This window comes from Quercus suber, unplaced genomic scaffold (genome assembly GCF_002906115.3).
Source record: "Quercus suber isolate HL8 unplaced genomic scaffold, Cork oak 2.0 scaffold_238, whole genome shotgun sequence".
NCBI lineage: Eukaryota > Viridiplantae > Streptophyta > Magnoliopsida > Fagales > Fagaceae > Quercus > Quercus suber.
The window spans coordinates 418492-483426 of NW_027069695.1; the positions used below are offsets into that span (position 1 = coordinate 418492).

Here is a 64935-nt window from a genome sequence, read left to right on the forward strand (position 1 = left end):
GATAACTTTTAAACCATGGGTGGATACTTTTAAAACGGATCAAACCACTGGTGAGTAAAGTGTAATTTCCCTTTTTTTTTTTTTTAAAGGGAGAAGAGGAAGAGACTAGATGAAGAAGAAGAAGAAGAGACTCACATTTTTTTATTTTTTGGTTTTCTTTTGTGGAAACACTCAAGTTCTACATGGATTTTCATAGAAATTGAGTCTTTAATACTCGACTTGCTATAGTGAACTCAATGTTGAGATGTTGGTTTCTTACATAGTTTGGAAACGATACTAAGAGCATTCTCATCAAATGTGTTTAAAATGCTAAATGCTATTTTTTAGCATTTTTAACATCTCAAATCATAAAAACCCATCTTTATCAAGGGTGTCAAATCTTAAAAAGTTTAGCAACTTGCTACAATGAGGTTTTATTATTAACACCTCACACTGTAGCAAGCTGCTGCTATTTTTTTATTATTTTCTTTCTTTCCTTTTCACTCTCTCTCTCATGCTCTTTGTCCCTTCTCTCTTTCACTCTCTCTGCCTCTCTGTTTCCCTTTCTCTCTGCATCTCGAGTTTGTTGGTCTTGGGTGTGGCCGAGTTGAGTCGGCGTTCTTGAGACGTCATTCTTGAGTTGGCATGGTCGGTATTCTTGGCTAGGGTTGGAGAGGCTAGGCCGTTGGGGTGGTGGTTATCGGAGAGGTTGGGATGGGTTTTTGTTGCGATTTTGTGGTGGGTTCAGATCAGGGTGAGTTTGATTTATTTTGGGTCTGGATTTGGTTTTGGGATTGTGTTTTGGTTTTACAGTGTGAAGGAGGAAGGGGAGAGGAAAGTCAAGTTGCCGCCGTGGAAGAAGATGATGATGGGGGGAAGTGGTGTCTGTGTCCGTGGGTACAAAGAGGCAGAACTAGATTGGTGGTTGACGATGTCATCAAATCGAGTCTTCCATGGGAGGACTAAGGAATTATAATCTAATGGTTTGTTTTCGTGTGTGTGGGTGCATGCTACAAAGTTGAAGAAGGGATGAACTTTTTTTTGTGTGTTGATTTTGGCGGTTGGGGGTTGAGGTTGTGGCTGTGGGTGGTAGTGGCAGTGAGTTTGTTGTTAGTGAAAGAGATGAAAATGAGAATAATAAAAAAATTTTAATAAAGTGGTAAAAATATAAATTTTTTGATGTTGAGTATATTATAGAGTGGAGTCGAAATTTTCTGTTCCACACTTCCTACTTCACTATATACTCCACAAATAAAAATATGCTATATGTCCATCTAATTCATTAAATGCTAAATTTATACCTTCTATTATTTCAAATTACTAAAATAAATAAATAAATAAATAACCCATCATACTTAGGTAATTAAAATAATTGAAGATATAAATTTAACATTTAATAAATTAGATGAATGTATGATATATTTTTATTTGTGGAATATATAGAGTAAGAAGGATAGGACTGAAGATTTGGACTCGTGGGATAAAATTCATAAAGGTAGTTTTTGAGATTTTAAATGCTAACAAAATTGTTAAAAAATGAGTGTTATTTTGAGGGGGAAAAAAAAGAAAAAATTCACCTCTCCGTTCCCTTAACAGTAACACGTCCATCTCTCTCTTTCTCTCCTGCTCTCCTTCTGTGTCTCTTCTCTCTCTTTCTTTCTCTCACAGCCACCCCCGCCGATCTCAACAAGTTTTCCACCAACCCACGCCGCGCCGTCCACCATGCCGCACCGCTGACGCGGATGTGAACTCGCTCCTTTTGTCGCCGGGATTGCTATGCCACTGTTGTGGGCTGATTTTGGTGGTAGTAGGAAATTTCTTTTCAAACTTCCATGGCCAACCAAGCTCCTCCTTGAACAAATCTGCGTCCTTCAGTTTGGGTTGATTTTTGCAGTTCTTTCTCATGCGATGCTCTGTTCATCGTGATTTACTGACTTTGTTTGAAAATTTGTTGATTTTGTTTTTTTGGGTTAGTTTAGCCTAAAATTGTGCAGAGGCTCTTACTCCGCAACTGTTGTTTTGCCCAAACGGCACCAGGTTTGGATTCGGATTCAGCAGAACAACTCAAGTATCAAGAAGCCTCGCTCGTATCTTCATTTCAACACAAAAAACAGGTTCTCTCTATGAATCAAATATCATGAGGGCATTATATAGAGTCAGACCCATTATCCTTCACTCTACGCCTTCTTCTTTCCCTTTCACAGACCCACAAAAATGCCCATTTGGCCCTTTCAACTCCTTTACTCAAAAGAGGTTCAAAAAGCCAGTAATCTCAGCTCGAACTCGCTTAGAGGACAGAGTCAGAGACCCAAATCTAGACAAACTAATAACCCACCTCAAAAAACTCAAAACCATCCTCAATCTCCAGCAACTTATGTCAAACAAAAAACGTGGTCCCTTCGTTTCATTACAACTCATGTCCAGGTGGAAAAACATCGTTGGACTAAATGTCAACATAGGCACATTTATCAACAAATACCCACATGTTTTTGAGGTTTTTAAACACCCAATTAGGAGGAATCTTTGTTGTAGAGTTAGGCAAAAGATGAAGGCTTTGATAGAAGAGGAAGAGAGAGTTGTGAAAGAATGTGAATTAGAAGCTGTACAGCGTGTAAAGAAGTTGCTAATGATGTCTGTAAATGGGACTCTTGGTGTTCATGCTTTGAGATTGATTAGAAGGGAATTGGGTGTGCCTGAGGATTTTCGTGACTCAGTTCTGGCTAAGTATAATGCTGATTTTAGGTTGGTTGGGTTGGAGATAGTTGAATTGGTTGATAAAGATGAGAGTGTGGGGGTTGCAAAGGTTGAATTTTGGAGGGAAAAAGAGTATAGAGAGAAGTGGTTGAGTGAGTTCGAGACCAAATATGCATTTCCTATCAATTTCCCTACAGGGTTTAAGAAAGAAGCAGGGTTTAGAGATAAGTTGAAGACTTGGCAAAGGCTGCCTTATTTGAAGCCTTATGAGAGGAAAGAGGTTGTAAAGGTTCGAACTTGTGGTGGGATTGAGCAGTTTGAGAAGCGGGCGGTTGGGATTCTTCATGAGTTCTTGAGCTTGATGGTGGAGAACAAGGTTGAGGTTGAACGGTTAGCTCATTTCAAGAGGGATTTTGCTATTGAAGTTAATGTGCGTGAACTACTTTTGGAGAACCCTGGAATTTTTTACATTTCTACTAAAGGGAATGCACAAACGGTTTTTCTTAGAGAGGCGTATAGTAAGGGGCATTTGATCAAGCCAAATCCAATATATGTTGTTAGAAGGAAATTGTTGGACCTTGTCTTGCAAGGCTGTCGAAGTACTCGAGAACTGGCAGCTGAAAAGGAAATCAAGGAGCTGAGTAGTTCTGTGGGGTGTACAGCAGATGGAGGTAGGAGAAATGGTGACTGGGTAATCCCAATTTTGGAGAATTTTGACAATGAAAATCCCGATAACAGTGTGAGTGAAATCAGCAAGTAATAAGAGTTTACTGAATTCAATGAGAAAGGAAGTGGTGAAAGTGAAAATTGCATTGAGGGTTGAATCAAATAAGCCATATGATGGTCAACATTTATTCTCCAGCAAGTGTGTATATGTGAATAGGTCCAACAATGACCCATAATCTTGAATAGGTCAGATTGTGGCCATGGACGTCAAGAAGGTTCCGTCAGACAATGACCCACTCAAGAGTCAAGTAACTCACCTTGGACAATGAGTATGGTAAGTTTCATATTCATTAAAAATTCTCTGTCTTGATTGTATGCTTGTATGTGTGAATATGGCCTGGGTCTAGGATTTATTGATTGGTTCAGTAAACATATGTTTAGCACTGGAAGAACATTTGTTCATAATAAGCATTGGTTATCTCATGATATCTGCGTAGATTTTCCCTTGTATTATAGCAAAAGCATTTATCATTTACTTGAAAGTAGTCATGGTTCCTCCTGTATGCTAAATATTGCTATGTCTGTTGAAACTTTTTTTTTTTCTCTAAAGAAGCTTCAGATATATCCCTTGACATACTTTTTTGGGTATATTTCTGTCATGTTATTTGTAATAACTGCCCTACTTCAGAACAATGTGCAGAACCGAAAATCTGTTATTCAAAGCAGGTTAAATTCTTGGTCTATCTAGGCTTGTTGATTCACTTGTTGGAGAAATCTATTCTTTGCATATCTTACGGTGAATAAACTCTATCTCTGACTTATCATCTAATCCCGGTATTGGTTTATGCTTTATATTCTCAACCATTTGGGGGAATAGTGTTTGTGACAATTGATTTGCTCATAATAATAAAATTATATAATGTCTTGTTTCTTGTTTGGTTAGCAATAAGGCCCTGAAGTTTCTGCTAGTTTCCATCTACTTGCTGGAAATTCAATATATGCTTCTTCATGGCTATTTCATTTTTTGGTTCTTTGTTTGTATGTGAGGCTGTGAGCCCACTAGCTTAGAGTTATACAATTTTTGTTTATATTTGTCTGCTCATTATCATATTTTGGTTGTGTTTCTTATTGGTTGTCCAAATTTCTGAAACACTTGCTTGGACAGTCATTTTAGTGTTTGTGAAATAGAAATTCTATGTTCTGGTAAAGGTTCAGCTGTTACAATTTTTCAGATTTCCTTGCTCCCCGAATGCTTGTCTTCTTTCATACCTAGAGCCCAAATTGACCCTTGGGGTCGAGAATTGTGATAAACACCTGATGTGTAGACTCAGATAAATAGTTATGAATCATCCAACCTTGAGAGAAGAAAAGAAAATTATGAATTAATTGTATCCTTATCTAAATTCTTTGACAGTCCCTGCTATTCAAATGAAAAATGTATGATTAAAAACGGAAGTCTTCAAAAAAAGACCAAAGTCTTGAATTTCATTGTAAATCAATTTTCAATCCCTCACATGTTTTGTTTATCTGTTTCCATCTTATTATATTTGCTATCACTTTTATCATTTCATGTTTTCTTTATTTTTGAAATTTTTGGTCATTGTAATGTGTTGTGCAATAGCGGAAGCTCTAACATCAATTATTATGATTTGGGTTAGCGGAAGAACATTCACATGAATAAGAAAGTAAAACATCCACAAGAGACAACAATATTTATCATAGTTTGGCCAACTCCTTGCCTACATCCACAGGCAATGCCAACAAAAAATATCCAATATCAATGATATGGATTACAATAACTCTTAGCAAATCTCATGACACTCGCAACTCACGCAAACAACACTGACAAATCTCACCAACATACCAAACCTCTCACAAACACAAACTCACTATTCCAAAGTCCCAATACACCCAATGCACCTAATAACTCTCTCATAGTCGCAAAACAAACTCTCGACTCACAACCATTGGTAATTTTTCAAGCCCAAAAATCTGCCAAACTACTCTTTGAAGAAGCCCACTCATGTTTTTCTAGGAGTCTTCTTCTCTCCCCATGTGGGAGGAAACTTGGGCAAAAGCCACCAAACCCTTTGCAATAATGCCTATTTATAAGGCTCTAATCCTATTCCTTGATGGATAAGGAATACCCAATTGCTTCTTCAACAAAAAAACTTTTTTCCTTTTATGTCAAGGAGACTCAATATTTTCCCCATAAAGTAAATTCTTTGTCTTCTACACCAAGGAAAAAAGCTTTCCTTCTACATCAAGAAAACTCAAATCAAAATTAATTAGGAATTTGAGGTAATATCAACATAATGAAAGTGGTTTATGTCCAAAGTCCCAACTAAAGAACCAATTTGCTACTATTTTTTTCTTCGAAAGTTTCTAAAGAAAACTTGGTAAGCTTGCCAAGGAGCCATAGTTCAAATGGCATTTCCTCCTCTCACAATTGTGGGTGGAGGGTGTCGCAAGTTCAAAGCTCACTAGTTGCATGAGTAACTTAAAATTAAAATAATAAATAAAAAGAAAGAAAACTTGATAAGCTCGATATTTTATGCCTTGGCATGACAATTACTATGGGGGAGATCTCATCTAGAAATAAATTGACCTCTCTTTACTTAGAAAAGGCTATATGACTCGCACATTTAATGGATGAAATATTAGATGGAATGCTAATACATCTATCTGCCAAAAAAAAAAAAAAATCGTTTACATGATTTGCCAGAGTTGATTTAAGAGTTCCAAATATCTCAAGAATATACTGAAATAGTTTGATTTGCTGTTTCCTTTCTTTCCTCTATTTGACTATGAAAGTGAGGCACAAATTTGAATGAGAATCATTTTATGCATTTTGGACACCATGCAAATTATTTGAGCTAGTTTGGATGGATTAATGATGTGATGTTGCACATACTTATTCATTTCTGTTCTGATTGGAACTGAATTATGATAGGAAGAAGATATAAGACGAAACAATTTTTACCTCCTCAGTCTGAGGCCCAGAGAATGGGGAAGATATAAAGAAGAAAGACCAAAATTTAGGACGCTAGGGCAGCCAAGGAATATATTGAATCATTGATTTAGTGCCAGTATGTGCGGAATGATCATTCTAAATAAGTTAGCAAAAATTAGGTCATAAAAAATTTGATTTTGATTGTCAAATTGTGTATAACTATTTGACCACCAAAAAACCATGTGTTATTGGAGAAGCTAAAACTAAAATTTTTGCAACTTTTATACCAGTTTACTGTAGTAAGTTGTTAAAAATAAAATACAATATTTTATTAAAATTATTTCTCTTTCTTCAATTAAAAACTCAAATTTTCTCTCATCCTTATTATTGTAATGAGTTGTTTATATTATTTTAAATGATGTGGTAAAAATATAAAATATTTGATGTTGGGTGTATTGTAAAGTGAAGTAGTATAAATATATAAAGTAGTTTTTTAAGGTGCTAAAAGCTAAAAAGTTTAGCACTATTATTGTAAATGCTTTAACTTCCAAAAAAAAAAAAAAAAGCCTAGTATTAATTTTTTTTTAATGTATTAAGAAACAATGATTTTGTGTATTTATAATTTGTTAATACTATATGGATGCTTATTTGGAGTTTTTTTTTTCTTCTTATACTCCACCTCCCTCAAATGTAAAATCCTGTGTCCGTCCTGGATTGTATATGTCTTTTCACTTTGTTTTCTTCTTCTTCATTCTGAAGCCGTGATCTTTTCTGATAAATGGCATTAAATGGCTTCTTGAGTTGAATATCCTGTTCTTGGGCCATCTGAATTAAAGGAAAAGAGAGAGAACAAAAGTGATGTTGCTGACTAGCTGATTGCAGCAATCTAATTTTTCTTTATTGGATAATTAAAAGAAGCATGCAGTATATAGAGGCAGGAATGACAAGATTAGTTGTGTTAATCCAAATATGACACAAGCATGTTATGTCTCAATTCATAGCCTGTTAACTTCGTGTTGCTGTCGTGTTAAATTTTTTCACCTCTACTTGTATTACCTATTTCCTATAGAGTAAATGCATATATGGATGCATACAACCATGACATGTATCCTTTTGACAAATCATAAGATAACTACATGTGTTAGAACTTAGAACTCTATTTCTTATTTTCATTTGAGTTATTGCCTATAATTTTCTAATAGAGCCCATATGAGAGCAATTAATTTCTCATTAAATGTTTCAGGACAATAAATTTCTCTTCATAAACTTCCATTCTCATTCGAGCAACCTCATAATGAAGACAACAATAGTTATTACTTCTTATTAAAGCTTATTATTAGGGCAATAAATTTCTTCCATAATGGTTTTAAGACAATAAATTTATACTCATAATTTCCCTAGTTTAATATCTTTTTTGGCATCTTTTTGTCTTCTATTCCTATTATCATTGTCATTTGGCCTACCTTTTATTGAAGACAATAAGGCTATGTTTGGTAATAATTTTTGTTTTTTATTTTCAAAAACTTATTTTCGGAAATAGGAATAAAAAAAATTTTCTTATATTTTTGAAATAAAAAACATGTTTGGTTAGTTGAAATTTAAAAGATAGTTTTTTGAAGAAAAAAAAATAAAAAAATTAGTTGTTACTAGGATTTGAACTTTAATGCTAATTTATTAAATGAGATAGATTCATTAAATTAAATGTGTGTTTTCATTAATTTTTGAAAATTAGAAACTGAAAACAGTCTTTTGTATGCTTTTAGCTTTCTTCACAAATTGAGTTTTAAGAACATTTTTTTTTGGGGGTCAATTTTGGGTTGTCAAATAAGTTTTTTAGTTCCAAAAATAGAAAATTATTTTTAGAAACAGAAAATAAGGGAAAAAAACAGTTACCAAACATACCCTAACTTTCTCTCCATAAACATTTTAGTAGCCAATGTGAAAGGGGTAAAAATAAAAAACCTTAGATGACATCTCTTACTCTTACAGCTTTTCATTTTTTATTCCAATAAAGTTTTAAATGCCTAAACACTTCTCTTTTATTGTGTTTGTAGTTCTGTCTCTCATTCCATAATCATGAACTTTTTTTTTCCTATAACTTTTCTAATATTGATTGTAGAATAAAGGTATTTTATTTTTTGGTCAATGGGAAGATTAATTTCTCCCACGCACTTATTGAAAATAAATTTCTCCCATAAACTTCACATCATTTCCCATAAAAAAGTTAATTTGCATTTAATACATGGGGTGGAAGAATTTGAATTTTGAACAACCTTTGTGTACCTACAACTTGATAACCTCAACTATAAAAGTAGAAGGAAAAAAATGAATTTCAAGGGCAACTAAATATCTTTTTTGAGCACCAAAGAAATGAAATCGGTGTGTTTACGGATGTTTTGTATGGTCAGTGTAGCAGTGGGTCGTAGGTAGCACAAAAACAAAGAAGAAAATAATAAAAAAAGGAGGTGAGGGTCGTAGGTAGCAGAGGGTTGTAGGTAGCAAACAGCAGAGAAGAAAATATTAGAATAAGGGGGTGAGGTCCACTCGGCGGCGCTGCTCAGGGGAAAAAAAATACTCAGGGTTGGGTAAGAGGGAATGGCTCCTACCTCGAGAAGAAGGAAAAAAAGGTGTTAAATTGTTAAGAATATGTAAAAAGTGCTCTTAATTCAGGGTTTAGATAAAAATCAATTAAAACTTGTTATTTAATATTTATTATAAAATTATTGTGAAAATAATATTATTAAAATAGCACGAAAGATGATCATATTTAAGATTATTTTAGATGGGATTAAACAAGATTATATGTAATTTTTGTTTTTTGGCCAGGTCAAGGGGTTCAACGGCCTGTACTGGTTGTAGAGCTGCCCCTGACTACCAGTGCTGGCTGCCTCTAGATCAGCCATCAGTGTGCAGTAATCTCTCTCTCTCTCTCTCTTTATGTTTGAAATGTAAAGTCTGTTTTGTGAATAACTGAGACCAAACTGTGCATACCAAAACAAGAAAGATCCCGAGTGTGTGTGTTTTCATAATTGTGTATTTTGATTCAACATAAATTATTATTTTCACTAAAAAAAACTATTATTTTATTGCCATTTTCACCTAAAAATCTACTATCTTATATTATTTTTATATTTTATATGTTTAAAGTACTAAAATGAGTTATTTGTTCTTGGTCTATCTAGGCTTGTCGATTCACTTGTTGGAGAATCTATTCTTTGCATATCTTATGGTGAATAAACTCTATCTCCGACTTACCATTGAATCCCGGTATTGGTTTATGCTTCATATTCTCAACCATTTGGGGGAATAGTGTTTGTGACAATTGATTTGCTCATAATAATAAAATTATATCCTGTCTTGTTTCTTGTTTGGTTAACAATAAGGCCCTGAAGTTTCTGCATGTTTCCATCTACTTGCTAGAAATTCAATATATGCTTCTTCATGGCTATTTCATTTTTTATTTTTTTGGTTCTTTCTTTGTGTGTGAAGCTGTAAGCCCACTAGCTAGAGTTTTACAATTTTTGTATATAATTTGTCCGCTCATTATCCTATTTTGGTTGTTTTTCTTATTGGTTGTCCAAATTTCTGAAACACTTGCTTGGACAGTCATTTTATTGTTTGTGAAATAGAATTTCTATGTTCTAGTAAAGGTTCAGCTGTCACAATGTTTCAGATTTCCTTGCACCCCAAATGCTTTTCTTCTTTCATATCTACAGCCCAAATTGACCCATGGAGTCGAGAATTGAGATAAACACCTGATGTGTGGACTCGGATAAATAGTTATGAATCATCCAACTTAAGAGAAGAAAAGAAAATTTTGAAATAATTGTATTCTCACTTAAATTCTTTGACAGTCCTAGCTATTACAATGAAAAATAAATAATTAAAAACTGAAGTCTTTAAAAAACGACCAAAGTCTCTTTCAATTTCCACCCAATTTCTTCTTTCCAAGTGGGCTTCAGTTCCCTTTGAATTTCGTTGTAAATCAATGTTTAATCCTTGACATGTTTTGTTTATCTGGTTCCATCTTATTATTTTTGCTATCACTCTGATCATTTCATGTTTTCTTAATTTTTGAAATTTTTTGTCATTGTAATGTGTTGTGTGATGGCGGAAGCTTTAACATCAATTATTATGATTTGGAATTAGTGGAAGAACATTCACATGAAGAAGAAAGTAAAACATTCACAAGAGACAATAATATTTATCATGGTTTAGCCAATTTCTTTGCCTATGTCCATGAGCAATGCCAACCAAAAATATCCAATATCAATGATATGAATTAGAGTGACTCTTAGCAAACTTCACGACGCTCACAATTCCAAGGTGCCAAATCCAATACACCCAATAACTCTCTCATACTCACAAAACAAACAAACAAACTCTCGACCCACAATCATGGTTAATTTTTCAACCCAAAAATCTACCAAACTACTCTTCTAAGTAGCCCACTCATGTTCTTCTAGGAGTCTTCTCCTCTCCCATGTGGGGGGAAACTTGGGCAAAAGCCACCAAATCTTTTGCAATAATGCCTATTTATAAGGTTTTAATCCTATTCCTTGATGGATAAGGAATACCCAATTTCTTCTTCAACAAGAAAACCTTTTTCCTCTCATGTTAAGGAGACTCAATGTCTTCCACACCAAGTAAATGATTTTTTCAACACCAAGGAAAAACCCTTTCCTTCTACGTCAAGGAAACCCAAACAAAAAATAATTAGGAATTTGAGTCAATATTCAACATAATGAAAGTGGTTTATGTTGAAAGTCCCAACAAAAGAACCAATTTACTATTATTTTTTTTTCTTCAAAAGTTTATAAAGAAAACTTGGTAAGCTTGCCAAGGTGCCATATTTCAAATGACATTTCCTCCTCTCACAAGTGTGGGTGGAGGGTGTCGCAAGTTCAAAGCTCACTACTTGCATTTGTAACTTAAAATTAAAATAAAAAATAAAAAGAAAGAAAACTTGATAAGCTCGATATTTTATGCCTTGGCATGACAATTACTATGGAGGAGATCTCATCTAGAAACAAATTGACCTCTCTTTACTTAGAAAAGGATATATGACTCGCACTTTAAATGGATGAAGCATTAGATGGAATACTAATACATCTAACTGCAAAAACAAAAATCGTTTTCATGGTTTGCCAGAGTTGATTTAAGAGTTCCAAATATCTCAGGTATATATTGAAATAGTTTGATTTGCTATTTCCTTTTTTTCCTCTATTTGACTATATATGTGAGGCACAAATTTGAATGAGAATCATTTTATGCATTTGGACACCAAGAAGATTATTTGAGCTAATTTGGGTAGATTAATGATGTGATGTTGCACATACTTATTCATTTCTGTTCTGATTGGAACAAAGTTATGATAGGAAGAAGATATAAGACAAGAAACAATTTTTACCTCCTCAGTCTGAGGCCCAGAGAATGGGGAAGATATAAAGAAGAAAGACCAAAATTGTGGACACTAGGGCAGCCAAGGAATATATTGCTGCTATAAAAACATACTATAATACAGAGCTTTACAGAGGTGCGCAGCTTGTCTGAACACAAACTTTAGGCTGCAAAAACTGCTTCTCCGTCTTGGTTAAACGAGCAGTCTGTGGGTCAATAATACTGCACCTAAGCATTCGTTCAACTTTTGGTCAACTGAGCAGTCCCTGCATTGTCAATTTGTCGACGGGTCAAAGGAAAATCAAACAGATAGTCATACAGCATGCTATATTGCTATGCCTACGGACCCTTTTCTTATAATACAGTATTGAGTGTAATTATGTTCATGATAGCTGGCTTGTGTATTTCATTTCACTTTGTCTTCTTCTTCATTCTGGAGACGTGATCTTTTCTGTTAAATGGCATTAAATGGCTTCTTGAGTTTAAGATCCAGTTCTTGGGCCATCCGAATTAAAAGAAAAGAGAGAGAAAACAAAAGTGATATTGCTGGCTAGCTGATTGCAGCAATCTAATTATTTATATTGGATAATTTAAAGAAGTATGCTGTACTTAGAGACAGGAGAAAAGATTTGTTTATGAAAATGTTGTAAAGGCGCACTGAAGGATGATAGTTGATATCTAGTAGAAGAGCGAGAGAGAGATATCTCCCAAGAGAAATGGAAGACTCTTGTATTTAGGAAAGACAATTCGTGTTTGCGTGTCGGGATTGTGTCGTGTCAATTATGATTTTTTGACTATATAAGTCAACACTAACCCAACAAGTTTATTAAGCGAGTCAAGATTCCTTAATCTTACAATGACTTGTTTATTAAACTAGTCAATTGTGTTGACTTGTTTATCATATTTTATCAAAGCAAAAAAAAAAAAAAAAAAAAAAAAAAAAAAAAAAAAAAAAGATAGATTAAGAAAATTAAGAAAAAAAAAAAAAATCAAAACTAACGAATAACTACATCATAAATAATCTTTCAAAACTAAAACACTCAATATTACAAATAATCATTCACAATATGTCAAAGAAAATAAACCACAATTACTAATAAGTTTATATATCTAGGGTTTTGAAGAATATATTGGTAAAATGACATTTGATTAAATGGGTCAGACGGGCCAAATAGGTTTTGTGGGTTGGACACGAATACGACACGTTTATTAAACGTGTTAGTTGGGTTAATTCAATTCATATCCTGTTAACTCCGTGTCTCGTTCATGAGTCTTGTTAGATTTTGCCACCTCTACTTGTACCTATTACCTATAGAGTAAATGTAGGAAAAAATGCTCCATTGACCCCCTGAACTTTGGACTAGTGGCCAAAGCACTCTTTGAACTTTTGTATTGGCCAATTTACTCCTTAAGCTTTATAATGTTGCCAAATCAATACTCCAGTTAATCTCCCATTAATGTACTAATGGAATAGTCATGTGACTCTCACTTGTACTTTAAAAAACAAACTCATCAATACCATGAAATTGAGACCCAATGGAGATAGTAGAAAAACCTTGGTTTGACCGGTAGATAGGAGAGTGAGAGAAATGGTAACAAAATTGCATTAGAAAGAAAGAAAAAAAGAAAGAAAAAATACCAGAGGTGAGAGGCGGTGACAATGGTGGTTGTAGAACGGCACGGTGGGACTAAGCATACAAACTAAGCCGATTTATTTATCCTTTAGTGTTCACTTTGAATCGACCTTAATAACCAGAGCATGGCCGTTCTCTTGGGCATTGGTGATGTTGATATTGTTGAACCTGAAGCTGTGATTCCATATGGGGTTTGAACCATTTGTTGTGTCTGGCTCTATTCTCTTTTGTTCGTGAATTTTGACATCGTTGTTATTGCAAATCCAAACAACGGCGTAAGCTCTTGTTTCTCTTAGGGTGTGTTTGGATACCACTTATTTGTTGAAACTTGAAAACTTATTGCAGAAAATACCGTAGCAAAATAATTTTTAATTATGTGAATAGTGCTGTGGGACCCAAAAAGGCATTGGTATGTGTGTTTTTGTGTTTTTGGTTGGGTCGTGAACAGTTTCGTGAGATCCAGCCAAAAACGTAAACGCTGAAAACGTTGGAAAATTTGCTATCCAAGCTCATGCTCAGTCTATTTGCCCTCATCAATCCATTGGCTAACTCAATTACAACCATTAAATCTAAACTCCTATCCGTAATAAGGTGTAGCTTTTGGAAAGATGGATCTTCAGGTGAATATATATATATATATATATACAGACACACACAGATTCACTTGCTAGTTTTTGTATTGGGTTTGATTTAATTTTTTGATTGAGGTTTCTGTGAGATGGCAAGACAACAGCAGGATAAAGCTCTGGACATCGTGGTGGTTATGGTTCTACCGTCTCTCTCACTCAGCTATGTGCCGGTTAGACCAATGTTTTTCTTCTTTCTCCATTGGGATTCAATTTCAAGGTATTGATGAGTTTTTTTTTTTTTTTTTTTTAAGTGCACGACTCTCACGTGACTGTTCCATTAGCACATTAACGGAAGATTAACTGAAGTACTGATTTGGCAGCAGTGTAAAGTTTAAGGAGTAAATTAACCAATATAAAAGTTCATGGGGGTGTTTTGGCCACTAGTTCAAAGTTCAGGGGGTGTATGAGTATTTTTCTTGTAAATATATAAGGATGCATACAACCATGACACGTGTCCTTTTGACAAATCATAAGATAACAATATGTGATAGAACTCCTCTATTTCTTCTTATTTTCATGTGAGTTATTACCTATTATTTCCTAATAGAGCCCATATGAGAGGAATTAATTTCTCACATAAATATTTTAAGACAATAAATTTCTCTTCATAACTTTTCATTCTCGTTTAGGCAACCTAATAACGAAGACGATAATAGGCATTACTTCTTAATAAAGCCTATTATTAGGGCAATAAATTTATCCTATAATGGTTTTAAGACAATAAATTTGTACTCATAAATTTTTTGGTAGCTAAAGTGGTGAAAAAAGGAGAAGAAGTTATTAGCTAGAGAAATGCTATGTCCACAATATTTTTACAACTAATCATAGGTTGTTGTTTGTTTTTGTTATGGTTGGGTAAAAAAGTAATTTTAGTTGTGAATTCAAATTAGAACCAATAATAACTTACCACATATGATTTGTTGTGAAAATGTTGTAGACGTAGTACCTCTGTATTAGTTATTAGTTAAATATCTTTTCTGGCATCTTTTTTTCTATTCCTATTATCATTGTCATTTGGGTTACCTATTATTGAAGACAATAACTTTCTCTCCATAAACTCTCTCCACGCATTTAAGACCTTTGTCCAGTGCACTAACAGCTGAGCTGGTTGGCTTTCTTGTGTCATCCATGAAATTTATATTTTATTTATTTTAATTTTACAAGATTAATAGTTTTGCATTTAATTTTATCACTATTTACTTAATAGTATTTTCTAAATTGATTTGTGTTCAAGAATCATGCTTTTACATCAATAAATGTGAATATGAAATTCGTAAATTTATTTTAAAAATTATTTTATTGAAAAGATTAATAAACAAAATTTTTTAAATCTTGTTTGTATATTATTATTTTCTATTCACTTTATAAAAATAACAAAAATTCATTTGAAAGTTGTTTAAATTGATTTACATTTTTTTAAGGGTAAATTTCCGTATTTTTACACATTTAATACATTTATTTGTATTTTAATTAATATTAAATTAATTTTGATGTTATCATAGTTTGATCTCAGTTGAACCTTGATTCGACCTTAAAAACCTTGTAACCCTCCTTTCTCTAGTTCTTTGAACAGTCCGAGTCTAAAAACCATGGTAAAAAAGAAAAAAAAAAACCTTAAATGACATCTCTTACTCTTACAACTTTTCATTTTCTATTCCAATAAAGATTTAAATGCTTATACACTTCTATTTTATTGTGTTTGTACTTCTCTCTCTCATTCCGTCTCATTCCGCAATCATGACCTTTATTTTCCTAACTTTTCGAATTGGTTGTAGAATAAAGGTATTTATTGTTTGGTCAATAGGAAAGTTAGTTTCTCCCAAACACACATTGACAATAAATGTTTCCCATAAAAAAGATAGTGTGCATTTAATACATGGGGGAAAGAATTTGAACAACCTTTGGGTACCTACAACTTGATAACCTCAAATATAAAAGTAGAAGAAATATATATTTCAAATGCAACGAAATATCTTTTCTAAGCACCAACGAAATGGAACAAAGGATAATATCTCAGTTTTATTGTTTTGTGCTTGTCCTTCTCTTTGGCTTTTGCCTAAGTAGTTCTTTTACGTTGGTACCTTGGGAACTTAGAAAGCACTATGTAAGAATTGTCAACAACCTCAACAACAAACCCCTTAACTACCATTGTAAATCTGGAGATGATGATTTAGGCCTTAAAACTCTTCAGTTCAAAGAAGAGTGGGAATTCTCATTTCACCTCAACATTCGAGACACAACTCTTTTCTATTGCTATTTTTCATATGAGAACTTCCATGCTGCTTTTGTTGCGTTTAATGGAGATCCTGATCATCGCTTAGATTGTGGTGGGGACCACTGTATTTGGACGGCACAAGAGGATGGATTCTACTTATATCAAATAAAACACAATGAGAATGTCAGGCAACATGATTGGGAACAATAAATATGTGGGTGGTGACAAGTTTACATAACTTCTTGATATTTACAATGAAGTCGTCTAGGGTTCAAATCCCAGTTCTCCATTGTAACTATTGAATTATCCAAAATAAAAATAAAATAAAAATAAAGATGATGGTTTGCAATTTACTCGAAATCTTAGTTTGAAAAAAAAAAACTTTTCCTTTCATGAGATGAGATTTGCATACTATTCTTCAATATTCCTGTTTATGGAAATTCAATTGACATCAAAGTCACATTCAACCAGAGAATAATTGTGGGTCGATATATTTATTTACAAGGATCTTCTTTAGCGCTCCTTATTATTGATAATACATTTTTGTGCTTTATGGATCTATTTTCATACATATTACACATACATATAAATTGTCCAATTTCATTGACCAAATCCATGTGAAATTTTTCTTAGGGAAGATATTGGGGAGTTGGTTCAGAGGGCATAAAACATTATTTTGCTAACATGCTTTGGTTTACTTGATTTGCCTTGCAAATAGCCTTGGAATGTTTGCAAGTAGGGGTGTTCGCCCAACCCGACCCATCGCCACCCAATCCGACTGCTTCAATGGTCAAAAGTGGGTCTCGGCCTCCTTATACCTAACCCCGTCCAGTCGATTGTAGGTCCCTTTTAAAACCTGTGAAACCTAACCCTCTCGAATACATCAATTCTTCTAACGATTTTTCAAAAATTTCGGACCAGATTTGGCAATATCTCGTCAAGATCTAGTTCGGATCCTTTAACATCCGATGAGATATCTTCATTATCCGATGAAATCTAGGCCAAATTTTGATAGATATAGTTAAATCTTAGCCCTGGTAAGAAAACTTGAAACTGACTGATACAACCTGACACCCAACGAGACTAGAACCGGCCAATTCGGCGAGTCTTCCGGGTCAGTTTTGGGTTCATTTTCATCCTCTCGAATTTTTTGGGAAGAGTCTGGGTTGGGCACAAACTTGACCCATGGAAAACCCTACTTGCAAGCCCATGAGAGACCATTACATGTTTAGGTTTGGTTATGTGATAGGGCTTTAGCTGTTGCAGCTACTCCTTGCATTGTTTGACCTTATACAAAGTGAGAAAAAAATCCCTACAAATTCTTAATGCACAACGGGTTGTCTTAGACCTTTGCCTTTGCAAGGAGAAGTACTATTAGGTTACAAGGATATTGCTTATTTCCTTCTTTATAAATGTGTGTGTGTGTGTGTGTGTGTTTTTTTTTTTTATAAATTATAATACTTTGCAAAAAAGTTTCCTGAGTGATAATAATTTGAAATAGGGGCAATTACAGTAAACCCACTTGTGGTTTGGCCCGAAATCACTTTGTCTACCTGTGGTTTAAAAAATGTCAATTTATCCATCTATGGTAAGCTCCGTTTGTCTCCGGTTACCTACCTCTATTAAAAATAAGGGTAAATGTGTATTTTTGCATTCATTTTATGTCTCTCTCCTTCCAAAACATAAAAAAAACAATAAAAAACAAGAGAAAAAAAAAGTGTGGGCTTTGTAAAAATTAAGAAAATTGGCTAAAAAAAAGGAGATGCCGATTTTTCTTTTGGGTGAAATTGCATTCATAATAAACACACACTCTAATAAATTAAGTATTTTCTTTCACATATTGGGTTAAGATTGATTGAGAAGCACCTTTGCACTGGAAGCAAGAACCTGGAATAAATTTGCAACAAGAAGAAGCGTCCCCATTGGAGTGATCAAGCTATGTCAACTGATCTTTTTCTCCAATAGTAAGGAATGACCGTCCAGTTCATTGTTGTTCAAAAACTAATTTTAAATGATGTTGTTAATATGGCCTCTATTGCTACTACGATGCTAATTCACCACAGTTGGACTCAACCAACAATTTTGTAAGGGTTTGGTTTAATTCCAATACTTTTTTTACTGGATATGTTCTTTTATTTTAAATATAAAATAGCAAGTGGTAGTGGGTTTTAATTTCCACATTTTATTTAGTTAGTGAGTGATGTGGCAGTCTTTCATTAAAACAAAAGGAGATTCATTTTTAAAAAAGTACTGAGGTAAGCTAGACCCATTTTGTAATGTTAAACCTGGTTTATTTGCCTTGGACCATGGTCTTCTGTTAATGAAAGTATCAAAGGAAAAGAAATAAGGGAATTAGTCATTTGAAGATTTGTCAAATTCTTAGGTAAGCCATGTTTCTTGCACAATACTTGCAATTGCTTCTTTCTTCATTTTGTAATAATCTTCCATCTCTCTCTTTGAAATATAAAATATACTTCTCCATGTTAATTAAATACTTTGCAAAAAAAATAAAAAACATCCATCAATGCATTGCAAAAGCAAAAGAGTCCTAAAAAATATGAGTTAACATTTTACACAAAGAAATAAAGACAGAACATAAAAGAGGAGGAGAAACTTACAACCAAGCAGAACCCAAGCCACAGCTTTCGAAAATCAAACACCTTACCTGCACAAACCCAGAGCTAAACTCTAAAAATCAACTAAGAACAAACCACAACCTCAACAAAAACCCAAACACCTTACCTGCATAATCCCACAGCCAAGCAAAACCCAGAAAACAAAATCCCACCAAACCCATCTCTTCCAAAAATACAGAACCCCCATTCAAACTCGAAGGCCGAACCCACCAAGCCAAGACCCATGAAGCCATAGCCGTGGTTGGATCAACTTCTCTCCATCAGCCATTAGTGTTGCCTCACCTCATAGAAGGATGGTCGCAGAGAGCATCTCTCATGTGTTCGTGGATGATAATGCAGATATTTAGAATTAAATCTAGCGAACGTGGGTTTAATTCTTTTTGTTATTCTTCTACATTTTTTTCCAATACCTCTTTTTGATCTTGTTTGGCCTTTTATTTTTTATTTTATTTATTTATTTTTTAGTGTTTTTGATGGTGCAAATTGAGAGGCGAGTTACAAAAGCCTAACGGAAGTAACCTCAAATGGATAAAGTGACATTTTTCAAAACAATTTGGGCCAAAACCATAGGTGAGTTTAGTATATGAACTCCTTTGAAATAACTTTATATTATTTATGTAAAGTTGTTATTTACAACTATGTGTTTTGTTGGCTTATATTTTGTGACAAATTTGATTGTAATTTCATTCTGAATGTTCAAATAGCGTTGAAAACACTATGAACGTTTAGACCCCCAATTACAAATTACCAATTCAAGTTTATTATCAAACAATAAATGTGCGGAACATAAATATAAGCTAATAACAGAATTGATAAACAAACTAAATCAATTAAAATCACATCCATAGCAAAAATTAAATGGCAAAGATTAAGAGAAGAGAAATGCAAACACAAGGACAACACAACGATGTGTTATCAAAGAGGAAACCAAAGCTCTCAGCGTAAAACCTTTCTGCCTTCCTCCAAGTGGTCAATAATCCACTAAAGAATGAAGTTGGAATACATGAACAACAGAAGACCCTCCAAGCCTAATCTACCCAGTGTACCTAAGCCCTCCAAGCTTCTTGCTCCAATGAGGTTGCGCTGAATATTTGTCTTTTTTAGCTTACTGGATTTCGCTATAGCCCATAGCATCAACCAATAGTTATTGGCCCCTTCCTAACTGCTTCCTAAAGCACCAAATTGCCTTATCATAGATATGGTTATGGTAAGAAAAGGATTTGGGTAAGAACGTCTCAAGGATGTAACAATGGAGAGGGTGAGAGTAGAGGAATTTGAAAAGTCTCTATGTGAAGATTGTGGATGAACCAATCTTATTTTTCTCTAGGGTTTCTCTCTCAAAATTCTCTCTGGAAGCTTTATACATTTCGTTGGTATAAGGGGTATTTATACTAGGGTGAGTATGGAATGTAAAGAGTCAGGTTTTTCAAAATAGAGCTGGTTGGTGGCTTGGCCTTGCGACTTGATTGAGTCGTGAGTTTAAGTTGTAAGATAACAGAATGGCTAGGTTGGACTTTTTGTCCTGTAGTGCTCCAGCTGGTGTGACTGTTCATCTTCTCTGCACACTTCACTCGTGTGTTGCAGTTGGTGGCTTGGTAGTCGCGAGTCACTTATGAGTCTCAGCCGTGAGTCTCTGCATCCTTGCACAATCTTGAGCATTTCTTCATATTCTCTCACTTTCTACCCTTACATGATTTCCACCTAAATACGGGGTTAAGAATTTCTAAATTACAAGTAAATTTGGCATGGAATAAAGCTAACAAGATGGTTGATTAAATTCAACCTTACAATCTCCCCCTTTGGCTATTCCATGACAAAACCCTATAACAAACTCTAAACTTAACGTGTGAGTTGGGAACAGTTGATCAAAACTCACTTACAACTAACTTTAGGATCTGAGAAGCTCTTGAACGATAAGAACAAGTATCTCCTGAAACACAACAACACAATATGATCATTGTATGCAGAAAACTTGTAATGTATATGGAGCAAGTACAATGCGATCAAGCAAAATGGAAATAAGTAATAAACCAAGGCTTGACCAAAAATGAACAATCACTATAAATAGTGATCACAATGCTCATTCAAACAAGGAATGAACATCCGGACATGCAAGCTAATAAGCTCAATTGCAAAGTATCATTTGCATGTCCAACACTGAACCGATGCAATAACTCAAGGTAATTGCATTAAGGATAAAAATCCAACAAAGGGTGCAAGAGTGATGTACTTAAAGAAAATGCTTGACATTTAACATCAAGTACTAAAGCTATAAAGCATGGGTACATAAACCTTAAAAGCTACAAACTATAAAGTACTTCCCTTATCATATCACTCCCCCTATCATGAATTATAGGAGCTGTGATGAACTTGGAACATATGTACCTGTAATCTGAAACACTTGCACAAAACACATTAGACCCTCAAGGTAAAGCAAGTAATAAACCGATAAGTATAATATAACAAGTAAATTGCGATCAAGTAAACATGATGTGAAATATGTGAGTAACTTGATCAAACACTAAAAAAGTCATATAGAAATGACTATAATGATCACATAGCAAAGAAAATGATCATCCGAACATGCATTCAATGAGGCACAATAGCATAAGGATGTATGCAAGTCCAACACAAACAAAACAAAGTTTTCTTGTTAACACAATGTCTTCTCCCCCTTGGTATATGCATCTCCCCTATGGAATATCGCTCCCCCTACACATGTGCACAAGAGTCATAGAAATGACAAAACTCTCTGATACACTACTCTAGAGTATACTCTCCCCCTTTTTGATATGAATAGACAAAGGGCCAAGGAGAAATTCGGGCAAGAGATGAAGGAATAAACAAGGATAATGATGTATGAGGGGTGCAAGATGAATGAGAAAAAGAAGATCAAACATAAAACAAAACAAAATGCTGCAAAGCATAAGGTAAATATGACATGATAGGATGAAGAAACAAGGTATAGACCAATGCATGACAAGGGTAGCAAAAGTGTGTGCAAGAGGTGGCTATGTGCAATGCATGACCAATGCATGGAGAATGCACATGTGGGGCAAAGTGTGTAAAATACACAACTAATGAACCAAACATGTTCCTAATGAGGAAACATGAAAAACCCTAAAGTTTGGTACTCATCGGAGTCCAAACAAGCTAGAAAAAGCCTAAGAGGCATTTTATCAAACACCTAGCATGCACACTACGAACAACAATGTAAAACAATGCATGAACATCATGAAATCTACCCTTAATACATGATATTTTTGCCACAAGGGGCTAACAACTAAAGCAAATCATCAAATGAAACCAATTCCATACAAAAATTTGACAAAAATTATGTTTCCCCAACCCCTATGATGAAAATCCCAACCACGAGTACAAAACTCTCCATAACATAATCTAGGGATCCAAATCAATGAAAAGAGTTTAAAATTACCTTAGAGATGTTAATGGAATGAAAAATCATTCAAATTGGTTGGGTTTTGATGTAAAAATATTGAAAGAGGGGTTTAAGAGAGGATGGGAGAGGTTTAAAACAGGTTTCCCACGAAAAACTTTAAAAAGCTGTTTCTGGGTATTTCGCAATTGGGCGAGTCGCGAAGTTCAGCCGCCAAAATTTTCGCGAGTTGCGAGTGAGTCACCAAAACCTTCTGGATGAACTAGCGACTTGCGTTGCGTGATTGGCGAGTCGTGAGTGAGTCGCGAGTGAGTTACGAAAAACTCAGATACCTGTTTTTCAACACAGAACATGTTAAAAACAATGATAAAAAAAGTAAGCACTAAACATGAACACAAAGAGTGATAAAAATCACTTCCAAATATATATAAAAAGATCAAAAATCTTTTTGGTTTGATCCATATAAAGTTGAGCAAAAAGTCGCTTTCCCTTTTTTCTAGTCAAATACTAGTATGTGCGATGGCTTTTGCAGCTCATTATCTCTTTTCATTTTGAGATTTACATTTGTTGAGCTCTTTAAGCAAAAAAAAAAAAAAAAAGAGTGGGAAGATATATAGGCACAAGTCTACGCATGTATCAAAACCAACATGACTATTGACTAATCATTCATGATAAGTTTGAAGATCGATTTACAACAATCACACAAAGATGTCAAGATTTTTCCCACAAAGACATAAGTGCATAAAGAACAAGCTAAGCTTGTAAATGCACAAAGTCATTTGTACGGAGGTACAAGGCAAAACTCATATGTGATATGTGCTCAAACATGTATGATCAAACTTTTTAAATTTTTCACTTTTTATGTGATTTTGAATTTTTTACTCACACAAAACTGAAATATAAAAGTAAGATAAAAAATAAAACAATGCATTCAAATAAATGCAAGATACACAAAATGCATGAAGATATGACATTTAATGCATGAAGGGTCCTACAAAGATCGAAAGAATTAGATCAAGGACCAAAAGAGTACAAGCTCAACCATAGGAATCCTTCCTCATCTAAACGGAATTATTGTTTGGAATGAGTGTCTCATGAGAAGTGAGACGAGGGTTGGAAGAATGAGAACCAGAGATGCACATAGACAAGGAGTTAAGGGCATTAAACACTTTTTTTAATAACATGCTATTTTCACTCAAAACCGATTTACCCTTTTTAGCACAACTTCCAAAAAGCTTAAGTTTCTCTTTTCTTTTGATTCTTTTAAATGCATGAAACTTACAGCATTAAGGTCTTAGATGACTAAAGGCACCACAATGGTGACAAACAGTGTGTTTAGGTCCACTAGGCTTTTTGGGAAGGGATTTAGCAACATGGTTTTGTTCTCTCTTCAACTTATAACATTGAGGTCTTATATGACCAATCACACCACAATGGTGGCAAGTTGGAACAAATTTAGATCCATCCAAAGCCTTAGGTTGAGACCTAAACAGAGGCTTTAACTTAACAGCCTTTCTCTCCACTTTTTGATTTCTTTTATGTGGAGGAATGTACACCAATTTGTCCTTTGAGGTAGAATACACAATAAGCACAAAATCGGGTACCACAACATGATTGCAATAAGTATTTTCATCATTTTTAGCAATAGGTTCAGCAATCAAACACTTGGCATGCATCTTAAGAGATTCATTTTCACATTTTAGCTCATCAACAAGTTTGTTAGACAAAACAAGATTAGCAACCAAGTCCATATTCAAACATTCAAACTCTTTTAGCTTTTCAAGATAATTTTCAGTAAGTTTCTTATATTTCTCAACCAATTTGTTGGATTCATTGAGCTTAGCAATCAAATCATTATTTTCACAAAATATCTAGGTCAAATTCTTTTGAACCTTCTTAGCCTTTTTCTTCAAGAGTTTGTCATTTGGAATATCAACAACGCCTAAAGATTTATGTAACATAGCATCACAATCGTGAGGATTAACACTCATAGAGGCATTTTCACAAACACGTGACATGCTACATTCATCATTAACCAAATCATACAAAGAGGCATACAAAGCACAATCCATGGCTAATAACACAAGGGGTCAAGGATCACACTTAGGTATTTAAACCACAACAAATGTACCCACTCTGATACCAATTGAATGTTCAAATAGCGTTGAAAACACTATGAACATTTAAACCCCCAATTACAAATTACCAATTCAAGCTTATTATCAAGCAATCAATGTGCGGAACATGAACATAAACTAATAACAGAATTGATAAACAAACTAAATCAATTAAAATCACATCTACAGTAGAAATTAAATGGCAAATATTAAGGGAAGAGAAATGCAAACACAAGGACAACACAACAATGTGTTATCGAAGAGAAAACTGAAGCCCTCGGTGTAAAACCTCTCCACCGCCCTCCAAACGGTCAATGATCCACTAAAGAATAAAGTTGGGATACATGAGCAGTAGAACACCCTCCAAGCCTAATTTACCTAGTGTACCTAAGCCTTCCGAGCTTCTTGCTCCAACGAGGTTGTGCTGAACCTTTGTCTTCTTTAGCTTATCGGATTCCGCTATAGCCCATAGTATCAACCAATAGTCATTGGTCCCTTCCTAATTGCTTCCCAAATTTCCAAATAGCTTNACTTCGGCTCCGATGGGCTACAACGTTCGCAAAGGCCTGAAAAAGAAGAAAAGAATCAAAGGAATGACCGGGGTGGACCGGTCCAATATCCTCCGATGGTGAAGTTAGTGCCTTTCCCTCCTGGAAATCTAACTGTAATGTAAGGATCTCAGAATATCATACCTTTACATAATCCGGACGGTCCTTATATAGGGTACTTTAGGGCGGTTATTTGGTTCAATAACTTCCCCCAGATTCGTGGAATCCGGATGTAACTTCTTTAACGGTCATAACCGCTGCTAGAAGTTACATACTTTGGAGAAATTGACGGGATAAGCACCGGTTGATGAACCACTTCAAAACCTGCTAAGTATCGTGTGGTCGTCCATGTGCAATGCTTATGGACGACCCTTTGTCATGCTGTTCTTTGGTCGTCCATGGGACTCACCCGTGGACGACCTTTTTGACTTGATTACGGGATCTACCCAATTGGTCGACCTCTCAGGGAAGAGAGGTCTGGACGAATAGGAGATGGCTTAGTTGTTTGGCAAACTGCATGTCATGGACGACCCCTCTGGACGAATAGGAGATGATCACTTTTTCGCTATCCCATAATAATAACTACATTAATTCTTGCTACTTTCTTTTAATCTCATCTATTATGATTGATAGGTATGGACCATACGGTGTTCCTCTTTTTCTTTGTATTTGAAATTATAACTTAGTTTAATATGGTTATTTTCATTAATTTTTTGACAAAATACGATGTAAAGGTTTGTATTGGATTTTCTTTTCCAGGGTTGTAAATACCATGTTTCTTTTTCTTTTTTTAATTGATATTCTATTTCTTTGTATTCATATTTACAATTTTTTTTTTACATAATTGCATTTTACCCATTAAAATTTTTTTGTTTAAAGAATTTGAATGCGTTTTATTGATTTAGTATATGATCATTTGCCTCTCATTTGTTTATTTTATTTTCTGAAGAGCTTTGTAATTTTTAAAATTAAATACTACATAAATTCTTGCTAATTTTTTTTTTAATCTCATCTAAATCAATGCTAATTAATTTATAACTTCTTAGGACACCTTGGAAGAGGAACAAAATATTATGATTGATAGGTATTGACCGTATGGTGATCCTCTTTTTTTTTTTTTTTTTTTTTTTTTTTTTTTTTTTTTTTTTTGTATTTGGGTACCATTTATCTTCCAAAAAAAAGTTCTTACAATTTATAACTATTGCATCCATTTTATGACTATGGACATGCATGCAATATTGCTTTATGTTTCCATGGTAATACTAATGTCCATTACTTTGAAATTAAAAAATTCTCTCAATTGAAGCATATCCCTTGACATGATCTCATTCTTAGGAAATCCTGTAACTTAATTCAAATCATGCTAACCAATATATATATATATATATATATAATAAGAATGATTTTGTGTAGTCCAACATGAATTAAATCATATTACCTTAGTAATTAGCTTAATTAAGCTTATCTAATTCTCGAGAGAGAGAGAGAGAGAGAGAGAGAGAGAGAGGCCTTAAACTTATATCTTATTGTTCAATTTAGCTATGATATGTTGCACTTCAATCCATCATACTCCTTAAATATTCAAAAATATAATAGAAATAACATAGGAAATATAATAGATAAATACAAAAGGAAATCAACTAGGCATTTCTTTTGTACTACAAATTTCACTATTATAATTCTTAAATAATATGTACTTAAATATTCACTATTAGCTCTTTTAGAAATACAATCATTTTTTTTTTCTTTTTGTTTTCTTTTTTTCTTTTTTCTTTTTTTGCCTTCCTATATATTTCTTCTATCTAATTGAAAAAAAAAATCATAAAATTCTCATTTATGAAGGAAATTATTTTCTCCCATAAAAATTTTGGGAGAAAAAAAATAATGAATATGTAAAGTCGTAAATTTTTCATAAACCTCTATGGTAACCCAAAGTCCTCTATTCAAACTTACTATTATCTTACTACATTGGATTTGATTAGTTTTTTTAAAAAGAATATATATATATATATATAACATTAACTATGCAACTTACCAATTATAAATACATTTTTCAATTACCAAAACATATGAAGTCTCTTCCTCTTCCCCAACCTTTCCCCTCCTTCAACACTTATGTATCGTATATACATTTTTCCCTTCCCCTACATATGTGTGTGTGTGTGTGTGTGTGTGTGTGTGTGTGTGTGTGTGTGTGTTCTCTTTTAATCTCTCTTATTGGTTAAAACCAATAAGTATAGTATTTGGGATGGAAATATTTTTAATTATCACTACTTATTTGTGATATCTTTTAATCTCTCTATTAATTATCACTAAATTTTCGAAATTGTATTTGGCTTCATTTTGCTAGGTTCTTTTTTCATGATCATTGGTTTAGATGCTGTGAGTTAGGTTAAAGCTACAGAACTAGGAAAGATCAAACAAGATATAGTTGCTACATGAATATTTTAGAAAGCAAGAGTATTATTATACAAAAACAAATATGGACATATATAAACAATTATACTGTGAATACGATTGCTTTCCCTTACCCCTTTTATGCTTTTTATTGATTGACTAAGATCAACTACTCATTTAGCTTCCTTAGTTTTTCACACTTCTTAAATTGTATGGAAAGGAATAATAGAAATCAATATATGTTTTGGGGAGAAAAATTTTTGTAATAGTTGATTCTCATATATGAGTTTAGTGATTATCAAAATAGAAACTATTATAATTTTGTTTAGGGACTATTACTTATAAATCTCAACTATTATTCTCATTCTTTACTTAACAAAAATAATATGAAATCAAAATTAGCATGTGCATTGCATGGGTCTACGACTTGTTTTTCATAAAAGTTAAATCTAACAATAAAAAATAATAAAAATACTAGTTTGGTCATATCATTAATATTCTAAAAATGGCAAAACTTAGGTGCAATATAGCACAATAAATATTCGAATAAAATTGAATAAAAGTCAAGCAATATTACCTACACGCTTAGCCTCCGTTTGGATACCAATGAAAAATGAAAGTATTTCACTATTCAACTTATTTTTTGTACTATTCATGAGCCCCACTGCACTTTTTGGTACTATTCATGAGCTTCACTGTACTATTTTAGCTAACTTTTACTTTTATCTATAGTACTTTCAGCAATAAGTTTTCAGTTTCAACAAAATAAGCGATATCCAAACAAACCCTTAGTTTGTCTTGGCGTGTTCCTTTGTCAAGTTTGTTGGTAATAAAGGTTACCTATGTTTTAGAAAAACTAAATACATGCTATTATGTTGCTAGTATGTGTGAACAAGATATTCATATTATTAAAGGTTCTAGTTAGTTCAATTAGTAAAATCTCTTATGAATGAATAAGAGATCTAAAGTTCAATCCCCGCCAACACCAAAAACTGATTGGTGTTTTGGTTTAATAATATTCATGAACTCTACTGTACTATTTTAGCTAACTTTTACTTTTATCTATAGTACCTTCAGTAATAAATTTTCAGTTTCAGTAAAATAAACGGTATTCAAACAAACCCTTAGTTTGTCTTGGCGTGTTCCTTTGTCAAGTTTGTTGGTAATAAAGGTTACCTATGTTTTAGAAAAACTAAATACATGCTATTATGTTGCTAGTATGTGTGAACAAGATATTCATATTATTAAGGGTTCCAGTTAGTTCAATTAGTAAAATCTCTTATGGATGAATAAGAGATTTAGAGTTTAATCTCCGCCAACACCAAAAACTGGTTGGTGTTTTGGTTTAATAATAAAAAACTATCATCAAGAGCGGACGTCATAGGTTGAAATTCTCTTCAAAATATATATATATATATATATATTCATATTATTTATTTCTTATTTTTGTCCGTTACTCCTTATATGGGATTTACATCACTAGACGGTTGGCAGTGTATACGTTGGAGCTGGCCCAGTCTGAGACAACATAATGGCCACAGGACATAATAAGATCGATTCTGAAAATGAAAATGGCTAGAGCCCATCACAGGAACATCAACAGTTTGGATTTTTCCGGATTACTTGTCCCTTAAATCTATCATATAATATTCATATGCTAAGGGTGTTCAAACATACAAACGAAACACACCCCATACAAAGATTATGGCAAATGTGCACGAAATTAGAGCGAGTTCAAGTAATTACGATTTAAAAAAAAAAAAAAAAAAAAAAAAAAAAGGGACTTTTGACCAACTACAAATCTACAATACAGATACTTCAAAGAACAAGCTAATTGATTCTCGGAAAAAAAAAAAAAAAAAAAAAAAAAAAAAAACAAAAAAAAAAAAAAAAAAAAAAAAAAAAAGAACAAGCTAATACAAACTCCAGCTTAAGTTGGAATGCTTGGTTATTCGGTGTGTACTTCGGCTGTTGAGTAGCAATTAAGTTTGCTGTATCTAGGCCGATGAAATATTGGGCAAGTTGACCCAAAAAGGAAAAGATATTGAGCATCAAGGTAGAGACAGACACTGTTTTACATTACGAGGCCATTCTTTCTAAACAATACTGATTTGTTGCATGGCTTGTACTTAGTAGGCCCAAATCTTTGCCAACCCCATCATAACTATATAGATTTTTTCAAGTAGTTGACCTAACCTAAGTTTGAAGGCAAGCAAGAGTAAAGAAGGCACCCCGCTTGCTCTTGAGTTGAGCATAGGTTCCTTGCTCCATCACCTTCCCATCTGCCACAAATGCAATTGAATCGAGCCCTTTTATGGTGTTGAGCCTATGTGCTATCACAATTGTACTCCTCCCAATCATGATTCTATCCAATGCTTCTTGAACAACTTGCTCAGATTGCACATCCAGAGCGCTTGTTGCCTCGTCTAGTAGTAATATTGTTGGATTCCGAATTATGGCCCTTGCTATTGCTATTCTTTGCTTTTGCCCTCCTGACAATTGCACTCCTCTTTCGCCACATTCAGTTTCATACCCTTCTTTAAGGGATCTACACGAAGTAATAATAATGAAGTCAATAATTGGACTAACCTTATCATATAAAAATAACCAATGTTAATATTCCATTTTATTAATCCAATTCAAACCCCAAATTTTATTGCCCTCATTTAATCACCTATTATTGATTTAAAATGTTGGGTCTGATTGTCCTAAGAAAAATTGCCGATGTTCTAGTTTGCCAATTTAACTTTCAACAATATTTTAGACTAACCCAATTTTATAATATGTTTGTAAGTGTGACCGTGAGTGAGAGACCAAAAATGGCGGGTCAATGTAAACAAAAGTGAGTAGAAAGTATCCATCACTCACAATCACACAAATCAACATGTTCCCAAATTTGATGTGTCCCTAGAATTATTGTTTAACTTTTTACATGACATGCTAAATTGCTGGCAATTCAATGATGAACAAAGAATACTTACGAGATAAACTCATGGGCATTGGCAGCTCTGGCAGCCTCCACCACCTCATTCTCTAAGGCATCAAGCTTCCCAATCACAATGTTGTCACGGATGCTACCTGAATATATAACTGGCTCTTGGCTAACGAGTGCCGTGTGCCTCCTATACCATTGAATATCCAATTGCCTTATGTCCACCCCATCTACTTTCACTGACCCACTCTCAACATCATAAAACCTTTGGATTAATCCAATCACCGTTGATTTTCCACACCCACTTTTCCCAACAAGTCCAATACTCGTGCCCGGTTTCACCTCCAGGCAAAATTGGCGCAACACTAAGGTCTCAGGACGGCTTGGGTATGCAAAATCAACCTTTTTCATCTCTATCCTTCCACTTATTTTTTCCAACTTAGTTCCCCCATTGTCACCACCATCCTATTTCAAAATGCAAACGAATCAATCAAATAACATAAACTTTGTGCAATACTTTAAGCCAAAAAGAACGTGACAAGCTTCAAGTTAATTAGCTAGTTGTAACTTACATTATTATAAGACCCTGGAATCAATGATTGCCGGTCAAGAATTTTGAACACAGATGCAACTGCAGTGGCACCCTTGGCTAAATCTGAAGTCATGCTACCAGCTTCAGCTATGACCTTCCCGGTGCTGACCAATATGAAAAATGTCTTGAACACGTCCCCGGCCGATATCTCTCCCTTTTCCACTAATGTACCTCCATACCAGAAATCCAAAGCCCATGACATAAATGTTAGGCACTGAGCTGAACCCATGCCAATCCCGGCTAGCCATGCCTTCTTCCTTGCTTCTGTCCTTGGTGCCTCCTGAGCTTGATCAAATAGTTGAAGAACCTTCTCTACACTTCCAAATGAAGTCACAATTCTATGATTATAGACAGCTTCCACGGCAATTTGAGTACTTTGATTTTGTGCCTTAACACAATTGGTGGACATGGTAGAGAGTAATACTTTACGCGTGTAGAAACATAGAATTGTGAGAGGTTGAACCGCGATCATGACTAGTGCTAGTTTCCAAGCCACAACTAGCCCCATGATCATTGCAATAGTCACAGCCGAAGCTGTTTGGAGTAGTAAAGAAAGTCTGTCAGCTACAAGGGACTTAACCATGGAAGCCTCATTGCTCAATCTTGAACATAAGGCTCCACTAGAGTTTTGCTCATCATCAAACCAAGCTGTTTCAAAAGACAACATCTTCACCAACATTCTCAACCGGACTCTCTTTGTGAGCCTCTCTCCCATATATGCAAAATTGTAGTGCTGCAAGAGGTTCATTATGATTGAAACCAAAGTAAGTGAACAGAAAATTAGTGAATATGTGCGGATTCTAGCACGCATTTCTTCATGACTTGGGGCAAAAAAAGCAGCTATCATGCCTCCTATGGTCAAGGCATAGACAGGTTGGACCGCCCCAAAAGCTATAGCTGAGAGACTTCCAACAAGACCTTGTTTCCATTCTGGAGCATTTAGAGAGAGAAGCCGGAAAAAGGTAGGACGGGGATGAGACCCTGGAGCTGGGCTATCTGCGGTTATTATTGGTGATTTTGGAAAAAATGCTGGGCTTGATCTCGCAGTGCTAGGCCGGCCAGCACTGCTTCTTGCAACTGAAGAAACACGCAATTCAGAGCTTTGTTCTTGGTCATCGCAGCTGAATTGTCTCTGTAGTTTTGCCAGTTTGGCATAATGACCGTTTTTTCGGTTGATAAGGTCATTATGTGAACCTATTTCAATTATGCAACCACCAATTACGACTGCAATGAGGTCTGCATTTCGAACTGTGGAAAGCTTGTGGGCAATCACCTGAATATATACAACATTGTCTACATTAGTTACTAATGTAGGGTCAGGTATGTTTTTGATAGTCTAATATTGGACAAACTGAGATATAGCTTTGCAGTTTTTCTGGAAAAGCAAAAATATTTGTGTCCCATCATTCATCAAGTAGTGTGCACAATTGATACATATCATAGGGCATGCCATTTTTCTTTTCGTTTTTGTCTTTCATCAACTAATTACTAGTATGCTAATATAATGCATGAAATTATGAAAGACTATCTCGGTTCAATAGACATAAACCCCAATTTCCTTAGCTCCTTTCATCCAAGACTAAGAAAATAGAAGAATTTTTTATATGTTGGTTGTGATGATCTCTTAATCCATTGACTTCAGGTGTCATCTAGGTAGAAATCAAAAAAGGTAGAGTGAATTCAAGGGTAAATTTAGCAATATTGAAAGTGGGTAAATACCAAGGTAGTTCTTCCCATGGAGGCTTGATCAAGGGCATTTTGGATTAGTGCTTCTGATTCGGAGTCAAGAGCACTTGTTGCTTCATCAAGTAGGAGAATCAAAGGGTTTTTTATAATGGCTCTGGCAATCGCAATTCGTTGTTTCTGTCCACCTGATAATAGTGCTCCTCTTTCACCAACCTGTTACATAAGAAATAATATCAATACTATTTTTGATCTGTCTATTTTAAGATTCAAGCTAGAACTTGAACAACAATTATACAATGTATTCTCTCCCAAATGGACCATCAATTAGTGAAAATTAGGGAATGTCTTACTTCCCTTTATCACTCAAAATTTCCCTTTAACTTCAAAAGGGGAAAACTTGGGTATAGTTCCCTGATTGCAGCATCTTAGATTCCTAATATTGTTCAATAATATGACTAAATTGACAAATGCAGCATTAAAGATATCTTCTCACATCAACAATTAACTTCAATTAAGTGCCTCATTGGATAATGTAGCCACATGGTTGAATTTAATTAATTAGGAAACCTAAAATACAACATGTAAGAAACTTCACCCAAGTTTTGTACGTACTATAATGAATGCTTTCATTGTGTAACCCACCTTGGTCTCATATCCTGCAGGAAGCTGCCTGATGAAGTTATGAGCATTGGCAGCCATGGCTGCAGCGATGACTTCATCCATGGTGGCATCAAGCTTCCCAAATAGTATATTTTCCTTTATTGATGTCCCAAACAATGCATGTTCTTGACTAACAAGTCCCATTTTCCCTCTTATCCATTTCATCTGTAAAGATTTTATATCGACACCATCAATTCTCACAAATCCATCATCAGCATCATAAAACCGTTGCACTAATGCAATTGCTGTGGATTTGCCACTTCCACTGGCACCAACAAGAGCAACAGTTTTCCCAGCTTCAACTTTAAGACTAAAATCTTTGAGGACAATGGAATCCGGACGAGAAGGGTATGTGAATTTGACATGCTCAAATTCTAATTCGCCTCTAATTTTGTCCAATACAAGTCCTTTTGTATTTTCACAATCAATTAAGGGTATCCGGTTGATCCTATCAAATATTCGTGTAGCTGCAACCGAAGCTTCCGTGAAGTACTTGACATCAGGAAGTGCCATGCCAAGGGATCTGCATTATAGTCATCATTTTTTAAAAAGATCATTATATTAACTCTATTGTAAAAGAAAACCTTAATAAAGTAAGGAAAGTGCTTAGTGCAAACAAGTAGATGTCTACCTAAATTATGTGAAAGTGCCATTTGTTTGTTACAGCTTATTTTCATAGGTTTATTTTGTTCAAAAAAAGAAAAAGTTATACATAAGCGACATTAGACAAAAATAAGTCTAACCAAACAGGCAAAGATGAACTCAGTTCTTTATTCCTATTATTTAATTTTACAAATTAAATTTGATAAGTAATTAACTATTGATATGGTGGCCGTACTTGAATATCTAGATAAAAATGAATGCACTTGCAATATGATGTTTCAAGTTCAATTAATAAAAGAAACTTTGCTGAGTACTATTCATTGAAATTCCTGAGTACGAAATTATGTATTTCATTTAAAACATAATATAAATATATTAAGCATATAACTGTAGGCGATGGAATTGAAAATAGTCAATGGGCAATATGTACGAAATTATGTATTTCATTTAAAACATAATATAAATATATTAAGCATATAACTGTAGGCGATGGAATTGAAAATAGTCAATGGGCAATATGATGTGCCAACGAACGATAAGTCTCTTTTTCACTTTACTTTTATTCTTTTGGATTTCTAGTTTCTTTGCCTCATGATTTGACATTTTTACTTGAGCTATATTGTTGGCCTACCTATATCCGACCATCTGTTATAATCTTTGGCCTGCTTATATCTGTTATAATCTTGCAATGATTTTTTTTCCCCATTAAACAAGACGCTGATCATATTTTTAAGCAATCAATTCAAAATAGCATTCAAGATTATTCAAGTAACTACCTATTGCTAAGATCAGGTATGACTAACAATGCAACATGAATATAAACAAGCTTCTAAGATAGAAGCGCCAAATGCTGATGACCAAGTAATGACTCCAATTGCAATCAGCCCCTTGTAGTTGAATTGGTGAATTTAATTAAGTTTGGTGTATATCATTAAGTTCCTCCTATTCAAATTTCTGCACTAATTTCCCTTCAGAAATGGTGCATTTCCCCAACGTGAGATAAGGTTCAAGAGATTACTTTTGTAAAGAAAACTCAACTTTCTCAACTAATGGTGAATATGAATAAACATTGACTGGACTTATTTTCAACTTTACAACCCTAATAAGATAAAGATAATGTCTTCGTCCAAAAAAAAAAAAAAAAAATTGGGTACCATTTATCTTCACAAAAAAAGTTCTTACAATTTATAACTATTGCATCCATTTTATGACTATGGACATGCATGCAATATTGCTTTATGTTTCCATGGTAATACTAATGTCCATTACTTTGAAATTAAAAAATTCTCTCAATTGAAGCATATCCCTTGACATGATCTCATTCTTAGGAAATCCTGTAACTTAATTCAAATCATGCTAACCAATATATATATATATATATATAAAATAGAATGATTTTGTGTAGTCCAACATGAATTAAATCATATTACCTTAGTAATTAGCTTAATTAAGCTTATCTAATTCTCGAGAGAGAGAGAGAGAGAGAGAGAGAGAGAGAGAGAGGCTTAAACTTATATCTTATTGTTCAATTTAGCTATGATATGTTGCACTTCAATCCATCATACTCCTTAAATATTCAAAAATATAATAGAAATAACATAGGAAATATAATAGATAAATACAAAAGGAAATCAACTAGGCATTTCTTTTGTACTACAAATTTCACTATTATAATTCTTAAATAATATGTACTTAAATATTCACTATTAGCTCTTTTAGAAATACAATCATTTTTTTTTTTTTTGTTTTTTTTTTCTTTTTTCTTTTTTTGCCTTCCTATATATTTCTCTATCTAATTGAAAAAAAAAATCATAAAATTCTCATTTATGAAGGAAATTATTTTCTCCCATAAAAATTTTGGGAGAAAAAAAATAATGAATATGTAAAGTCGTAAATTTTTCATAAACCTCTATGGTAACCCAAAGTCCTCTATTCAAACTTACTATTATCTTACTACATTGGATTTGATTAGTTTTTTTAAAAAAATATATATATATATATATAAATTAATATGCAACTTACCAATTATAAATACATTTTTCAATTACCAAAACATATGAAGTCTCTTCCTCTTCCCCAACCTTTCCCCTCCTTCAACACTTATGTATCGTATATACATTTTTCCCTCCCCTACATATGTGTGTGTGTGTGTGTGTGTGTGTGTGGTGTGTGTGTGTGTGTGTTCTCTTTTAATCTCTCTTATTGGTTAAAACCAATAAGTATAGTATTTGGGATGGAAATATTTTTAATTATCACTACTTATTTGTGATATCTTTTAATCTCTCTATTAATTATCACTAAATTTTCGAAATTGTATTTGGCTTCATTTTGCTAGGTTCTTTTTCATGATCATTGGTTTAGATGCTGTGAGTTAGGTTAAAGCTACAGAACTAGGAAAGATCAAACAAGATATAGTTGCTACATGAATATTTTAGAAAGCAAGAGTATTATTATACAAAAACAAATATGGACATATATAAACAATTATCTGTGAATACGATTGCTTTCCCTTACCCCTTTTATGCTTTTTATTGATTGACTAAGATCAACTACTCATTTAGCTTCCTTAGTTTTTCACACTTCTTAAATTGTATGGAAAGGAATAATAGAAATCAATATATTTTGGGGAGAAAAATTTTAATAGTTGATTCTCATATATGAGTTTAGTGATTATCAAAATAGAAACTATTATAATTTTGTTTAGGGACTATTACTTATAAATCTCAACTATTATTCTCATTCTTTACTTAACAAAAATAATATGAAATCAAAATTAGCATGTGCATTGCATGGGTCTACGACTTGTTTTTCATAAAAGTTAAATCTAACAATAAAAAATAATAAAAATACTAGTTTGGTCATATCATTAATATTCTAAAAATGGCAAAACTTAGGTGCAATATAGCACAATAAATATTCGAATAAAATTGAATAAAAGTCAAGCAATATTACCTACACGCTTAGCCTCCGTTTGATACCAATGAAAAATGAAAGTATTTCACTATTCAACTTATTTTTTGTACTATTCATGAGCCCACTGCACTTTTTGGTACTATTCATGAGCTTCACTGTACTATTTTAGCTAACTTTTACTTTTATCTTAGTACTTTCAGCAATAAGTTTTCAGTTTCACAAAATAAGCGATATCCAAACAAACCTTGTTTGTCTTGGCGTGTTCCTTTGTCAAGTTTGTTGGTAATAAAGGTTACCTATGTTTTAGAAAAACTAAATACATGCTATTATGTTGCTAGTATGTGTGAACAAGATATTCATATTATTAAAGGTTCTAATTAGTTCAATTAGTAAAATCTCTTATGAATGAATAAGAGATCTAAAGTTCAATCCCGCCAACACCAAAAACTGATTGGTGTTTTGGTTTAATAATATTCATGAACTCTACTGTACTATTTTAGCTAACTTTTACTTTTATCTATAGTACCTTCAGTAATAAATTTTCAGTTTCAGTAAAATAAACGGTATTCAAACAAACCCTTAGTTTGTCTTGGCGTGTTCCTTTGTCAAGTTTGTTGGTAATAAAGGTTACCTATTTTAGAAAAACTAAATACATGCTATTATGTTGCTAGTATGTGTGAACAAGATATTCATATTATTAAGGGTTCCAGTTAGTTCAATTAGTAAAATCTCTTATGGATGAATAAGAGATTTAGAGTTTAATCTCCGCCAACACCAAAAACTGTGGTTGAATAATAAAAACTATCATCAAGAGCGGACGTCATAGGTTGAAATTCTCTTCAAAATATATATATATATATATATATATTCATATTATTTATTTCTTATTTTTGTCCGTTACTCCTTATATGGGATTTACATCACTAGACGGTTGGCAGTGTATACGTTGGAGCTGGCCCAGTCTGAGACAACATAATGGCCACAGGACATAATAAGATCGATTCTGAAAATGAAAATGGCTAGAGCCCATCACAGGAACTCAACGTTTGGATTTTTCCGGATTACTTGTCCCTTAAATCTATCATATAATATTCATATGCTAAGGGTGTTCAAACATACAAACGAAACACACCCATACAAAGATTATGGCAAATGTGCACGAAATTAGAGCGAGTTCAAGTAATTACGATTTAAAAAAAAAAAAAAAAAAAAAAAAAAAAAGAAACTTTTGACCAACTACAAATCTACAATACAGATACTTCAAAGAACAAGCTAATTGATTCTCGGAAAAAAAAAAAAAAAAAAAAAAAAAAAAAAAAAAAAAAAAAAAAAAAAAAAAGCTAATACAAACTCCAGCTTAAGTTGGAATGCTTGATTATTCGGTGTGTACTTCGGCTGTTGAGTAGCAATTAAGTTTGCTGTATCTAGGCCGATGAAATATTGGGCAAGTTGACCCAAAAAGGAAAAGATATTGAGCATCAAGGTAGAGACAGACACTGTTTTACATTACGAGGCCATTCTTTCTAAACAATACTGATTTGTTGCATGGCTTGTACTTAGTAGGCCCAAATCTTTGCCAACCCCATCATAACTATATAGATTTTTCAAGTAGTTGACCTAACCTAAGTTTGAAGGCAAGCAAGAGTAAAGAAGGCACCCCGCTTGCTCTTGAGTTGAGCATAGGTCTTGCTCCATCACCTTCCCATCTGCCACAAATGCAATTGAATCGAGCCCTTTTATGGTGTTGAGCCTATGTGCTATCACAATTGTACTCCTCCCAATCATGATTCTATCCAATGCTTCTTGAACAACTTGCTCAGATTGCACATCCAGAGCGCTTGTTGCCTCGTCTAGTAGTAATATTGTTGGATTCCGAATTATGGCCCTTGCTATTGCTATTCTTTGCTTTTGCCCTCCTGACAATTGCACTCCTCTTTCGCCACATTCAGTTTCATACCCTTCTTTAAGGGATCTACACGAAGTAATAATAATGAAGTCAATAATTGGACTAACCTTATCATATAAAATAACAATGTTAATATTCCATTTTATTAATCCAATTCAAACCCCAAATTTTATTGCCCTCATTTAATCACCTATTATTGATTTAAAATGTTGGGTCTGATTGTCCTAAGAAAAATTGCCGATGTTCTAGTTTGCCAATTTAACTTTCAACAATATTTTAGACTAACCCAATTTTATAATATGTTTGTAAGTGTGACCGTGAGTGAGAGACCAAAAATGGCGGGTCAATGTAAACAAAAGTGAGTAGAAAGTATCCATCACTCACAATCACACAAATCAACATGTTCCCAATTTGATGTGTCCTAGAATTATTGTTTAACTTTTTACATGACATGCTAAATTGCTGGCAATCAATGATGAACAAAGAATACTTACGAGATAAACTCATGGGCATTGGCAGCTCTGGCAGCCTCCACCACCTCATTCTCTAAGGCATCAAGCTTCCAATCACAATGTTGTCACGGATGCTACCTGAATATATAACTGGCTCTTGGCTAACGAGTGCCGTGTGCCTCCTATACCATTGAATATCAATTGCCTTATGTCCACCCCATCTACTTTCACTGACCCACTCTCAACATCATAAAACCTTTGGATTAATCCAATCACCGTTGATTTTCCACACCCACTTTTCCCAACAAGTCCAATACTCGTGCCCGGTTTCACCTCCAGGCAAAATTGGCGCAACACTAAGGTCTCAGGACGGCTTGGGTATGCAAAATCAACCTTTTTCATCTCTATCCTTCCACTTATTTTTTCCAACTTAGTTCCCCCATTGTCACCACCATCCTATTTCAAAATGCAAACGAATCAATCAAATAACATAAACTTTGTGCAATACTTTAAGCCAAAAAGAACGTGACAAGCTTCAAGTTAATTAGCTAGTTGTAACTTACATTATTATAAGACCCTGGAATCAATGATTGCCGGTCAAGAATTTTGAACACAGATGCAACTGCAGTGGCACCCTTGGCTAAATCTGAAGTCATGCTACCAGCTTCAGCTATGACCTTCCCGGTGCTGACCAATATGAAAAATGTCTTGAACACGTCCCCGGCCGATATCTCTCCCTTTTCCACTAATGTACCTCCATACCAGAAATCCAAAGCCCATGACATAAATGTTAGGCACTGAGCTGAACCCATGCCAATCCCGGCTAGCCATGCCTTCTTCCTTGCTTCTGTCCTTGGTGCCTCCTGAGCTTGATCAAATAGTTGAAGAACCTTCTCTACACTTCCAAATGAAGTCACAATTCTATGATTATAGACAGCTTCCACGGCAATTTGAGTACTTTGATTTTGTGCCTTAACACAATTGGTGGACATGGTAGAGAGTAATACTTTACGCGTGTAGAAACATAGAATTGTGAGAGGTTGAACCGCGATCATGACTAGTGCTAGTTTCCAAGCCACAACTAGCCCCATGATCATTGCAATAGTCACAGCCGAAGCTGTTTGGAGTAGTAAAGAAAGTCTGTCAGCTACAAGGGACTTAACCATGGAAGCCTCATTGCTCAATCTTGAACATAAGGCTCCACTAGAGTTTTGCTCATCATCAAACCAAGCTGTTTCAAAAGACAACATCTTCACCAACATTCTCAACCGGACTCTCTGTGTGAGCCTCTCTCCATATATGCAAAATTGTAGTGCTGCAAGAGGTTCATTATGATTGAAACCAAAAGTAAGTGAACAGAAAATTAGTGAATATGTGCGGATTCTAGCACGCATTTCTTCATGACTTGGGGCAAAAAAGCAGCTATCATGCCTCCTATGGTCAAGGCATAGACAGGTTGGACGCCCCAAAAGCTATAGCTGAGAGACTTCCAACAAGACCTTGTTTCCATTCTGGAGCATTTAGAGAGAGAAGCCGGAAAAAGGTAGGACGGGATGAGACCCTGGAGCTGGGCTATCTGCGGTTATTATTGGTGATTTTGGAAAAAATGCTGGGCTTGATCTCGCAGTGCTAGGCCGGCCAGCACTGCTTCTTGCAACTGAAGAAACACGCAATTCAGAGCTTTGTTCTTGGTCATCGCAGCTGAATTGTCTCTGTAGTTTTGCCAGTTTGGCATAATGACCGTTTTTTCGGTTGATAAGGTCATTATGTGAACCTATTTCAATTATGCAACCACCAATTACGACTGCAATGAGGTCTGCATTTCGAACTGTGGAAAGCTTGTGGGCAATCACCTGAATATATACAACATTGTCTACATTAGTTACTAATGTAGGGTCAGGTATGTTTTTGATAGTCTAATATTGGACAAACTGAGATATAGCTTTGCAGTTTTTCTGGAAAAGCAAAAATATTTGTGTCCCATCATTCATCAAGTAGTGTGCACAATTGATACATATCATAGGGCATGCCATTTTTCTTTTCGTTTTTGTCTTTCATCAACTAATTACTAGTATGCTAATATAATGCATGAAATTATGAAAGACTATCTCGGTTCAATAGACATAAACCCCAATTTCCTTAGCTCCTTTCATCCAAGACTAAGAAAATAGAAGAATTTTTTATATGTTTTTTTTTTTTTTTTTTTTTTTTTTTTTTTTTTTTTTTTTTTTTTGTGTCAAGACTAGGGCATTCTAGGGTTTCATAAAACCACCACATCTCTCTTTTCATTTTTGTAATTATGGTGATGTCTCCTTATTCCACTACATGTGTTTACATGCGAGACACAATTTGAGACACAGTGGATTGGTTTAATTTGCATTAAACATCCCAAACAGTCAAACACCACATTGTAGTCAGAAAGCAAAGTAAATGAAGGAAAAAAAAAGGTATTTTGAAATTACCCATAAAGGCCAGCACCATTACTGCTAATCCCAAGTAAACGAAGTATAAGCTGCACTGTTAACAAAACCCAAAAAGATGAAATGAGAGAGAAGGAGAGACAAATACAAATAGGAATGAGAATGTTAACTACTAACCTTTTCAACCCCATCCATGAAATTCCCATGATTTTGTTGGGTCTTACTATAACCCAAGCTATTCATAAGACGGCTAGCAAAGACTAGCAAGCAGTTTGTAGACATGCCATCTCCAATAGCACCAATAGTACCCAAAAACATAAGCATAATATCAACCCAGTCAGCATATGTGAGAATTATGGCTATTGAAGATTTGTCCTTCCTTCTCATCCCTCCTTTCTCTAAGTCATTCTTCTCTGGAGAACCCATTATATATACTTCTTAATTAGTACCACAGTACAATCAAAGAGTCAGATTGCTAGTTTGCAAGAATGACTTGAGTTGAGTGTATTTGCAAGAGCTAGTAAAAAAAAGAAGCAAGCAAGACTTAAGTTAAGGCTTGTGCATACAAGACTTAATTTGCTCAAAGAAATGGTACTCTTTATATATAACTGTGATGTGACTGGTGATTTCCATGAAGCAACCTTTATATCATAACCCTTTTTTTTTTTTTTGGTAATATATATCATAACCATTATGCATGTGATGTGGGGTTGTTAAATACAGTCTTTGATGTTTTGGTGGTTGTTACTTTCAATATTATGAGAGCAAAAATAACCCAATTGTGGAGTGTTCAAGAAAGACGACTGTGACCAGTATTCCATTGGCGATTTTGGTTTTTAATGCTCCCCTTTCTTCTTCTTTTCCTATTGGTTAGTTTAGTTGTTGTGAGATTACTTTGAAATCATGTTGTTTCATGTCGGCTTTTTAATTAATTATTGAACTTATGCTATTATAAAATGTTTTATTCCGTATGCTAGATTTGGCTACCATTGGCTGCATTTCCTTTTCATCCTGCGCAAGCCTAGCATAAAACTCATATTCTACTAACCATAGGTCCGAGAGAAAGAGTACAAAAATGGAAAAAAGAATGGACCAAATATGACAATAATGGCTATATTTTCCTCAAACTTACCCTTTTTTTGTCCTTACAATACGTGGGGGAAGAGTATTGGAACACAAGGAATTGGGTAATACCACTAAGCTACTAATCTTTTTAACACAAATTTATCCATGCTTCCATCTATAACCATAGTGTTTCTTCTCTGAAGGAAAAATTATGTCAAGAGCTAGCATATATTATTAAAAAGGGTAGTGTGGCCGGTGACCTATTAAAGGACATGGCAGCTATATTATTTTTTGAATTGTGCTAAATTTTATTTTGATAGAGAGAGAGAGAGAGAGAGAGATTATCGTGGAAATAGTTGGGATAATTCCATAGAGCATATTCTTCTATATTGCTGTATATTAAGGTGAGCTGCATGCACAGATTCTATTGTCATCCCACTATATATAGCTGGCCATATACCGAGCTGGATTTGTTGGACCTCAATAACTTTCTCCCCCTCTAAATATTAATCATCAACATATTAAGATCTCTTCCCCCTGATTTCCTTTCCATTCTTTTTTTCTTTCATTTTCTTAAAAAAATAAATAAATAAATATTTTCCAACAGGTCTCTCTTGTTAGATCGATCTCAATCTGTATTCATAGATCTTTTGGCTTTTCCTTTCGTGTTTTCTAGGATGAATGATAATTGAGCTAACTAACAAACTAATAAAAGAACATATCTCTCTCTTTTCTTGCATAAAATAAGAAGGTTTCAAGCATTATAGGGTACCTTTGCTCTTGTATTTATATGACCTAACTAGATCATCAAATATTTCCCTGTTAGATATTTTAAGAATACTATTACCAATGAAGTGCGTTTCAGGAGATTTGAGATGATTTCAATAAGATACGAGATTCCCATGAGATATGAGATATTTCCTGAAAGAATCCATCATATATATATAATATACATATATGATCTATGCCATGTTAGCTATCCAATTGCTTTAATCCTTCTTCTTTCCTCTTTTGGCATATTGGAGATAGTGGCATAAAGAAGCATGTCACTTGTTTAAACCTTATACCTCCTGATGCCTTAAGACTGCAAAAACCTATTTACCAACATAATTAGTGGTTAAAGAAAACTTTTTGGATGCAAATTGGAGCCAAGAAAAAGCTGCTACTGTTTCTGTAATAGCATTTATATTATCCCTGCAGTGTCATTCAAATTAGAGACAGCCACCAGTCGCCACATCAGTGCCATTTAATTTGCTTTCTTTTTTTTCTTTTTCTTTTTTCCTTTCTTACTCGGATATTTATCCCATCAAAATGACAATGTTCTTAACTATAGTGGGTGTGAGATTTTGGGTTGCATGTGTTTTGGCTTATATTTTTTTAATTGGTTGAAAAAAAAAAAAAAAAAAAATGGGTGTGAGATTTTGGGTTGCATGTGTTTTGGCTTATATTTTTTTAATTGGTTGAAAAAAAAAAAAAAAAAAAAGAAGAGAGAGAGTAAGATATAAGATGTAGGGTGGATTGTGAAATGATGTGTCAAAAACTTAAAAAAAGTAGCATTTCCGTATACTATATCAGTATTTTTTTTTTAGTACACCAAATACTAATGCTGTTAATACACTATACATAGATGGGCTTTACACTAAATTTGAACTACTTGAACCGTCACAAATATTGCATTCTACTTTCCCATGACAAGAAATCAACAGATTCTTTTAATCTTATATGCATCAAGCAACCGCTTGTTTATTACCAAAATACAAGTCCTTGGGTGAATAAACGAATTACTTTATTAGGTATAGTATGTTATAATTAATCTGATATATCATAATGGCATGTGGCATGGCCTTGACCCAAATGCATATGGAATATTTTCATGCTTCATATTGATATAAATAATAATTTATCATAATATTAAAATAGAAAATTTATCCTCTTTATTAATTATTATACTTTTTTATTTTCTTACATATAAAAACATAAAGCATTTGAGAAAGAATTAAGATGTTAGACCATACTCTAATTAATTCAATATATATATATATATATAAAAGCAGAGAACTCATACGAGAGAGTATGAGATTCTGCCATGTGACACTTGTATAAGTAGTATTTCATTTAGTATTTTACCTCACCCCATCTTATTATCAATTACCATTTTAAGTCATAAATGCATAAGATTAAGAGATTTGGTTCCACTCTTTTTCCAACTTCTTGAACTCTTCCACTTTTAATTTCATTAATTTCAAAAATAAAAGGTTTTTTCCATTCAATATTAGTTTTTCATGTTATAATATAGATTCTAGTTTCACAAAATATTGAGAGAGAGAGAGAGAGAGAGAGAGAGAAAATTATTATCAAGAAGAGTATGAAATTGGTTTTGGTTTTACGTGCATATGATCTAAACCTATTAATGACACTGTCAAAGCTTAATACAATGCATTAGCAATCTTTTGGATTTCTAAAAGGTATGTTTAGGGAAGACATAGAGTCTTTATATGTATTTTTTTTTTTTTCGGAAGTGCTTAATTTTTATAAGTGATTATTGAGGTACTTGGATGTATGTAAAATTAAACTTAAGATATGAAATAGTATAATTTTATATTTCTCTGTTCAATTATTGTTATATTTTTACTTTTTTGACATGTATATTTAGTTTTGCAAATTAAAAATTATAAACCTTAAATCTTAGATGTTCAGCCTTCAAAAGTTCACATGTTTTTTTTTTTTAAAATACTTCTGGAAAAAAAAAAAAAGGAAATCATAAGAATTTTTATATTGAAAACATCAAATGTAAGAACCAAATATATATCTACACTTGATTAAAAAAATAAAATAAATAAAATAAAATCAATAGGCATGTAGTGGGATTTTTAGGGTCTAATTAATTATTGTTACTTATGGATACATTGTATTTCCATTTTTTTTTTCTTCATTATTTTAGTGACATAATACATAATTGAAATTAATTTTCCAAACATTATAACAAATATGAGTATTATAAAATAACTAATAATGAACACGCATCACGCAGGACATCCACTAGTATTAATAATCATCAATCAATCAATATATCTATAAAGGCATAGACTTAATAACATAGCGGCCTCTTCAATAATAATAATAACAACAACAACAACAACAACAACATAGTAGCTTGAGGTTCTACCATGTGGCATATTCTATAACATTCTTTTTATTTAAGTTCCACCTCATCAAAGTTTAGCATTTATGTAAGTATTATTCAAATTATTGATGCATTTTTTTTTTTTTTTGGAGAATCAAGACCGCAAGGGCTTGTTATTAACTAGGAAAATCATCAAGAACACAATGTAAAATGTTTGGTGGGACATCTTCCATCCAAACTAGTAAAGGAAAAGAAAAACGAGCTCTCCACGCTAAGGCATGAGCAACATTGTTACCATGCCTCCTAGTATGGGAGAGAGAGAAAGTTCCTAAGGAACTTACAATAGACCTGAAGTCTTTAACTAGATGACCAACTGGAGATTGTGTTGCACCCCTCTAAGACAAAACTTTTATCACCCCTTCTGCATCGCCTTCAAAAATGACATGCTGAAAACCGAGCTCCACTGCAAACACAGTTGCTCTTCTTGCTACTATCAACTCCAAAGTTTCCACCGAAGGCGGGAGAGTAATTTTCTCAGATAACGCTGCCATGACTTCCCCATTTTCATTACGGATTACAACCCTAATACCCGATAATATAATGTGTAGAGGTATGAAATTTGTGTGCATTTATTTCAAATGAGGCAAGACAGTCTGCTAATCATCTCTCGTAAATCATATAAAAATGAGAGTTTTATGTATTGTATATTACATGACCATTTCCTTTTGCCATTGGTTACAATTGATACACATTGATGTATATGTGATATGAGAAATGGATGAGGATATATACGTTTTTGGCTAAATTAAATTATTTATACTAGTTGATGTCCTATGTGATGTGCTTGTATATTGCAAGTTTATTTTGAAATATTTGATAAGAAATTATTTTTATGACCAATTTATAATATTTATAGTATTATAATATTTGAGAAATATGCTTCAATTATTTGTATGTCATTGGAAAAGGGAAAATGTAATTATTTTAAGACTAACATAATTTAGAATATGAACTTATTATAATATTGTTTGCATAAATTGGCACTTTTCCAACTTAAGAATATAATTATTCTTTTTATATTCTTAATTTTGTGTTAAATTGTTTTTGTTGGAATTTGTTTACATTTATTTCATTCTCTAAAAATGTATTTTGTTTACATTTATACATATAACCTACTAAGGTGTTAAACAATTAAAATGACAAACTTTAAGCTTAGTACACTAAAATGACAATTTACCAAACTTATAGGATGTAAATTGTATTTTCGCATATGTATGTATGTATGTATGTATGTATGTATGTATGTGTAGACACACACACACACACACACACACACACACACAAAAGCATATAAATTCTTGGAACTGTCAGGGGCTTGGGAACCCCCAGACAGAACAAGAGCTTGGTGATATAATACGGGCACAAGGTCCCTCAGTTGTGTTTGTGGCTGAGACATGGTTGAAAAAAGCAAGGTTGATACAAATCCGGGAAAAATTCAAGTTTGGAGGTATGATTGAAGGTTCAAGGGAAGGAAGGGGGGTGTAGCAATTTTTTGGAAAAAGGAAGTGAAGGTTGATGTAGACTCTTATTCACCGAATCATATAGATGCAATTGTTAACAAAGGGAAAGAGGATGCTTGGAGGTTTACTGGGTTTTATGGCGAACCCGATACGAATAATCATCATGTGTCTTGGGCAACTTTAAGAAGACTGAAAGCGAGGCACTCAATTCCTTGGGTGTGTGTAGGCGATTTTAACGAAATTACGAGGGCACACTAGAAGTTGGGGGTAGATTGAGACCGAAGAGACAAATGCAAGAGTTTCGTGATGTGCTTGACGAATGTGGGTTTCAAGATTTGGGTTTTGAAGGTGGAAAATTTACGTGGTGGAATGGTCATGGAGATGGGACATCGGTTTGGGAAAGACTTGATAGGGCTGTAGCTACGGTGAAGTGGCTATCCATGTTCCCTGTAACAAAAATTGTCCATTTGTAAAGTGGAACCTCAGACCACAAACCATTATTAGTTCACCTCGTAGGTATCCAAAAAAGGATTAACAAACCATGGAGATTTGAACAGATTTGGATTGAAGAAGAGGGGTATGGTCAAGCAATTGAAGACACATGGATGAGTGACATTCATGGTTGCCCTATGGCTCAGTTGGAGGGGAAAATTCAGAGATGCCAAAAAAATTTAAAATGGTGGAGCCGTGTAAACTTTGGTAACGTCACACGTGCATTGAAGGAGAAGAAGGAACTCCTTAGGAAAGCTAAGGATGCTGCTATTTAGGGAGGCAGCTTGGTTCGGGTGCAAAGACTGAAAAAAGAGATCAGCGACCTATTGGTTAAGGAAGAAAAATTATGGAGACAACGGTCACACCGCTATGGTTACATGAGGGAGATCATAATACCCGTTACTTCCACAGCCGAGCTACTCACAGGTTTTGAAGAAAAAAATTGAATAATTGGAGGATGAGAATGGTGAGCTGTGTAGGGATGAAGAAGGAGTGGCAAGGATACTTACTACCTATTATTAGCAACTCTTCTCCTCATCAAACCCAATTTCAATTGAAGCAGGTGTAGATGCTATCCCGAACTCAGTGGATGCTGAGATGAACCAGTACCTTACAGCCGAGTATACTAGAGCAGAAGTGGAGCTAGTTGTGAATCAAATGGAGCCTTTAAAGGCACCAGGACCGGGCGGGCTTCCTCCATTATTTTTTTAAAAATATTGGCGGGTTATTGGTGATGATGTTGTGGTAGTTGTGCTCAGTTGTCTACAATCAGGTGCTATCCCCCCTTCCAACAACTACAGCTTCATCACACTCATACCCAAGGTAAAAAGTCCTACAAAAGTTACTGATTACCACCCCCTATCTCTATGTAATATCCTATATAAAATTTTTTCTAAGGTTATTGCAAATAGACTTAAGTGTATTTTTACTAATATTATTTCTGAGTCACAGAGTGCTTTCTAGACTGATAAGCTATATTTGACAACATTCTCGTAGCCTTTGAAACCGTGCATCATATGAAGAATCAAAAGTCCACAAAATTAGGTTTTATGACGCTAAAGCTCGACATGAGCAAGGCATACGACCGAGTGGAGTGGCTATTTTTACAAAAAACCATGGAGAGGATGGGCTTTTGCTAGCAATGGATTCAGCTAGTCATGAATTGCATAAGTACAGCTTCATACTCGATCCTAGCAAATGGAGAGCCAAAGGGGGATATTAGGCCATCTAGGGGCATAAGGCTGGGTGACCCCTTGTCTCCCTATTTATTTCTAGTTTGTTTAGAAGGGCTGAATCATAAAATCCAGAAAGCAATTAGGGATGATCTGATTAGAGGCTTTTCTTTATGCAAAAGTGGTCTGAAGATTACCCACCTTTTCTTTGCTAATGATACTCTACTCTTTTGCCAAGCTGAGATGGGTGATTTGCAGGTTATTCAAGACATGTTAAATCTCTATGAAGAAGCTTTTGGCCAAAAAATCAACAGAAACAAACCACGGTCTTTTTCAGCAAAGCCACCACCGAGGAAAGGAAGGAGGAGATTAAAGATTTTTTGGGAGTGAATGAAGTAAGGGAATATGAGAGATACCTTGGCTTGCTAGTTGTGGTGGGAAAAAAAAAAAAGAAATCAAGTCTTAATTATATAAAGGAAAGGGTGTGGAATAAATACAAGGATGAAGGAGAAATTGTTGTCACAAGCGGGAAGGGAAGTTTTACTTAAGGCTGTGGTTCAAGCAATTCCCACCTTTGCCATGGGATGTTTCTTACTCCCTGTTGGCCTTGTTCATGATATTGAAATGATGATTTGGAAGTTTTGGTGGGGTCAAAGGGGTGTGCAGAGAAAAATTCATTGGAGGAAGTGGGAAATGCTGTGCAAACTAAAAAATATGGGGGGAATGTGTTTTAAGGACTTGGTGAAGTTCAATGAAGCTATGCTTGCAAAACAAGTGTGGCAGTTATTAACTAATCACTCATTTTTGTTTTACTAGGTGTTTAAGGCAAAGTACTTCCCTAATGGTTCAGTTCTTGAAGCAAAAGTGGCATTGGGATCCTATGCTGAGTTTGGTCAAAATGGGTATGCTTTGGCAAGTGGGTGATGTCACTCAAATTAACATTTATGCAGATAGGTGGTTGCTTGGTATTGGTTCTGCAAAAATCATTTCTCCTCAAGTTGAAATGGTAAAAGAGTGGACAGTAGCTTAGTTGATTGACTTAAATTTAGGAGGCTGGAATGATCGCATAATTGATTCCCTTTTTCTTCAATTTGAGGCACAATGGATTAAAGGTATCCCCTTATGTTTGTCATGGCAAGAAGATTGTATTATTTGGCCTAGGTGCAAATCGGGTTCGTACTTAGTGAAGTCTGGTTATCAATTGTTATGTGAGTTGGAAGGTACTGAAGAGGCCTCGGTTTCCTCTGATGAAAAAACTAGAAGTTTTTGGAGGAGTATATGGTAGTTGAGAGTCCCAATAAGTCAAGATATATAATGTGTGCACGGATGCCTTACCCACAAATGTGGGCNATGTAGACTCTTATTCACCGAATCATATAGATGCAATTGTTAACAAAGGGAAAGAGGATGCTTGGAGGTTTACTGGGTTTTATGGCGAACCCGATACGAATAATCATCATGTGTCTTGGGCAACTTTAAGAAGACTGAAAGCGAGGCACTCAATTCCTTGGGTGTGTGTAGGCGATTTTAACGAAATTACGAGGGCACACTAGAAGTTGGGGGTAGATTGAGACCGAAGAGACAAATGCAAGAGTTTCGTGATGTGCTTGACGAATGTGGGTTTCAAGATTTGGGTTTTGAAGGTGGAAAATTTACGTGGTGGAATGGTCATGGAGATGGGACATCGGTTTGGGAAAGACTTGATAGGGCTGTAGCTACGGTGAAGTGGCTATCCATGTTCCCTGTAACAAAAATTGTCCATTTGTAAAGTGGAACCTCAGACCACAAACCATTATTAGTTCACCTCGTAGGTATCCAAAAAAGGATTAACAAACCATGGAGATTTGAACAGATTTGGATTGAAGAAGAGGGGTATGGTCAAGCAATTGAAGACACATGGATGAGTGACATTCATGGTTGCCCTATGGCTCAGTTGGAGGGGAAAATTCAGAGATGCCAAAAAAATTTAAAATGGTGGAGCCGTGTAAACTTTGGTAACGTCACACGTGCATTGAAGGAGAAGAAGGAACTCCTTAGGAAAGCTAAGGATGCTGCTATTTAGGGAGGCAGCTTGGTTCGGGTGCAAAGACTGAAAAAAGAGATCAGCGACCTATTGGTTAAGGAAGAAAAATTATGGAGACAACGGTCACACGCGCTATGGTTACATGAGGGAGATCATAATACCCGTTACTTCCACAGCCGAGCTACTCACAGGTTTTGAAGAAAAAAATTGAATAATTGGAGGATGAGAATGGTGAGCTGTGTAGGGATGAAGAAGGAGTGGCAAGGATACTTACTACCTATTATTAGCAACTCTTCTCCTCATCAAACCCAATTTCAATTGAAGCAGGTGTAGATGCTATCCCGAACTCAGTGGATGCTGAGATGAACCAGTACCTTACAGCCGAGTATACTAGAGCAGAAGTGGAGCTAGTTGTGAATCAAATGGAGCCTTTAAAGGCACCAGGACCGGGCGGGCTTCCTCCATTATTTTTTTAAAAATATTGGCGGGTTATTGGTGATGATGTTGTGGTAGTTGTGCTCAGTTGTCTACAATCAGGTGCTATCCCCCCTTCCAACAACTACAGCTTCATCACACTCATACCCAAGGTAAAAAGTCCTACAAAAGTTACTGATTACCACCCCCTATCTCTATGTAATATCCTATATAAAATTTTTTCTAAGGTTATTGCAAATAGACTTAAGTGTATTTTTACTAATATTATTTCTGAGTCACAGAGTGCTTTCTAGACTGATAAGCTATATTTGACAACATTCTCGTAGCCTTTGAAACCGTGCATCATATGAAGAATCAAAAGTCCACAAAATTAGGTTTTATGACGCTAAAGCTCGACATGAGCAAGGCATACGACCGAGTGGAGTGGCTATTTTTACAAAAAACCATGGAGAGGATGGGCTTTTGCTAGCAATGGATTCAGCTAGTCATGAATTGCATAAGTACAGCTTCATACTCGATCCTAGCAAATGGAGAGCCAAAGGGGGATATTAGGCCATCTAGGGGCATAAGGCTGGGTGACCCCTTGTCTCCCTATTTATTTCTAGTTTGTTTAGAAGGGCTGAATCATAAAATCCAGAAAGCAATTAGGGATGATCTGATTAGAGGCTTTTCTTTATGCAAAAGTGGTCTGAAGATTACCCACCTTTTCTTTGCTAATGATACTCTACTCTTTTGCCAAGCTGAGATGGGTGATTTGCAGGTTATTCAAGACATGTTAAATCTCTATGAAGAAGCTTTTGGCCAAAAAATCAACAGAAACAAACCACGGTCTTTTTCAGCAAAGCCACCACCGAGGAAAGGAAGGAGGAGATTAAAGATTTTTTGGGAGTGAATGAAGTAAGGGAATATGAGAGATACCTTGGCTTGCTAGTTGTGGTGGAAAAAAAAAAAAAAGAATCAAGTCTTAATTATATAAAGGAAAGGGTGTGGAATAAATACAAGGATGAAAGGAGAAATTGTTGTCACAAGCGGGAAGGGAAGTTTTACTTAAGGCTGTGGTTCAAGCAATTCCCACCTTTGCCATGGGATGTTTCTTACTCCCTGTTGGCCTTGTTCATGATATTGAAATGATGATTTGGAAGTTTTGGTGGGGTCAAAGGGGTGTGCAGAGAAAAATTCATTGGAGGAAGTGGGAAATGCTGTGCAAACTAAAAAATATGGGGGGAATGTGTTTTAAGGACTTGGTGAAGTTCAATGAAGCTATGCTTGCAAAACAAGTGTGGCAGTTATTAACTAATCACTCATTTTTGTTTTACTAGGTGTTTAAGGCAAAGTACTTCCCTAATGGTTCAGTTCTTGAAGCAAAAGTGGCATTGGGATCCTATGCTGAGTTTGGTCAAAATGGGTATGCTTTGGCAAGTGGGTGATGTCACTCAAATTAACATTTATGCAGATAGGTGGTTGCTTGGTATTGGTTCTGCAAAAATCATTTCTCCTCAAGTTGAAATGGTAAAAGAGTGGACAGTAGCTTAGTTGATTGACTTAAATTTAGGAGGCTGGAATGATCGCATAATTGATTCCCTTTTTCTTCAATTTGAGGCACAATGGATTAAAGGTATCCCCTTATGTTTGTCATGGCAAGAAGATTGTATTATTTGGCCTAGGTGCAAATCGGGTTCGTACTTAGTGAAGTCTGGTTATCAATTGTTATGTGAGTTGGAAGGTACTGAAGAGGCCTCGGTTTCCTCTGATGAAAAAACTAGAAGTTTTTGGAGGAGTATATGGTAGTTGAGAGTCCCAAATAAGGTCAAGATTCATATGTGGCATGTGTGCACGGATGCCTTACCTACAAAAGTGAACTTGCAAAAGAGGAGAGTGCTAGACAACCCGATGTGTAGCATATGTCAGAGAGCTCTTGAGAATGTTTTCCATGCTGTGTGGAGCTGTGAAGTTATCCAATCTGTATGGTTGTCAAGTTTTTCGTGGCTTCAGGGTCAGACAAATCATTTGAACACTATCTCTGACTTGGTGAGTGTCATTTTGATTGCTTTAGCTCAGCTTGATGTGTTTGCAATTGTTGCTTGGTCAGTCTGGTGTCGAAGGAATAAGCTGAGGTGTAATGAGCAGGCCTTGCCCATCCATAAAGTGTTCGAGTCCGCTTTGACAATGTTGGCCGAGTTCTAGAAGAAATTTTCTGGCCATGGTCCAAAACAGAAGCTTCTCCCAGCTACGTGGAAGCCTTTAGCATTAGGCGAGTTGAAAGCAAACTTTGATGGTGTAGTGTTTACTGACACTAGTGAAGTAAATCCCTCTTTAAAAGTAATAATAATAATAATAATAATAATAATAATAAAAAGAAAAAAAAAATTCCACTCTTCTCCTATAATAAAAAGTCATTGACATGTATCCAAAAAAAAAAAATCATTGACAACCTTGGTCTTTCTCTCACAAAAGCACTTTCCTTTTTCGAATTTCACTGAACATTAGGAACTCTCTCACGAAAGCATTGTAGCTTTAGTGGACTAGAAGTTTCTTGTGGCAACACAAATAGACATGGCAAAACGGGTCAGAATTTTCTGACTTGACCCGATTGACTCACAACCCAATTGACCCGTTTAAAAATGACCCATTTTGACCTATGACCCGTTTTGACCCGCAACCCGATTGACTCGACCCGAGCTCGACCCGACCCACCTGTTTTGCCACGTCTACCAACGTTGAGTAGATTGAGACTAAGGTGTAATTCTTATAAAATATTTACTAATTCTTCTTTACTTAATATGTTATGTACTCCATTATAGTTTGTTATTCTTTACTTGCCACCTTCATTTTCTCTTCCAAATTTAAACAGATCGAAGATTATACTAAAATGAACTTCTAAAAAGCTGGAACAAGAGTTGCACCAAATTTGGATATCAAGTGTTTAGTGGTAATTGATAAGTGGTAACAGTATTACCAGTGAGAATCTAATTACAGTTAAGGAATTCAGAAACAATTGACAAATTGCATCTATTTCAAAATATATATATATATATATTTGAAAAATACAGGTCAACTCAACCCGTCCTGCGACCCAACTTGACCTACGACCCAATTAACTCACAAACCCGATTGACTCAACTTGAACCTAACCCGACCCGCCCGTTTTGCCACGTCTAAACACGAATAACACAAATGGGTCCCCTTTCTATCCCCTTTTTACAGTCTTGATTGATTAACCCATTTTGTTTTCTTTTTAGAATGTATTATTAGGTGTTATGGTTTCTTTTAAATGAGTGATTTTAATTTTGTATTATTTGTTAATTTAAGTGGTTATGTTTTACTTTTTTTTATGAGCTAAGCTGTTTTTGGCATGCTTCTCTTAATCTCTTTTATATATACATACATTTTTATATATGCATACATTCATACATACATACATATATATATATATATGAGCAAGACTTAAGTACAGTATTTAAGTACTATTCCTTAAGTTTCAAGATTCTGCCATGTGAATTTTTCCTCATGGAATAGAAGTATATTTTTTAGTTAAGCAACCACATGGCTAAATCTTAAAATGTGAACCTAAGAAACAGCACTTAAGGTACTGTACATAAGTTTTATCTCATATATATATAACATTAATAGTACCACTACAATTAAACATGTCTGTGTATAAACACAGATTACAAACTAGTTTACCATTAATGTGACTCTTTTATTATTTTTTTTTTTACTTTATTTTGTTTTAGAATTTGGTTCTAATTATGATTATGAAAAACAACAAGCTTGATTTATTTTTTATTTTTTTTTTTTTTTGTAAGATTACATTCTTTGATAGATATTGGTGTTCCTCAATTATAGTTCACTAGCTTATAACTCCATACATATGCATGAATTCACTTAAAAATATATACAATAAGATGCATAATATAATTCTTATATATATAATTTAAATACTATTGATAGTCATTTTTATATTTTGTTAACTCTTTAAAAAATTTTGTAAGAATATTATTAGGTGATAGTAAACTGAAAATTGAACCAACTCCAATTCGCCCGTGAGAGTCGTCCAAGTCAAGAAGACAACAATTGCTATACCTAGTAGGACGGTTGTCCATAGGCATATGGGTCGTCCATGGAGAAAGCACCTGGACGACCTCCAACACTTGGGAAAATTCCATAAAGATTTATCTACAAGAGCTAGTAAATTGAACCACGTGTTATTATTTCGAGGCATGAGTAAGATCCTGATTCATCGCTATAACTTCCTACTAAGTACTTAACTTCCAACGACAATTATAGAAGATAAGATAGAATATTTTAACTCCTATAGTGGTTGTGGAAGTTAACCCTAAACCTTTTGATTTCCTCAAATATAGGAGAAGTTACAAGACAAGTAATTGCTTCAAGAGCACACTATATAAACACTCATTCACATCAAATGAAGTTAAGTTTGAGACAACTCCTAAAAAGTTGGAACTCTAGAATTTAAGAGAGAAACTAACTTAAGCATCAGAGAGTTCTTGGTCGGGCCTTCCAAGCAATTACTAGTCCATTGAAGCCTGGAGCATTCAGCCTTCTGATTTTCTTTCCATCATCATTAGGTATAAAATGTAAATTGTCCATGTTTTTTTTGAATTATTGTGAAGCACTTTTTTTTTACGATTCATTTATTTTAAACTCTTTGATTTTTGTACTTAATAACTCACTTTGATGAATATTTATAATGTGATCCCACATTTTATTATAAAATTAAGAAATAAAACTCTTTAAAAATAAATAATTTAGGATACATGACGTAAAATTTGAACTTTAATTTGGAACTCTAATTTGAATTTCTCTCAACTCCACTTATTATTATATATATAGATTATGAAATAATTATTATTAATTATTACCCGAAATTATTTTTAAAATTAATTATGATCAATACAATTTAATAAAGTTCAGGGCTCGATGAATAAAAAAATTATAAGCAAGTGATCATCAACCATTAAAGATATTTTAAGAGGAAAAACGTTCAATTTTCAGAAGTTATTGTCCAATCATCTATACCAATGAACTTTTATATAGGTTTTTAAGTCATGAAAATATTACCTTAATGTAAATTTTACTAAATATGAAACAATAACATATGTTTTATAGTATGTATATTATTAAACACTTTTTCACCTACAAATTTTTGTTGCATTTAGCTTGGGTCCCTTGAAAACAGTTTCTGATTCTGCCACTTATGATTACTTCTAGTTGTCTAAGATCAATTTTTTTTTTTAATAAATTGATAGATTTTCTATCCATTTTCCTTTTACATAAATATGATAAAATGATACATCAGTAATAGTGATTACACTAGAATACTAGATCCGCTAAGCTTTTGGTCACATTGATAGAATTTTGTTCTTTTGATTTTTGTCTTTCTAGTAGTAATAATAGATTGCACGATAAAGATAGTCCCACCTTTAAACCTTTTCTTTCAATTAAGAACCTTACGTCTTAGAGTTTTTTTTTTTTTTTTTGAAGGAAAATTTCTCCCAAGGGTAAAGACTAATGTAACATTATTTCTAGCTAGCTAGAGCATAGAAGTTCTAAACTCTCTTAAAATATTCTGACACCAGTTGTAAACTTCACAGACTAAGCTTACCAGCCATTATTGTTTATTGGAAACTTTTGTCTGTGATTGGACACAAGAACACTATTTTATAAAAAAATACAAAGATAAAATAAAATGGGCACGAAACAAGGAGATTATATGCTGAAGAAAAGAAAAAGAAACCTGAAAATCACTAAAGGTTTCTAAATAGCACACGTTTTTTTTTTTTTTTTTAAATAAATTATAAGGGTAAATACGGGAGAAGGGGGGTTTGTGGGATTTCAGAAGTTATTGTCCAATCATCTATACCAATGAACTTTTATATAGGTTTTTAAGTCATGAAAATATTACCTTAATGTAAATTTTACTAAATATGAAACAATAACATATGTTTTATAGTATGTATATTATTAAACACTTTTTCACTTACAAATTTTTGTTGCATTTAGCTTGGGTCCCTTGAAAGCAGTTTCTGATTCTGCCACTTATGGTTACTTCTAGTTGTCTAAGATCAATTTTTTTTTTTTTTTAATAAATTGATAGATTTTCTATCCATTTTCCTTTTACATAAATATGATAAAATGATACATCAGTAATAGTGATTACACTAGAATACTAGATCCGCTAAGCTTTTTGTCACATTGATAGAATTTTGTTCTTTTGATTTTTGTCTTTCTAGTAGTAATAATAGATTGCACGATAAAGATAGTCCCACCTTTAAACCTTTTCTTTCAATTAAGAACCTTACGTCTTAAGAGTTTTTTTTATTTTTGAAGGAAAATTTCTCCTAAGGGTAAAGACTAATGTAACATTATTTCTAGCTAGCTAGAGCCTAGAAGTTCTAAACTCTCTTAAAATATTCTGACACCAGTTGTAAACTTCACAGACTAAGCTTACCAGCCATTATTGTTTATTGGAAACTTTTGTATGTGATTGGACACAAGAACACTATTTTATAAAAAAAATACAAAGATAAAATAAAATGGGCACGAAACAAGGAGATTATATGCTGAAGAAAAGAAAAAGAAACCTGAAAATCACTAAAGGTTTCTAAATAGCACACGTTTTTTTTTTTTTTTAAGAAAAAAATAAATTATAAGGGTAAATACGGGAGAAGGGGGTTTGTGGGGCTCAAATGCCAGTACCCAAACGCTTCTAAGGCGCTCGAACCACTTGTATCCTTCAAACCCTTACATAAGCACAAACGATCTCTACAATGATATAGATATGAACAAAGTTTTTTTCTAAACTAATTTAGAGAGAAATCCTTTAAACTTTTCATACATATTTATATTGAGTGTGAATGTTGAAAATTTAACTATTCGATTACATGTTCTTATTATATCATTCATGCTTGCAAAATTTTAAAAAAATTAAAGACCAATTGCTATATCATCAAACAAATGTTAAAATTTTAAGTTTTTGTGATCTAAAATTATGTATAAAAAATAAGTTTATTGGTCGAATAGTAAATCACATCTATTTTAAACGAAATTTGATATGTATGTTAATAACATAAGGAACATAAAATTCAACGGTTAGATTTTCAAAATTCACATCCAAAAAAGAAATATATAAGAAGTTTGGAGAGAAACTTTGCTCTATAAATATCTAACTTGGATTCGCTACCATTTCAAAGCTGAATTGTTCAATTGCACCCATGTAACTAATTAATTATCAGGCCAAACTTTTTACAAACTAAAATTCAAAAGAAAGATAGACATTAGAGAAACCCGATAATTATATAAAAAATTATGGAGGCACATTTTTTATTTACTACTAAATTCGTATCCAATATACAAAGTTGTAATTATAGTGTGGTATGAGAAATATGATTGATAAGTTGTTTTACCCCTAATTCTTTTAACGGAGATGCTGATTTTCAGACTCGACCTTGTAACCTATCATTTTTTCTTGATATATATATGTGATATATAGGTTAATTAATATAATTTTTTTTTTTTCTAAAAGTGTGAATCTTTATTGGTATAAAAAAAATAATAAAAAACTCTTTCATTAAAAGAAGGTAGAAACATATGTCGTTTTTTTTATTATTACAAGATAGTTTTTTTTTTTTTTTTTTTTTATTTATAAAGGCAAATCTTCAAGCCAGACAACAATATCAACACACTCCTTTACATCTTTTTCTCAACCCAAAAAAAAAAAAAAAAAAAAAAAACCTCCTTTACATAATTACCAAAAGCACAAAAGCAAAACTTGATTCCCTTCCTTAATCACGCGGAGGCTTGAAGCGTCTGAATTCGTGGAGCCTAGGTTGAGAGTGCACAATACGGCAAAAAATAAAGGTGGCAGGAATTTGTTATCTTTTAAATGAAACAATCTATAATTACAAATGCCGCGGAAAGGGAATTAACAAAACTTATATAGAAAATAGGTTTTTAATTATAAGAAGGGTAAATTACAAAACACACCATTGAAGTTTGGGGTATTTTAATTTAACCCTAAAATTTCAAAACTTAGATTTCACATGTTACATATCATTTTGATAATAGCCCCTCTATTAGTGTTGTGCTAATGTGTTCGTTAAGTGACACGTCAGCTCGCATGTGTAGTGTTGGTCTAATGAAATAATATCACATGTATTTATAATGCCACATCATTAAATAGCTTTAAAAATCTTAGAAAAAATTAAATAGGTACCAAAATTTAATTAAACAATAATAATTTTATGATAAAAAGAAAAAAAGTGGGGAAAAAGTTCAAATTAAATTAATTTTTTTTCAAATTAATTGTTTAATTAAAATTTAATTAGTATCTATCTTAATTTATATAATATATTTTTTAAGCTATTTAATGACATGACATTATAAATACACATGGCATTATTTTATTGGACCAACACTACACACATGGGAAGCTGATGTGTCACTTAATAGTCACATCGGCACAGCATTAATGGAGGGACTGTTAGGATTAGTGCCCTTAAATCCTATTGTATGATGCTATGTATGATATTAAGTTTGACATTGTGTATGACATTATGTATGACTTAATATTGTGCTTAATGAATTTGTTTTATTGTTATCTGAAGTAATGATAACATGAATATTCGGACATTATCATTTAGTCCATGAGATACATAGTATGTGATTTATGTGAAAAGTCACAGAAAATATAAATCACAAGTTCTTTGTAAACTCAGAATTATAGTTCGTAGTCGGTGATGAAATTGGGCATTTCATCTGTGAAGACTATAACACATCAATCATGATGATTTGTCTTGATCATGGAAGTGGAGACTTCTGGTTGATGTGTTAATATATTTTAAGAGTTAAAACATATTGAACAGGATCTCTGTGAGATTTATTATTTTCCTAATGACTGTCATATGAATAATAAATCTCACGACTTGTATTTGCATAAACTCTTAATCCTGAGAGAATAATAGACCTGATCATAAGGTGTAGGTTGCTTTAATATATCAGGAATGAGATCTATAGTAATGGTCAAAATCTCAGTATGTTGGGCAGCCACATTTAGTGTTGATGGAACATGTATTCTCAAGATGGAATTCATAGTCTCTTAACGAAGATATAAAGTATTCCCTCGAGATAAGTTTAATGAATTTGTTATTCAGAGAGTTAGGCCTAACCACTTTAGTAAGACTAAAGTATATATTTATGGAATTGGATTTCATAAATATGTAATGAATAATATTAAATGATTAAACCGGTTACTTAAGGATTAAGATGTAGTAATTTACAAAGTGGCAGTCTACATTAATGACTTTATATTACTACGAATATTTTATGAAGGGATTACATGTATAATAAAGTCTTGGGATATAATTTATAGATAAGACCTAGAGTGCAACTATATTCATATAGTGGTATTAAATATAGTTAATGGTAACTTTGGACTTATCAAGAATTGACAGAAAAGCCCAAAGCCCATTGGAGCTAGTGTCTTATTAGTCCCTTTTGGTCCCACTCCAAGCCACACACTTAAGCCCAATTGGAAAGGCCCAAGAGACCAACCCAATTAGATAATTGGTTAGATACAAAAGGGTAAAAAGTACAGAATTTTCTATGGAAGAAAAAACAACATTGTAATGGTGTGCAAGTGAGTGTATGTCACTCTCTAATCATCCCTTTGTAACCAATTGAGAGTCCACACTTATTGGGCGTTAGTGGAATTGGAGTGAAGACTAAAAGTATTCCTAAGTGCTTCAATCTTCGGGTTTTGAAATTCGCTGCTTCAAGGTACGCTCACTTGTTCTCTAATTCTGAAATTTTACTTAACGTACGTTATCAACTTCGAATGATGTAGATCCGTTTTAAACTTAATTTTCCGCTGCGTTCATCTTTAAATCCATCAGGAACTACTATCTTCTTCTTCTTTTTTTATACAAGGTAGAATTTTTACTCTAGCCTGATCTAAGTGTATATGTGTATAAAGCTCCCTCCTAAAAACTTGAACCTTGACCTCTGCCCCTACACCCCATAAGCATTTATACTTGTGAAGTGACCATCGCACTAAAGGTGTGCAGTGGTGACTAATATCAAAATGATATGTAACTTTAGGGAGTAAAATCCAAGTTTTGAAATTTCATGGTATAAAATCTAAATACCCAAACTTTAATGGTGTGTTTTGCTAATTTATCCTTCTTATAAGGATAAATTGTGCTTTCCCCATTAGCTACATGGTGCAGGTGTAATATAACCCTCTAACTATCAACGTGTCTATATATACATTTTGGAGAAACAAACATGCACACAAAAGGGAGTGAAAAGAGATTCTAGTACAAAGGCATATTACAAATTCTACTCAAAAGTCATAGTAACTTACCCCTTATTTTAAAAAATTTATCAAATTAAAAAAAAAAAAAAAAAAAAAAGGGTAAACTACATATTTGGTCTCTATCCTATATACTATATTTAAATTTGATCCCTAACTTTTCAATTGTGCTAATTTGTCCCCTAACATTTCAGTACAGTGTCAATTTAGTCCATGCTATTATCTTTTAGATGAAAATTAACGACGTGTCCAATTAATCCAAAATATAACAGTAATGACTAAATTGACACAATACTAAAATGATACGGACCAAATTGGCACAATTGAAATGTTAGAAACCAAATTGAAATATAGTGTAAAAGATATGAACCAAATATGTTGTTTATCCAAAAAAAATAATAAAAAACATACGTAATATGATTTTTTTTTTCTTTAATAGTCATGAAATTTTTAAAAAAGTGTTTATATATCCATAGTTAAGGAGAGGAGCATTGATTAGTTTTGTAGTGTATGATGGACATTGTGTTTATGGCAAACAAAACTACACCATAATTAAGGGGAAAACGTGTAATGAACCCTATTTATATTATATTATATTAAAATGATTACTAGTTATAATTTCAGTATCTGATCATCCATATTGCCGATGATATAAGTATCTTGTCAACACTAGCTGAACAAATCATTGTTATTCTCCTTTTCTTTTTCTTTAGTTGGCTTCTTTTTTTTTTTTCTTTTTTGTGATAATCATGATGAAGTCCTACAATTTTTTTTCCTCCTCTTAGGTTCTGTAATTGTTTATCTTGGTATTGTGCGTGAAAGTAGTTATTATTAATAAGTCAATTTGTTAGACTTGTTTAAATCAACACAAAGGTACGTTTGATACACTGAATAGAGATTATGACATGAATTGTAATTTTTATTACTAATAATAAAGTGTGTTGTAATGTAATAACTAAACATATTCATTAGTTTAGTTGTGAGTTATAACATTAAAATAAAACTTAACATTTATTTTAGGAAATATCTTACTCATACAATTATATCTCCTTAAAAATTGTTATTTTTAAATTTAAGAGAGATATGTGTTAATTTTTTATGATTTTTTATTTTTATAATTGTTAGATGTATATGAAAAGTTTGTTTATTTGGAAATATATTAAGTTTTAAAATTGTTGCACTTACTAAGAAATAGCTAGTACAACCTTTTTAAAGAGAAATAATTATTTCTCATTTTGAAGAATAATTATTCATAAGGAATGACTATTCCTTGTAATAAAAATATAACTAAACTAAAGAATAACTAAACTATAGAAATAACTATTACATTACAGCGCCTATTACAGTCTATCAAACATGCCCAAAGTGTAAAATGCACTAGAAATGGACTAAATAAATCTTTCTAAATCTTTAATTTTTGCTTTTGGAGCTACCCATATATTCAATTAAATCTTTACGCATTAATATCTACTTCTATCATGCCTTGGTTTGATTTTTTTTTTTTTTAATTATTATCATTTCTTTTGTTGAGCAACTTCTGTATATATTTGAAAATGATTCCTCAAATATATACAATTTTGCTAAGAGTCTTCTAATTTAATTGGCTGATGCTTTAATTTTTGGAATACTTATTAAATTTAAGGTTTAAATCTTTCTATCTGTTATAACTATTAAATTATTCAAAATAACATTTTCTTTTTCTTTTTTATAATATCTTATGCTAATGCTCTTATAATATTCAGGCTTTAAATCATCCTCTCCGATTGTAAGTATTAAATTTTATATATTTTATATATATATATATATATATATATATATATACGGTTCTCAGCCACTCATTTATTTTATTGGAAATGGATTACTAGATTATCACTTGCTTTGAATTATACATGTGAAACACATAATTGGTAGTGAGTGAATGATTAATCAAACCACCTTAAAAATGACAGTTTACTATCAGCTTACCCTACCGAAATCATTTTATGTGTGTTTTATGGTGAGAAACATATGGATGACAATTGAGGTCCTTATTTCTCGCCGTAAACTAAGATATAGGTTTTAATCAAGTTGCCCCTTCAGCCATTTGATTGGACAGAGTCTATGGTTGTGACTTTTTGAGTCCGAAGTGCCTCTTCTAGGCTAGCTCTTTTTTTTTTTTTTTTTTTTTTTTTTTTTTTTTTTTTGGGAGTAAAAGTGGGTAGAATCTTCTAGGCTAGGTTAGGCTAAAGTAAGGCGTGCTAATTTCAGTTTAGTGGGTTAATAAACTATTATAATTGGAAGACAATGTGGAGGCATGCCATTTGATTGTCCAACTTTGGACAAGGCTAATAAATCAAAAGCTTTAACATGTCAAAAATTAGTCAAAGCCATCAACCTCACCAAAAAAATAAAAATAAAAATAAAATGACCTGCATCTCAAGATTCTCGACACTCTTTATTCTTTAAAATGTTTTCTTACGCACATGTATCATGTGCAGAATCTCTGCCTAATCACATGTAATTAAAGGTTCTAAGGTTTTTTTAATTTTTTTTTTTTTTTATAAGCCAAATTTGAAACAGTGGCAATCCCAAAAAAAAATGTTTTAAGTGGAAACGACTTTGAGATACACGCATTGTGATCCTAGGTTGGTTAGTTAAATGTTCATTATAAACTGCAAGCCTAACCAAATAAAAAAGTTCTTTTATGCCTCTAATAACACGTGATTTTCCATTAACTTTATTGTTCTCAAATAAAGAAATTAAGACACATGATCCTTTAATTTTGGAAGTTGGCATAGTAAAAATCTAGAATCTGATTCTATAAGGTGGTCTTTGTGATTGACCAATACAATGTGTAGGCCAAGATTTGTAGCTCAAGCCCAAAAGATATGAGATGGGTCTAATAAGCTTAATATAATAAATTTGTAGAGAATGGGTGAAAGAACTGGGCAGTTTGTGAACTAAACAACAGTTAATCAAGATTTTAAAAAATGAACAAGTGCAAAAATAAACTATAGACTTGAATAAATTGATGTCCGAGGAGATAAACTTCTTATAAGATAATACAATTCTTAGAGCTACAATAAATCTTTCTTTCTTTTCTCTTCCTTTATTTTTCATTCCTCTTCTCATGAGAAGTCTCTTGCATTTATATAGTTTTCTTTCAGACTATCTTGATTGTCCACCTGTTCTTCATCTAGGAATTCACTTGAGTATATGTCCTATCAGGTACCTTCCTTGGTTCTCCATGAGTGGTGGCAGTTGAGACTGCACTGTTCAGGAGTCTTCTCCACATAAATGCAGTCAGAAAAGTTGCTACAGTACATTGAATGCGATGGTAGCAGTTTTTCTTTTAGATATTTC

At 33.7% G+C, this 64935-nt stretch overlaps 2 protein-coding genes across 6 annotated transcripts; one reads left to right on the forward strand and one right to left on the reverse strand.

The window, feature by feature from the left end:
* The first annotated feature begins 1522 nt into the window (after positions 1–1522).
* LOC112001586 (protein ROOT PRIMORDIUM DEFECTIVE 1) lies at positions 1523–12178 on the forward strand. Of its 5 annotated transcripts, XR_010631731.1 has the most exons (4): positions 1523–1859; positions 2017–3673; positions 9119–9204; positions 9475–9650. XR_010631731.1 is itself a non-coding variant. In XM_024033759.2 (2 exons), the coding sequence occupies exons 1-2, from the start codon at positions 1756–1758 to the stop codon at positions 3431–3433; spliced, it is 1521 nt and encodes a 506-aa protein (XP_023889527.1). In that variant the 5' UTR covers positions 1523–1755; the 3' UTR covers positions 3434–4082. The 5 variants fall into 5 exon arrangements, 1 of the variants encoding a protein (XP_023889527.1); XR_010631732.1 differs by lacking the exons at positions 9119–9204; positions 9475–9650 and adding an exon at positions 11662–12178; XR_010631733.1 differs by lacking the exons at positions 9119–9204; positions 9475–9650 and adding an exon at positions 11671–12178.
* A 16940-nt stretch (positions 12179–29118) lies between these two features.
* Positions 29119–42028, reverse strand: LOC112024958 (putative ABC transporter B family member 8). Its single transcript, XM_065780528.1, has 12 exons — positions 41607–42028; positions 41395–41526; positions 40655–40862; positions 39573–40324; positions 39198–39465; positions 39052–39103; positions 38309–38623; positions 33118–33658; positions 32509–32688; positions 30770–32062; positions 30247–30662; positions 29119–29813 (listed from the first exon to the last, which is right to left on the reverse strand). Exons 1-12 carry the CDS (start codon positions 41853–41855, stop codon positions 29462–29464), a joined length of 4758 nt encoding a protein of 1585 aa, XP_065636600.1. The 5' UTR covers positions 41856–42028; the 3' UTR covers positions 29119–29461.
* Between the last annotated feature and the right edge of the window lie 22907 nt (positions 42029–64935).

Excerpts from the sequence above, each read along its gene's own strand:
- LOC112001586 (XM_024033759.2), top strand. The coding sequence starts at position 1,756 with ATGCCACTGTTGTGGGCTGATTTTGGTGGTAGTAGGAAATTTCTTTTC. Across the intron at positions 1,860-2,016 it reads ATCTGCGTCCTTCAGTTTGG|GTTTGGATTCGGATTCAGCA; the intron begins GTTGATTTTTGC and ends AAACGGCACCAG.
- LOC112024958 (XM_065780528.1), bottom strand. The coding sequence starts at position 41,855 with ATGGGTTCTCCAGAGAAGAATGACTTAGAGAAAGGAGGGATGAGAAGG. Across the intron at positions 41,527-41,606 it reads TCATGGATGGGGTTGAAAAG|TGCAGCTTATACTTCGTTTA; the intron begins GTTAGTAGTTAA and ends TTTTGTTAACAG. Across the intron at positions 29,814-30,246 it reads AATGCCCATGAGTTTATCTC|ATCCCTTAAAGAAGGGTATG; the intron begins GTAAGTATTCTT and ends TACTTCGTGTAG.